This window comes from Calliphora vicina, chromosome 4 (genome assembly GCF_958450345.1).
Source record: "Calliphora vicina chromosome 4, idCalVici1.1, whole genome shotgun sequence".
Lineage (NCBI taxonomy): Eukaryota > Metazoa > Arthropoda > Insecta > Diptera > Calliphoridae > Calliphora > Calliphora vicina.
In genome coordinates, this window is record NC_088783.1 from 54,931,025 (window position 1) to 55,003,113 (window position 72,089).

Below are 72,089 nucleotides of genomic sequence, written 5' to 3' on the forward strand. Positions count from 1 at the left end.
TTTGCTCCACCAAACAAAGTGTATAGATCATTTCGATCCATTATTTTTTACTATGATCATACATGAAAGAAACAAACTCTCACACAATACAACTAGCTACACACAAACTCACATGATAAACTTATGAAAATCTTTGAAAACGACATTTTCTATTTTCGTAAAACTTAATAAAAATAAAAAATAAATAAACTTAAAGAAAACATACATAAATATATTTATTATTATCATTATAAATGTTTAAATTAGCAGCGTTTGGGGGAAAAAAATCAGCAAACACTAAACGGACAGACTGACAGCCAGCCACACGGTTGAAAGGACGGAGAAACAGACAAACAATGATCGTGTTGTTGATCATGTACTTGATGATGATTATTCTTAACTAATACTAAATAATGTAGTTGTTAATAATGAGCATAATTCGCATGATGATGAGTAGTGTATGACGCTGAGCTACTACCACCATGCTTAGTGATCATTATCCAAATAAAATACAACATAAATATTTAAATTCTATCATTCTCTTCTCATGATCATAATGATCATTTTTGTTCAGAATTTTCATTTTCATCTTAGAGATGAATTTATTAGATTTCTATTTTCTGCCAGAGTCTACACATTTTGGACAGACTAAAGACGGTCAGCCACAACAACAAAATCTTCAAATTATTAATAACAACAACATGGCACATGTATCCATGAAATACACACATAAATGAATGTTGTATTAAAGTTCGTTTATATTCTTTATTATTTTTCAGTCAAAAACGAAATTTTAAAAATGAAAATCTATGTTTTAATTTTATTCGACAAATATTCTTTAATTTTTTTTATTTTTTTTTTGGTTTTTTGGTGTCACAAGACAAATAAACATTTATTTATTGAATCTTTAACATTTTAACAGAATCCGAAACCTGTGAGTGTGTTTATCAAAATAAAATTAAAAAAAAAATCAGACAATTTTATAGTTCGTAATACAAAATACGCAGGCATACTAATATTTGTGAGTATAATTTACTGTATCATGGTGTATTTAGACACCCTACAATATCAATTGGCTGAGAGTTAAGTTTTGTAGTTGGCTGGTTTAGCCATGATCTCAGATCGGCCCACAACTATTTTTAAAAATAATTTTTGTTCTATTTTTGACATTGTCCATGTAATGTCGAACTTTCTGAACCAGCAGTGGAATTGCAATTAGTTAAGCACCCATCTATGACTAAAAAATGTGTCACTGTATATTCCTTAAATTCTAGGGATCATTATATGAACCCTATAGCCTCATTTAGAGCGAACTCTGGGGACTGCCAGAAAATCCTGAAGAAGCTTTTGGGTCTTATCTGTAAAACATTCACTCTCTCCAAAGTTTTTATCAGGAAAAATTATAGGCTTAGGAGAAATGCCTGTAGGAACATTTTTGAGAGAAACTGGTGTAACGTAGCTCTTTGCAACATCCGTGGCAATCAAAATTATGATCAGCGATCATATCTTCGAGTGCTTCTTTTAAGTGCTCATTACTGGATCTAATTTAATGTAAAACAGTACGTTTTTCTTGAGATTGTGAAACATGAAGCATGAGATCCTGAAACGAGAAGTGTTCGACGATGTTTTTTAAGAAATTCACATTTATTTTGGAAGGTCTTCTTTAAGCCTTTGTTTAAGGACAGCAAACTTTAAATAATCCTTAATGATTCTGTGTATTTCACGATAAACTAGTCATTTTTCTTGGATTCCTGAAGATTGATTTTGACTCCCTGTTGTTAGTACAGAAAACTTTAAATGTCTTAACAATGGTTGATCTAAAGAATTCTTCAATGTTCACAAGATCATCGATCTTATCATCCAGCCTTCTTTTGTCTTTTAGGATTCCACTGATCATTAACCACTTCTTTCTTCTAGGATTTCTGGTATTGTCTCGTTATATTTTCTTCCCCGCAAAATATGAAAAATATCAATAATTTGTTACCATCCACTTATCGACTGTAAATTTAGATTTGTTCTTTAGCAATTCCTGAAGTGTTTGGCGCTTTTGTAAAGAAATGCTAATTTATTTTGCTAAGTTAAGGCTGCCACTCTTTGATATTTTAGCTGATCTTCCGAATTTCATCATAGAGGGTAGCTCTTCTTATCCTTTGTTTGAGTACAGTTATTGTATTTTTAAAAAAAATTATCAATATTCTCAAGATCAGCCATGTTATCTTCTGTGTTTTTCAGGATCTGAATGCTAATAAACTAGTCTGTTTGTCTTGGCTTCTTGAAGCAAGCTTTTGAGCTGCAATTCAGTTCACTTCAAAGAGTATCAAATTTTTAGATTTCAAATATTTTCTATATGGACTCCTTGGATAGACACTTATTGTGAAAAGTTGTACAGAATTCATTGTAAAGACCCTTTTCATTGTAGGGACCATTCAAGCGATCTTAACATGAGTTGGCGATCGTTTATAGAACATCTAGCCTGCCACATCCTTACATGTACCGTTATATTCACTTCATGGGTGAAAGCGGTTAATTATCTATCTCAAATAATACATTTCCTTGACTCACTCCTTAGAGAGGCAATCGTTAATTTGAACGACTATATGGGTTATCATATTTAGATAGATCAATTTGCGTAACTGGACAAACAGAATTCTCATCGGAGCTACTGATTGATAAGTCCCGTCTCAACTCCGTACAACTGGTTTGCAATATGAGAGTCATCTAAGAGAGTTAGTCATAATAAATATAGGCTTAAGATGATTCCTTCTTTGTCGAAGTTTTTCTAGACAAACTACCTATTCATTAACCATACTTTCTCTCTCATCCTCCTTGTTGCGACAAGTTCCATAGAATTCTTTGAAGAGGATTTAATCCCCCTCCAAGCGTCGCAAACATGCATTTTTCACTACTATCTAATTCTATAAGAGGTCGGAAGGAATTGTTGGTTAATTATAAATCTTTGAGTTCAATAATTTGATTTTTTTATTCACTCCTTAGTCACACAATCGTTAGCCGGAACGACTTGACATCCAGTGTCCAGTGTGAGTACACAGCTAGAGCTAGACAATGAATGAGGAGGTAATAACCTGTATTTCTTTGATTTAGAATTACATTGCTTCTAAGCGATATCATCTCAACAAATACCCAGATCAGAGACGAATACCCATTAAAGCTACATTTAGGCCCCATAACTCCTGCACAGAACTGCAGAGATTATCTGGAATTTACAGCTTGCAAGATGATCTCTATCTATCGATATCTGCATCCAATAGCAATGCTCTTCTCTTAGCCACAGCGGCCGTGAGGGAAATAAAATATTGGACGAATTGGCTACGAAGGCTAATGAAGCCTTCGTAGCTAATGTGGTATAAACGGGTCAATAGTCGTACCTTTGATTGGGGATGTCGAGTAGCTGGTTGTGAAGGCATGCAGTCTCTTGGGGGAGAAATGTTAAAATTATAAGTCGTATGTATTGATTCAATTCTTTCAAATGATCCAATCTAACGGCAAGGATTAAAAATCCTCCAACAGACCAGACATTTAACAATTACAAGACTTTACTCATCATTTTGAAAGGCTATTTGGCACTAATACCTCAAGTTCGGAGTAGTTAATATTGCTTTAAAGTTAAGATTACATGATAGTATGGAATCTAGTACGATATTGAGCGGAAAATTAAGAAGTTTCAAAGATTATAATCCTTAGGAGAAGTGTGATAATTCCGCATTTCCAATTGCAATGTTGAGAAGCAGCTAAGATATGAGGATTAATTGATTTCAGAGTTATATAAAGGAAATGCAAAAGACTTATAGGGCTATAATCTATAGTCGGTTTAGTTCCGTAATCCAGAGATTTATTAATGTAAATAAAGCGCAGCCAGTCCAGAGATCCCTTTTATATGGTTAGAAAGCAGACGATAAACAAGAATTAAAATGGGTATTATCGGATCTCAACGTAAATAAGTCTCCTGTGCCAGATGGCATACCAGCGCTGGTCTTGAAGCAGTGCTCGTGGACGTTAGCTCATCCATTAGCTAACCTTTTCAGCATTTCATACCGTTTCTGTATGTTGGAAGGTTGCTAATGTCACGCCAATTCCTAAAAATGAGAGGCTAATAACCCTGAAAATTACCGTCCAATAACAATTTGTTATGCACTTTCCAAAGTTATGGAAAGTATGGTAAACTACCATTTGGTTAAATATTTGGGATTCAACAATTTACTTAACGACCGCCAATTTGGCTTCCGTAGAGGACCCTCTACGGGAGACTTGCTAGCCTTCCTGTCCGAAAAATGGTGTCGTTCCATTCACCGTTTTGGCGAAAGTAAAGTGGTGGCTCTAGATCATTGGTAGACAAATAGAGGCATTTAATTTGTGTGCTTTTTTGGGTAAAAAATAAAATATCCACAACAACATCAAGCAACTGAATGAAATGTGTGTATTTTTGCGCTCTGTTACGCTCTTTTGTTCACATTCGGATTGTTTGACGAATATCATCGTAACCTGAACAATATGAAAGCCTACCTACCATGGCTCTAGATATTTCCAAGGCGTTCGATAGAGTGTGGCATGGTGCACTTTTATCAAAACATTGCTTTTGGTATCGGTAATAACTTTCTCAGAGATCGTACTATACGAGTTGTTATAGATGGGATCTCATCAAACGAGTTCAAGATAAATTCAGGGGTACCGCAAGGCTCCGTTCTTTCTCCTACTCTATTCCTTATTTTTCTAAATGACCTCCTACATCAAACTTCCAACCCTATCTATTCTTTTGCAGATGACAGCAACATTTGCCATTCATATTCATTCAGTTCTAGACCAAGCCTGTCGGAGATTGGGGCAATGAGGCAAAACATGAATGATTCCCTTAATCCCTAAAGCGCGAATATGGTTGGCTTCAATGCTCGCAAGACTCAGTGCTGCATGTTGACACAAAAACAAACGACAGACTATGTGGCTTCATCTGTATTTATAGATGGTGTAAATATTGTGGAATCAGACGCTCTTGATGTTCTGGGCATGAAAATACAATGTGATGTCCGCTGGTCTAAACACATTTGTCAAGTGTCGAAATAAGCATTCAAGTGTCTCGGTTTTTTGAAACGGTGCAGGAATTACTTCACTCCATCTGATCTCCTCACTATTTACACCACTTATATCCGACCGAAAATGGAACACAACTCCCATGTATGGGCCGGTTATTGCTGACAGTAGGGTATCCAACTCTATTGATTCGCTGGAGCACCGTCGCAATGTGGGCTGCGTTTCACTGTTCTATCGGTACTACAATGGAATGTGTTCTGATGAAATTAGGTAACTTTGTTCCTGATACCCACAGATTTTTACGCAATACACGTTTTTCATCAAGAACACATCTTTTTGTGGTCGATTAGCCAGTGGACCGCACAACACACTATAGGGAAAATTCATAGAGCCGTACTGTACGTATGTGGAACAAACTTCCCGCTGAATTGTTTCCAGTCATTTTTAATGTGGGAAAGTTCAAATCGAATATTCACAAACACTACTCCCTATTTCCTCCCTCCCAGAACCTATTTTCCTAGTTCCAACACAATGCTTTGCATGAATAGGGTCAACTCCGTGAGTGCTGGTCCAAGAAGAAAAAAAGGTCTCATCTCTCCAGGGCCATCAATGAATCTACTTTGTCTCCTCAAATAATACACCGCTAAGAATTTAATTAACCCAACCGCATGCATAACATTATTAACATGAATTGAAAATGAATGTATTTTTGAGGGTGATTCCCAATCGACCATGACTCCCCTCCACAATCTCTTCCTACAACTTGTTCGTTCTGAATGACTAAATGCGAAGAGATGTTAGTTTCATTCTTAATTTGTAATATTTTTAGTTTAATGTGACAAAATAATCGTTATGAATATTTAAAAGAAAATTTACTAAATTAAATTTAAAAAACAAAAGAAAGAAAAACAATAACACACAAACATAGTTTTTGGCTCTTTTTCTAAATATTTTTTTTTTGTTTTTCGTTTTAAATAATTTAATAATCAAGACAGAAAGAAGAGACAACTACAAATAATATTCAGCATTTATCTTGTTATATTTTATCTAAATGTTTGTTGTTGTTGTTATTGTAATTTTATCGTTTTTCGAATTGTTTGTTGTGACTTGCTTTTCCTCAATTCACTTGTGTAGTATCTGTGCGAGTTTTAAGCTCTTTTAGATGATTTTGTTTTGTTTTTGTCTCAATTTGTTTTGTTGTTGGTGTGAGATGATCATTTTGTTGTTGTGTTTTATTTACGAGTTCATATTTGTGAGTTGTCGTTGTCGCTTTTTTTGTTGTTGTTGTCGGTGAGAGTTTGTGATGATGATGGTTGACAGCTACATATCATAATGTATTTAATCGTGTGTGAAACAACAAATTATTTTACACGCCCCCAATATTTGTGGTACATATTTATTTATTTATTGTTGTCGTCGTTACTTTTGTTACTTTTAAAACCAAAGTCGTAAGAATGAAAAAAAAATTGGACAAAAATTAAAATATGAAATACAAAAAGTATGATGTAGAGTGTTGTACGTCTGTTTTAAATATTTTATTTATCATTTTTTTTCTTCTCTTTTTTTTGTCTAGTGTCGTCGTCGGTGACTGTGTCTGTGGTATTAAATTAACAGCTGTTTGAAGGATGTGTGAACAACACAGGGCTTTTAATGAGGTGACCTTGTTGTTAATTTTTTTTTATTTCTTTAAATTTATTATAGATCTTTTTTATGGGTTTATTTGTTGTTGTTGTTGGTAGAATATTCAATAATTGAATTTTATTTAATATCATTTTGGAAATCAATTAAATAAGGCAAACAAAAATTTGAGGACAAGTTGTCCTAATTTTCCTTTTCACAATAAATCCATATCGTTCCGCAAGTCAATGTTTATTAAATTGGTAATGCACCTCAAGGGGCATAGTGGAATTATACCAACTTGGATAAATAAATATATAAGCCTACTCGGAAGGCAAACAACAGAACTGGACCCATGATTAGTAGTACCTATGTGTGTGTTAGCGACCGGTTGCAGATGATCTAATACTTCATTAGAGTGCTCCAATAGAGTAGATGATAGCGTGCTAGACTATTAGTCTGAAAGTTCGATTCTCGCAAAAAAAAAAACTTCGTTCAGCATATATTTACAGATAAGGTTTCTGTTTCCTCCCTTCTGTTGAATTCAAATCCAAATTTGTTGGATATCTGATCACCCAATGACCTGTTTGCACAGCCGTTAGCCTCGAAATGTCCTTCTGGTTCTATAAAAAGTTTTGTACCTCGTTTCATGTTATATACAGACCACATTTTGCTAGCCACCTTCCAATTTGCATCATATATTGTCATCCTTCTATAGATAGTATCTGAAGATCTTGCTATTAACAGTCCAAAGAGGTATTGCGAAAGATACTGCATCTGAGACATTTAAAACGGATCATTTGCTGGTTGGATGCGCAGGGATCTAATTTTTTTTTTTTTTTTTAAACAAACACAAACTGCGAAGCGTTTTGCTTATCTGCAGAAACACCCAGAGTCTCTGGCAGGAATCGAACACGCAACCCTTGGATTGATAGTCCAGCACACTACCGTCTAGGCTATCGGGGCACCCAAAAAATAGGTCAATGTCAGATAGACGTCCAGATCTTCCTTACACTGTCTGACTAGAAGACGTGGAATAAGCGATCCTTCGAATGTTGTTTTCCCGAAGAACTTATTAGATCTCCTTGATCGCCAATATCTAGGCCAGAAACTCACTAGCTTTATCTGGCAGAGGTATTGCCAGAGTTCATTACTGAAGTCACAAGATTGTAAGCTACAATTCTGCTTAAAACTATTAGTTATACTCTTGTTAAATACAATTATCATGTTACCCCGCCTCTCCTGCATCCAGAGGCAGATATAGCAATTAATTCAGAGCCACTGAAGGTCTTGTATGACATTGTTAAACTGTAATCTATGAATGATGTACAGTTTTTTCACAACATATTTCATTTCAGTTACATTTCAAACTCAAGATCGATTAGTCAATCGATTGAAGAGATCAATCCCCATTTGGCTCCAAACATCTAACGAAAGTTATAGTAACCAACTTTGTTTTGTATCATACGAATTGTATGTTCAGTTTCTATGATTAATGTTGAGTCCAGAATAAGTAGATATTTCGTTCGCACTGTCTGATAGGGAAAGTTCACAGTCTCGTAACAGCGGTAGTTTGTAACTGGATACTTTGGCCCATCTGGAATCATCAATACAACATCATCTGAATAAGCAACAACCTTATTGTCGAAATCAACATGAATAGTCCTAATAGAGGAAAGATCATCTCACCTTGGTTAATTACACGTTAATCGTATGTTGACTTATCGCTGTTCGCAAGACATCTTTCGAACCTGTTTAATTGCTTTAGTTGTCTAGATCCCTTCTTAGCGTAGGTAATGTAACTGTCATCGTAAACTTATAAAATTCAAAGTACAAAAGGTTTCACTTTTGAACGCTATGAAGAACTTTGGTTCATTGGACATATTGTACAGATCCTAAATAAGTCCAGACACAGGAACATATCGTTGGCAGAATTACGAAAACAAATTTGTTACTGTTCTTATATGTGGGGAAAACATGTCGAATCTGTGAATGCTTTCAGTTTAGGTTTTGTGCAAATGAACATTTTAATAAATGAGCGCTACCAAAAAGTTCTACATTCCCGGCAATTTATCGACAAATATTTCTCGACTTAACAGGCCAGTTTATCAGAAATAACTAGAATTGTCTATATACCGTTGACTCCAAAACGAATAATTCAACAACATTTTCAGTTGTAAATCAAAATGGTGTACTCATTAAATCAGGATATATCATTAACCCTGAGAGATCGTTCAACATCGTTCGAAACAAATAGTAGTCTGATGGGGCTCGGTCTGGATAATAAAACGGGTGAGCCAAAACTTCCCAACCACTTCCATCTAAATAGTTTTTAACATATATTACATAATTTGGCTGAGCGTAGTCATGATAGAATAATACGGTTTCGTGGCTAGCCCATATTCTTGGAGTTTTTCGGCCAATGCTCGCTTCAAACTAATCAGATGCGTTTGGTACAGGTTTCCTGTGATGGTCTAGTCAGATTTCAGCAGCTCATAAAAGATAGGACCCTTTTGCTCCCACCAAATACAGAACATTACCTCATTGCCATGGATATTTGGCTTTGGTTTCGATTCGACTGGTTGGCCGGGCTGCACATACGATCTCTTAATCTTCGGGTTATCGCAATGGATCCATTTTTTAACACAAGTAATGATTCGGTGCAAAAATGATTTTCTTTTATAGCGTTCAAGCATAATTTCGGACATGCAAAGTCGTATTTCAAATTCTATCGGCTTCAATTCGCATAATAACCAATTTCCCTGATTTTGGTTGAATACTGCTGCTAGCAAACGTTTTGAAATTACCGTTTGAGTATCTCCCAATGATTTTGCGCTCTTGTTGAGTTTGACAACAATCTTCATAGAGTAATGACTCCAAACATTTTTGGCTGGCCTGGACAATCCTTGTTTCCGTTTCAAAATCGCCACTTCTGAACCGCACAAACCATCTCTCGCATGTTGAAACCGATCGAACACATTCACACATTAAGCTTTGGTGAGCAATCGGTGTTCTTTAGCGGCACTTTTTTTCAAATTAAAGAAGTAACGCAAAACTTCCCGCTTTGTTGGTACAAAATTTTAATTTTTCGATGCAAAAAAAGTGTGAATAAATGAGAGATAGTATGTACCCTATAAAATTACATTAAAGTTATTAAAGACTAAAACCGTTCAAAAGATATGCTTTCTTTTGTAAATTTCCCATTTTAAAGTCATACACCCAACATACCTTTTCTTTAGCAATTGACAGTATTATTAAAATCGGACTTACCGTTTAAAAATTATAGATTTCCACTTTCTTTTCGAAATTCCTCACTGTGCATGAACATTACATCAACAAGAACTATCCACACTGGACAAATTCATGTGCGGATTAGAAATTGTTTGCTGAGTGAACAAATTGATGGCACATCAAGGCGGGTAAAAGCTTAAAGGAATAAAATATAAAGAAGATTAATGAGTAATTTAAAAATATTGTGAACATTTATGTAAACAATTTAAACACTAACCCTTCCACGCTAACTAGTTATACGTTAAATTTTAGTTATACTGTAGGTTAAAATAATTTTTGTATGAAAACTTTTGTTTAAAACATAACTTTTAATCAAATTTAAAAAAAAAAATGGAAAACCAGTTTTTATTTTGTTAAAATTGTTTAAAATTATTAAATGAGCTTTAAAATCATTTTCCTAAAAAATCAAAATTCGATAAACCTTCAAAGAATCATTTGCTAGGACGAGCTTTAAGAATTTGTAAAAAAAAAAATAAATTAAAAAAATTTCTGAAAACTAAACAAAAATTAAACATTTTCCTGCAAACCTTGATTTTTCAAAAACTAAATAAAAATATTAAAAAAGCATATAAATAGTTTCCTTAAAAACCGAAATTAGAAAAATCTTCAAAGAATCATTAAATTTAAAAATTTTCTGAAAACTGAAAAAAAAATTCCAAACCCTTATTTATTAAAAACTAAATAAAAATTAAAAACTGAAATTAGATAAAACTTCAAGGAATCAGCTAGAAATAGCTTTAATAATTTAAGAAAAACTAAAATTAATAAAATTTTCTAAAAACTAAAAAAAAATCCAATTTTTCTCCAAAATAATTTTCGTATGAAAACTTTAGTTTACATTGTGATAATGGAGATTAATGAAATCAAATTTTCTAAAAAAAATGGAAAACCATCCAAATTTTTTTTTTTATGAAATTTACGGGAAACCTTATTTTGTTAAAATTGTTTTAAATTATTAAATTCGCGTTAAAATCATTTTCCTAAAAAATCAAAATTCGATAAACCCTCTAAACTAAACAAAAATTAAAAATTTTCCTGCAAACGTTGATTTTTCAAAAACTAAATAAAAATATTAAAAAAGCATTTAAAAAAGTTTCCTTAAAAACCAAAATTAGAAAAATCTCAAAGAATCATTTACTAGAAAGAGCTTTAAGAATTTAGGAAAAAATTAAATTAAAAATTTGTTTGAAAACTAAAAAAAAAAAATAAAAAATTTTCTTCCAAACCTTAATTTATTAAAAACTAAATAAAAATAATAAATAAACAGCTTAGCAGTTTCTTTAAAAACCGAAATTAGATAAAACTTCAAGGAAACAGCTTCAAGAATTTAAGAAAAACTAAAATTAAGAAAAAATTAATGAAAAAAAAAATGGAAAACCATCCAAATTTTTTTTTATTAAATTTACTGGAAACCTTATTTTGTTAAAATAGTTTTAAATTATTAAATGAGCTTTAAAAAGATTATCCTAAAAATTCAAAATTCGAATAAACCTTCAAAGAATCATTTGCTAGAACGAGCTTTAAGAATTTGTAAAAAAAATTTTTATTAAAAAATGTCTGAAAACTAAACAAAAATTAAAAATTTTCCTGCAAACCCTGATTTTTCAAAAACTAAATAAAAATATTAAAAAAGCATATAAATAGTTTCCTTCAAAACCGAAATTAGAAAAACATTCAAAGAATCATTTACTAGAAAGAGCATTAAGAATTTAGGAAAAAATTAGATTAAAAAATTTTCTGAAAATTGAAAAAAAAAAAATTTTTTCCTCCAACCTTGATTTTTCAAAAACTAAATAAAAATATTAAAAAAGTATGTAAATAAATTCCTTAAAAACCGAAATTAGAAAAACCTTCAAAGAATCATTTACTAGAAAGTGCTTTAAGAATTTAGGAAAAAAATTAAATTAAAGAATTGTCGGAAAACTAAACAAAAATTAAAAATTTTCCTGCAAACCTTGATTTTTCAAAAACTAAATAAATATATTAAAAAAGCATGTAAATAGTTTCCTTAAAAACCGAAATTAGAAAAATCTTCAAAGAATCATTAGCTAGAAAGAGCTTTAAGTATTTAGGAAAAAAATAAATTAAAAAAATTTCTGAAAAAAAAAAAATTTCTTCCAAACCTTAATTTATTAAAAACTAAATAAAAATATTAAATAAGCAGCTAAACAGTTTCTTGAAAACCCGAAATTAGATAAAACTTCAAGGAAACACGTAGAAACAGCTTCAAGAATTTAAGAAAAACTAAAATTAAAAAAATTCTAAATTTTCCTCATATAATGCTGTTTTTTTTACCTAGAATTCATTAAAACTTTTGCATTAATCCGTCAGTTAAGTAAGACTTACTACTTTAAACCTAGATTAATATAATCTAGCCAGTTTTAACAATTAATCTAAACTTCCTCCTTCCGCTTGCCTTTTTTAAAGCCCCCACCCCTTCATAAGCAGCCTTCTAGGGATTTAAATACAGCTTAATTTCAATCTGTTTCAAGATTATCAAGCCATATATACTTATTATGCAATATATAACTAATCAACATTAGATTAAATCTTTAACTGCTACACACACATATAGAAAACAAATTTAAATAAGCAGGAATTAATAATATAATTAGAAATAAAATGTTTTAATTAAATGTTTTAAGTGTTGGAGAATATGTCTCATTGTTATTAAACAGCAGAGAGTAACAAATGTTTGTTAGATGGGGAGATAAACTCAATCGATTAACATTAAACATGGCTATATTGACAGGAGTTGGAATTTTATCACTTTAATGAAAAAGTGATCACTATAAATCATAAGGTGTTTTTTAAAAAAATAAATAAATAAAAAAATTGTTTAGCATTTGTAATGAAAAAATCTAAGAAATTAGATAAAACTAACCAAGTGTTTATTTAAAAATGAGATGAAAGATAAAGCACAGCACAGCTATGGAGAATAATAGAATGAAATGTTGGAAATGTTAGAAATGTTACATATGACAAGTCTAAATGTAAGTAAAAAAAAAGGTGTTATAAGTAAATAAGATAGAAAATCAAGACAGACAGACAAACAGCTATAGTCACATAGACAGAATGTCTAATAATTTCAAAGTAAAGGTGAGATGGTGAGAGTGTGTAGCGAGTTACAAGGTGTTAAATTCAAATAACCCACGATTTTTCACACTTTTATAAATACATACATATAAATATCTTTACAATAACAATAACATTATTAGATTTTCCAAGTTGATGTTAGTGTTTATATTGTTGCTAGGATTTACAGTAAGTTTAAGGGAAAAAACCCACAAAATCATGGTTTCAATACAAACACCACCTTGAACAAAAGCAACAACAATATTTAGAGGAGTTTAAAAAGTAAAACAGAAAGAGCAAGCAGGATTTGTGAGCAAGAGTAGAAGTAGGGGAATTATTTTAAAAATGGTGCGTGTACCTGATTGAGTGAGTGAGTGTGTGTGTGTTAGAAAGAGGAAGCACCGTTTAATTATTGTGTAGAAAAACGGATTTCCGGTCTTTAGCTAGTGTATGATGTTAGCAACATTGTTGCTAAACATGGAAAATGTTGCTAAACTACCTGTTAAGCAGAAGGCATGTTGCCACAGCCATAACAAAAGAGCGTATAAACATTTTGCATTTATTTTGACCTGCTCTTTGTGAGCAACATTTTTCCGAGGCTTCGTGTATTTGCGACAGAGCTAGTGATCTACAGTATGCAGCGAGTATTAGAAGCGAACGTGCGCATAATAACTTTAAGCAAAACAGTTTCGTATTTTTTATACATTTTTTTCCTTCAAAATATTTGTATTTTATAAATAAAAGATACAATTAAATCAATTTCATATGAAAAAAAAGAACTAGAGAGTGCAAATTAAATAAAAAAGAAAACAACAAAATATTGTGTGAGTTTTAAAGCAAACATATACGAAAAAACAAAAATTATTACGCTCTGAAAAGTATTTTTTGTTTGACTTTTCTAAGCATATGACTGACTCGACTGTGTAAAATACATACAATTCATATAGATGTATAATTGGCACGAGAGCAAAAAGCAACAAAAAAAAAACTTTTTATAAAATAAAAAAAAACAGACAACAAGCAAACCAACCAACCTCTTTTTTCAATACGTTTTATTTTGTTTTGGTTTGGTTTTATTTTTATTAAAAAAACAAAAATAAAAATAAAAAATATTGTAGTGAACGGATACAAGTAGATGAATGTATCTCAATATCTTTCAAGAAGAAAACAAAAACACAGCGTCGAAAAAACCGCAAAGTAAAGAGGTTTTTTTTTCTAAAATACAAAAGCAACAACAACAATAATAAAACAATTTTGTGTTTTGTTGGTTTTTGGTGTGTGAGCTCGTTAGTTTATTTATTCAACGACCGATACCGTGTGTGGACATTATTTTCCGAAACGCGCAACATACCACAACACACACCCTGCTGCTGCTGCTGATGCACTGCAACATTTAAGAAAAACAAAAAAAATATATAGTAATTTCAAATCAAACAAACCAAAAGTATTTAACTTAAACAAAAACGAAATATTATTTCAGTAATAATTTCCCTTTAAAACGAATTTAACTTAAAACAAATCCATAAGATACAACAGAAACTATAACATAAACGTGTGTTTAACAAGCAAAATATATAAAAAAAGCTGTGAAATATATAAGAAAAATAAATCGAGTTTATTTAAAGAAAACAAAAAATAAATAAAAAAGAAATATTCTGCAAAAAAAAAGCTCAAAGAACGCGTGTAAAAAAGAAATACAAAAAAGTATCTTTAATACAAAAATCAAAAAAAAAGAAAATTATAACAAAAAATAATGTAAAATATATACAACAAAAAGTGTTTTAAAAGAGAAAAAAAGTTGAAATAAAATAAAATAAACCAACATCATCTTATTGTTATTATTATTATTATTTTCTTGGTGTTATCTAATCTATAAATTTCCATTTATTTAATAAATTTTTATAGTTGTTTTAATACAAAACCAAAAAGAAGCAGAAAATATATTAAAAAAAAGATTGTGTTTGCAAAAAGTGTTTTTTTATATTTTTTACAAAACAACAACAGCAGCAGAATAATAAATAAATAAAAATAAAGTATCTTTAAGATACAATTCTATATAAGTGATTTATTTTCAATAACAAACCACAGAAAAATGGCTAAAATTACAAATCAAACGACCAAATCAAACTACTCCAATAACTCAGCATCATTATCATCATCATCGACAGTAACAACCTGCAATTCCTCCTCATCCTTCTCCTCCTCATCATCGTCGACATCACTAACAAATATAGCTTTAAAAATTGTTATATTTTCGCTAATATGCCTCAGCCAATCGGGATTTGTGGAAAGCCGTAAACACTCACCTTTATTAGTGGAAGAAGCTGAGGGCAATCGTCGCAATAACAGACCAGCTGGTAAGTTTGAATTTTTCTATTTTTTTAACATTAGATTTAAGAATTAAGAAAAAATTTAATTTCAATATAAACCGAAATTAGTTAAGGAAATAAAAAATCATTTACTAGAACAAATTTTTAAAAATGGCTTAAAATCAAATTAAAAAAAAATTTAGAAAATTATCAAAAAAAAATTTAAAATTTGCTGGAAACCTTATTTTGTTAAAATTGTTTAAAATTATTAAATGAGCTTTAAAATCATTTTCCTTAAAAACCGAAATTAGAAAAACTTTCAAAGAATCATTTGCTGGAAACAGCTTTTAGAATTTGGAAAAAAAATTAAATTAAAAAAATTTCTGAAATCTAAACAAAAATTCCAAATTTTACTCCAAACCTTAATTTATTAAAAACTAAATAAAATTATTAAACAAGCATGAGAATAGTTTCCTTAAAAACCGAAATTAGAAAAACCATCAAAGAATCATTTGCTAGAACGAGCTTTAAGAATTTAATAAAAACTCAAATTAAAAAAAAAATTGAAAACTGAAAAGACAAATTAAAAATTTTCCTCAAACCTTAATTTATTCAAAACTAAATAAAATTATTAAATAAGCCTGAAAATAGTTTTCTTAAAAATCGAAATTAGATAAAACTTCAACGAATAATTTGCTACAAAGAGCTTTACGAATTAAAAAAAAATTAAATTAAAAGTATTTCTGAAAACTGAAAAGAAAAATTAAAAATTTTATTTAAAACCTTAATTTATTAAAAACTAAATAAAAATATTAAATAAGCATAAAAACAGTTTCCTTAAAAACCGAAATTAGAAAAACCTTCAAAGAATCGTTTATTAGCAAGAGCTATAATAATTTAATAAAAACTCAAATTAAAAAAATTCTGAAAACTGAAAAGAAAAATTAAAAATTTTCTTCCAAACCTTAATTTATTATAAACTAAATAAAAATATTAAATTAGCCTGAAAATAGTTTCCTTAAAAACCAAAATTAGATAAACCTTCAAAGAATTATTTACTAGAAAAATTTTAAAGAAAAGTTAAAATTTGAAAAATTTTCAAAAAAAAAATTAATTTTAAATTTTTGGTGAAAAACTTACTTAAAAAAAATTAGTTTAAATTAATAGCTAAAACATTTTCACTAAAAACCGAAATTGTTTAAACAAATAAGGAATCAGAAACTAGAAAAAAGGATAAGCAGTACAAGCAAAAATTAAATAAAAATTATAATTTTTAAAATTTTCCAATTTTTTTTTTTATTTTTTTTTTTGGGGGAAGTTAGAAGTTAAATAAAATTAATAAATATGAATTTAAAGCAGTTCAAATAAAATTCGAAATTAGTTAATCAATTGAAGCATAAGTTACAGCAAAAATCGTATAAAAAAAAATTTGAAAAAAAAATTTAAAAAAAAATCAAAACTAAAATTTTTTTATTTTCATACTAATATGAAGTTTACCAACAATTGAATAGAAACCGAAGTTAGTTTAAATGAATACAATTTAAAAAATAAATAAAATGTTTAAGTTGTTTTTAAATAAACTGCTAATTAAAATTTTCAAATTTTTCAGAATATCTTAAAAAAAAATTTTGTAAAAAAATAATTTAGAAAAAAAATTAAACTTTTTTGAAAATTTATATTTTAAAATTTTTTTAATGGATTTGGAATGGTTAATACTATAATTTTGTATAATAAATATTCAAATTTAAAAAAAATTCTAATTTTTTTTTTAATAATTTTGAAAAATTTAACAATTTTTTTTTTAAGTTATTTTAAATTAAGAAAATTTTATATTTATAAATTTATATAAAGAAATTTCTATTAAATAAATTCCAAAAAATTTTAAGAAATTCTGAAAAATTAAAAAAAAAAAAAATATTTTCTTCTCAATCAATCATGTTTTCATAAGATTTATTTTGATTATCTTCCTTTTTATTTCTTAAATCCTATAAAATTCTTCCAATTAGATTGGAATCTGTCTGTCTTTTTATGTTGCTGCAACATTTTTTTTACACCGGAATTGTGGGAAATTCCCACACTAACTTTTGACCTGTTGTTTGTCTCTCATTTTACACCTTTATGACCTGACAGGTTCACAAAAGTTTACAACATGTTGTAAATTTATCCACACACACAAGAAAAGACAGACAGACAAACTGTCTTATATTAGGGTATTTTCCCAATCTTAAGGCATATGCATTTTTTTACAATACAACTGCCAAATTCCGGAATTTCCCAGCATAATTTTTTTCCGCAACATGCAAGTTGTTTTGCTACCTGGGCCACCCACCAAAAAAGAATGTGGCAAGTTGTTGTGTGTTGAATTTTTTATGAAAAACTAAATTAATCCCATAACATGCCTCTATTTCTCAGCTACTTACTATCTAACTATCCCTGGTGATATAAAACTGATACAAGAGACATACACATTGTCAATGTCATTTAATCCCTTAAGGATTACAAAAGGAAAAAAACTAAGCATACAACACACATTTTGATATTGTGGGAAATTCCTAAATGCAACATGTTGCGCATAGCAAAAAGATGTTAGAACAGCAAATAATAAAATGTTATAATTGTTAAAGTAAATAGTAAAATAGTAAAATAGTGTTTTGAGAAACTTGATTTTTTTTGCTTTGCTCAAACTTGAGACATTTAGACGTCTTTGTAGAAGAAAAAGTAGTAGAGGAAAATGATGATGATGAGGGTTTTAAATAGTTTAAAGTTTCCATTTATGTTTAGGAATGTTTTGAGCCCTCTTTTGTTGTTTGTTTGTTATTTGTTCTTGGCTTTAGAAAATCTCCGGTGCCAATTTGTCTAAAGAAAAACAAGAAAAATTTAAAGAATTTTTCTGGTTTTTTCTTCTTATATTGTTTTCTGTGTTGTATTTAAGCCGCTTAGAGTTTGTTTTGTTGCATTTAAATGCAAAAAAGACCTCCCTAACCTTAAAGGATTTACAGGCACAGCTAAATACCGTTTTAGCTCTACTTTAAAATGGAAAATTGTTAAGTTCTTTGTTTTTGAAAATAGATTAGATTTTTTCAAGATAAATCAGATAAAAAGCAGCTGTTTTTCCCTTAACAGATTTAATTAGCACTATAATGAAAGGTATTAAGAAGAGATATTGTAAAACAAAAAACAACAAAAATTCAAAAAATTTCAAAACCTTTTCTCTCTAACGGAAGCTGCTTATTTAATTTATGAAAATAGTAGAAATATAATTAAATAAAACAAATTTTTAAAGCATAAAAAACACACATAAAGCCTAAAGTTATTTTATTATTTTTTTGCTCGATGGCGAGTCAGACACAATGAAACAACCAACCTGGCTTAATTATAAGTGATTTAAACATAAAACCCACCAGCTTTTGAGGTTTTTTTTTTATAAATAATTTTAATTCATTGATATTTATTTTGTTTATATGTGGGTTTAGGCGTACGTCTACAGGTTTTTTTTTATAATATTTTTGTGTTGTTTTTCGTTGAAATAAAAGATATAAAACTTAAATTTTAATGAATGAAATCTTTTAAAAATTTGTTATTTGGTTTGGTATGAATGGAGTTGTTGTTGGCTTTTAAAAAGCAATTTTAATGAATGAAAAATTGCAACTACGCACTTTTTTTGGGAGTTTAAAGCTTTTTTTGTCTTTTTGTTTAAGAAAAAAAAAAACATTTGAAAGATTGAATGATGTATGGGTTTTTAGTAAACAAACAAATTTTAAATATGGTTAAAGGTGTTAAAAAGTTGTTTTTGACTCGATTTTTTTTTTGTTGTATCCAATATGACATAGACAAACATTTTTTTTCCAGCCAAAAACCATTTAAGGCTTTAAGGCGTCATGTCTAAAAGTTTTAAGATGTTTGAAATTTAGTTTGTCATATGAAAAATATCTACAAAAAAAAACTTTTAAAACATTGTTTTAAGTTTAGTGTGTGAAACTCAAACTGCACAGAAAATCATTATAAATTTAGTTTTAATTTATTTTCTTATATTATGTAGGCAGAGGAAGCTTTCAATGCCCACAAGGTGTCAAATTGCCACAGTTTTTTTTCGTATAGTAAATTAAATATGTAATAAATAAATTTATTATTAATTTAATAAGAAAAAAAAAAGAAAACATTAAGATGACGCCGTTACATTTAAATACGATTTAATACAAACTCCACATGAGTTTTAAATAGTTATTAACTCAAACACTTGCTGCATTTTAATCCTTTTTAGCTTAAAACCATGAAGCTTTAAAAACAGATTTAAACAAAAAATTCAATTAAAAATGTTTATAAGATGGAAAACCAAAAATAATTAAAAGTAAATTCACAAACAAACATATTACATTTAACAGTTCTATAAACATTTCCAATATTTCCTAAATTTTTTTTTAAAATTTGGAAAAATTGTTTTTTGAATAATTTTTTTTTTAAATTTAAAAATTTTTATTTCAAATTTTATTTTAATTTTAAAATTTTTATTTCAAATTTGTTTACAATTTTTCCTTTACATTAATTTAATTTTTTACTTAAATTAAAAAAAATCGTAAACTAAAACTTTATCTCAATTAAAATGCTTTTAAAATGCATACATTTCGTTTAAAACAGCTTTAAAATTAAAGAGAAAACATAAAAAACATCCAAAGACCCTTTAATAACCAATAAACACAATAAAACTTCTTCCTAAATAAAAACAAATATATTAAAAACAATAACAATCCTTAACAACAACAACACTTAAGCAAAAGAGCTTACACACAAACAAAACTAAACAACAACAACACAGGCATGTAAATAACAGTAACATGAACAGTAATAAAATGGAGTCTTCCTCTCACAGAAAGTTACTAATAATTTTAAAGTAAAAGCATACTTTTAGGCGTTTGTATTAAATTTTCAATAGAAAAATCTTATATATTAAACAAAAATCTCTATAACTATTGGATTTCTTAAAGGATTTCAATAAAATTTGGTCTAAAGCTTAAAAAGACTATAATTAATAAATGAAAAGAAAAATAAGTACAAAAATATTAAAATAAAAGCAAAAAAACTCACATAAATTTTGAAAAATTATTTTTGGAAATATAATTTAATCGTTTACAATGTAGCAAAATTTTATTTTCCTAAAATTCTTGCAAACTCAAAATTTAATTTCTTTTGCTCATCATTATTTTTATGCCACATTCTTTAAGTGCATTTCAAATTATCTTTAAAAAACAATCTCGCTTTTCAACAACAAAAAAAAACAACTATTTTTTTTGTTGCACATTTTTACTTAAGATTTTGTAAGGAAATTTAGTTTTGTTTGTATTTTTTGTGTTCTTTCAAGCTTCATCAAAATTTAAAATCTTGATATTTGAAACACAGACAGTAAGGCACGGCACATTTACAAGAAACACAACGCAAAAAAAACCCAAGGCACACACTGAAACCAAAGTATTAATAGAAAACCAAGTTAATAGGCAAAAATTTAATTTAAAGAAAATTTGTAACATTTTAAATATTTCTAAAAAAAATAATTAGAAAAATATTTCAACAATTTTCTTTTACAAAAAAAAATTTCTTAAATTCACATGTTTCAAAATAAATTTCTCACACCTGACTAATTGCAACAAAAAAAAATAAAAAGGGGGCCAGTTCAAAATCCTCGTGATTTAATGTAGATTTTAGCTAAAAAGTGGGTGTGTTACCAAAAATCTATTTCGCCACATCAACTGTTATTTTAAATAAACCCCCAACCATTTAGTTTTCCTTTACTTCTAACAATTAAAGTCAAATGCCAAAAAGGCAAATTGTTGAAACATGTGATGATAAAATAATTTTAGTGCAACCAAGCATCTTTTATAAGCAGACTCATTTTATTTTGCAAAAAAAAAAAAAATATTTTACAAATTCATCATCATCGTCATTATTATTATCATTAAAACAACACCCCAAAAATAAAATAAACAACAATTTAATTGCTTTAAACTACTCAGACCTTAAATTCTCTTTTTTTGTTGAATTTTTTGCAAACAAACAAATTTAGAATTTTAGCTAAATTTAGCACAATTTCTACATTTATATAAAAAAAACCTTGGTTGTTGTTTTGGTGGCTTCTTTTTTTTATATAGCATTTCTAACACAAGCGGCATTTTGTAATAAAAACATTGTGTGCCACTAAAATAATTGAGTTATTTAAATAAGAAGTAAACAAAATATCTCGTGATTTGGATTTTAATTTAAAAAATTTAGAAATTTTAAGGAAATTATATAATTTTCAAGATTTTTAAAAAAATTTCAACATTTTTTTAAAAATTAATACAATTTAATTTAAAATATTTCTTTCAACCATTTAACAAAAGCTGAAATATGAAACATGTTCAATTTTTCTTTGTTTAATGTAACTATTAATTCATTGAATTTATTTCTTTTATATTTAAATATAATTACGCAAATTGCTATTTTGTACCTCTCGTAACGTCATGTGAAAATTATCTCAATAATTTTTTTTTGTCGTTTCGTTTCTCTATAAAAATTTCTTTTGTAGTCTGTGTCTCTAAACTTTTAGTGCAATTCGTCACGTTCGCCTCAGCCAGCAATAATTCGTCGTAGACATAAACACTCATACACATTACACACACAACCATTACTATATACAAACAAAAAAAAATTCACATAGAAAAAAAAAGTAGGGCTTTCATCAATGTTGTGTTAGGTCAGTCACTTTTTAATAAGAAAAAAATTATAATTTTAGTAGATTTTTTTTATTTTTTTTTTTCGCCAACATTTTAAGCTTTTGTAATTTTTTTAAAGGGTGATGAAATTTGCAACATTTCTATGATTGACATTTTCCGTAACCAAATCTGTTTTAAAAATTTCATGTTGCCAAGTCATTAAAAATATACAACTTACGTCATTTTATTTTTTATATTTAGCTAAAGCATGTTTTTATTTTAAAATTTAAAGATTTTTCATTCAAAAATTTTAAAATACAATTATTTGTTGTTTCAATGTTTTTGAAAGGTTATTGAAATTATTAAAATGTTGCAAAAAATCAAGAAATGTATTTTTAAATTCATTATAAATGTTAGTCCTACTGTTAAATACTGTTAAATTTACTCTTAACATTAGCAACAACAACAACAACCAATTATGTATAACTGTAACATAAACAAATCAAAAGCTTACACACACATGCACCCACACTTGCACTCCTAACATTGATAGCAGTAACAAGGCAGCCATTTTAACTCTCTCTCTCTTGCTTTTTGAAATAAACCGTTATTTTAATGTAAACAATTAAATTAAGGATTATTTATGTAAAATCTTTATATTTTATACAATTTTTAAAGGATTTTAATTATTTTGATGTTATTTTAAAGAGAACAATTTGATTTTTCAATTAAAATAAAAATTAGTTATTTTCTAAAATTGTTTAAAGGTAACAAAGGCAACTAAAGTTTAGATATAACATTAACAAAAACTCTTTCCACTTTAATGTTAAAGATATAATCTTTTTCGTTAGTTTTATTTATTTAAAACCTTATAAGGCATTTTGTTTTATAATTTTGTCTAAAAAAAAGAGTAAATAAAAAAAGTAGAAAACTCCAAAAATACTTATAGTATATAAATAAATAATAATAAAAAAAAAAATAAAGAAATAAGAAAACAACTTGTCAACATTTTACATGACATTTTGACAAATAAGGCAATCAATTTTAAAATAAACATACTTTTATGAAGCGCCACAGCTAGAGCAGCACTACAGGCACAACAAAATAAATAATAAAATTTATTTTAAAGCAAATATTTGTTTTCTTTAAAATTAAACAAAAAAAGTAAAAAAAAAGAAACAAAATTTTAAGCAGCAATGGCCGGTCATAAATTAACCTTTAGTATATTATTTTTCAAACCTAGAAAATTGATTTTATGTTTTCTTTTAAAGATTTATTAAGATCAGCTACAGATATAACAAAACAAACACAAACACACAACTAAAACAAACAAATAAATAAATAAACCATGAAATAACTAAATGCCGCCTTAAACAAATAATAATGATAATGATTGACTACATGATTGACATTTCAACACTTTTAAATGTCACAAAAAAAGAAAAAATTACCGAAAAAATAAAATTTATCACCTTTAGCCAAAGACAAGTAAAGTAAACTAAACTAAACTACTTTATTTAATGATCAGTTTAAAATTGTTTAATTTTTGTTTATAGTAAACCATTTATTTATTGCAGTAAAATTTATGTTTTGTTTATTTTGGCCCCCAAAAATATTTTAAAAGAAATTATTTTATACATTAACACTTTTGAACTTTGTGTTATAAATTAAACAACTTATTTTATTTTTAAAACAAAATATTTAATTCCAAGTTAAATTTGTTGTTGCTTGGCTGTTCATTTCGACATTTAGACGGTAATTAGTTTGAACGATTAATTACTCACAAGCTGACCTCAGCAATTTGATTTTAATTAAATCTCAATTTTATTTTGTATTTTTTTTGTTGTTGTTGGTGGCTGTTTATTTTTTGCTGAAAGCTTTTTTCAATTTTCAAACATTCTACATAAATGGCGGCAATTGGGCGCCTAAAATAAAATATTTTTTTTTTCAAAACGAAAACAACAACAAAAAAATCAAACATTAATCTCTCTACCGAAAAAGTTTTATGGTTCGTACGTAAATACAAAAATTAATTTTCAATATTTTTTTTGTGAATTGAGTTCATTTCATTAAACAAAAATTTTGTTTTATGCCAACTTAGTAAGTCAATGCACTTCTAAGCACTTTTTTGTTTTGTGAACAAAAAAAAAAAATTAAAAAACATTTACAAAAATTATCATGTCTATGCCTTTAAAATTGTAGTGCTGTGTAGTTTTTATAGATAGTTTTATGTTTTATTTTTTGTATTTTGGTTTTTGTAGCCAAAAATAAATATTTTCGCAAAACTAAAACAACAGCAACAACAAAATAGCAAATATATTTTGTGTTTTTTTTTCTCGTTTGCAGTTATCGTCTAGTAGGCGTGTCATTTACTTGTACTCTTGTGATGTCTGCTTGTAATTAATTAAGAATTTCAAGTATTTTTAGCAATTGCCATGATTTTGTTTTTCACAAACAAACAACAACAACAAAATTCTAAATTACCACAATATTTGAAATAGAAAAAAACTCAAAATAAAAAAATTAACAACAAAATTTTTCCAATAAAACAAAAACTTGAAGAAATTTTAATACAAAATTACTTAAAATCAATATTATATTGTAAAATAAACAAAATTAACCTTTAAACTGTTTAAACTCTATAAAACTGTAAACTTAACAGTTGTTTTAACTGTTGTCTGTTATAACTGTAACATTAATTTGCTTTGTTTACCTTTTTTGTAACATAAACAAAAGCTTACGCACAAACACCCACCCACACTCGCATTCTTATTATTAATAGGCAGCCATTTAATTTAACTCTCTCTCCCTCTCTTTAAAAGGAAACCGTTATTTTAACATGGTAATTTAACATGTAAACAAGTAAATTGAGGATTGTTAATGAAAAATCTTTATATTTCATAGAGTTTTTCAAGGATTTAAATTATTTTGGTTTTATTTAAAAGAAAAGAGTTTGATAATTTCATAAAAACTTAAAATTAAATATTTTCTAAGTATGTTAATTGGAAAAAAGACTTCAAAAGTAGGGAAATAATATTTTTGGAACAAAAAATTTTAATTAAAAAATTTAATTTTCTAAAATTTCATAAAAACAAAATATGAAATTTTAAAATTTTTATATTTTAAAAAGTTCAGAAAATTAAAAAATATTAAACAAATTTAAGCATTTTGCTTCATTTTAAAAAAATCTCGTAACAAATTGAGTTAAAATTAATATTCCTTATTTTGAAATATTTTTTATTACACAAAACATTTAATTTCCATTAAAATTATTATTTCAATGTAAAAAATGTACCTCAATTCTTTTCTTTATTTCTACACCAAAGCTTTATTAAAAACTTCCACAACCTTGAGTGTTGTCATAAACACTTATTTTCCATTTCATTTCAAAAAAAAAAAAAACTAACTTTCAGTCTAGCTGTCTGTCAGTTAGAGTATCGTTTTTAGCCCTTTTATTATTTGCAACCAAACAACCCAACCAACCAGCCAGCCAGCCATTTACTTGCCATGTTCTTTATTTAACTCAACTCATAAACTCAAAGCTAAGGTGTAAAAATCCACACATTTAAATTATAAACAAGTATAAATAATGGTTGGAGGAAAGAAAAAAAATATATGGCAAAAGAGAGTCAAGACAGACTTGACTTGCCAATAATCGTGGCAATAATCATAAAATATGCAACACACACAGAACACCGAACGAAAAAAATGAAGCATACACAGAAAAAACTAAAAGATTTTAGCATGTCATAATCCTTAAACATGCTTGTCGCCGTTTTTTATTTAGTTATTTTTTTTTCTCTTCTACTCTTTAAGTTTTACGGCTTTAAAAAGTCCGGCTTAATATAATGATGAGGCCTTATAATTAATACACACACTGTATAGATGACGTTTTTAATCTTTAAGTTTATTTTTTTTTTTTTTTTAAAAGATAACTTGCAGCCAGCCAAGGAGGGTAGAATTTAATTTACAATTTATAACAAGTTTAAAAGACGCCCATGTAAAGCTACTTTACAAAGAAGAAGGCGGGCGCTTTATTTTTACTTTAAAAGGGCTTTAACAGTTCTAGTTTCTTTTTTTTCTTTCTTTATTAATTAAATGAGTTTTAGGTGTTAAGACGACAACGACGCCACCGTCATGTTGTGTGTTAAAATTTACCTCCTTGTCAATACCTTTAAATAGCAATGCTCATCTTTTTTTTTAAACAGATTTTGAAATTTATTTTTCTTTTTTTTTGCTTTAAATCGGCTTATGTTTATTGTCAATAACCAGGAATTGTATCCAATTTACGCGTTTGTTAAAGCCTGTCACAAAACTATCTTGTCTGAGAGCAGCAGCTTCAAAAGAAATATATTTTTTATGTTTTTTTGTTTCTTAGGAATTTTTGTTTGTTAAGCCTGCTTCTTGGTAAATTTTGTTATTGTTAAAAGAAATCCCGAAAAAAGTATTGGCATATTTTAGATTTTTTTTGGTTAAAAAATTCCTTTTTTTTGTTGGTTTCCATTCAAAAGCCTTTTGAAGTGCAAAGCAAATTATTTAACGTGCGAAAACCTGGTTTGAAAGTTTCAGCAACGAAAAAAAAAGAACCAAAAATAACACATGCCATACAAGACATTCGACAGCACACAAAACACATCTTTTCAAGCCATGCCAAGAATTTAAGTCTGTCTTTTTTAGCCTTTTTTCGTTTCATTCTTTTCTGATTTTTTTTTTCCAACTCTACTACCTTCAGTGTTAAAAGTATGTAAGAGGCAAAAAGAAACGAAAAATTGTATGGATTTTATGCTAAAAAGGTTTGTTGTTTTTTTTTCTTCTGTCCATTGGAAGGTGTAAACCTTAGTTTAACTATGTGGGCAATGCCACTTAAGCTTAAATCCCTATATACAAACTTTAAGGTTTGTGTTGTTGGGAGATTTAAACGGAAATATTCTTAAGAATTTAAAGGTATAAAAATCAGGCAGAACAGAAAAAAAATAAATATGTGTATAGTGGAGGGTATATACATATACATATATTGAAGGTAATTGCATTGCTGAATGGAACGTAAATGGTATAGTATTGACGACTGACTACTACCTTGTATAAGAGTGTCGTTCACATATTAACACGCCTTGCAACAGCAGCAGTAGTTAAAGCAAATGATGCGCTTCAATGTTACTCAATATTAAACAATAATAATGAAAAAAACCTTTAAATAGTTAAGAGAAAACTTCAAATGTATTCAATTTAAAGAAAATTTGTCGAATTCGAAATTTTTTCTAGAACGCGACAATAATACATTTTTTTAAAAATTAAAATTTAAAAATTTAAAATAATTAAAAATTATAATTTTAAGAATAGAATTATTCAATTTAAGGAAATTTGCAAAAATTACACAATTTTAAGAATTTGAAATTATTTCTAGCATGCGACATAAAGTAAAACTTTTTAAAATTTATATAAAATCATAAAAAATTATAATTTTAGGAATAGAATTATTCAATTTAAAGAAATATGCAAATATTAGGCAATTTTAAGAATTTGTAATTTTTTCTAGCACGCGACAAAAAATAGAATTTTTAACAAAATCATTAAAAATTATAATTTTAGGAATAGAATTATGCAATTTTAAGCAATTGTACAAAAATTACACAATTTTAAGAATTTGAAATTTTTTCTAGCACGCGACAATAATAATTTTATTTTTAAAATTTATACAAAATCATTAAAAATTATAATTTTAGGAATAGAATTATTTAATTTAAAGAAATTTCCAAAAATTACACAATTTTAAGAGTTTCAAATTTTTTCAAGCATGCGACAAAAAAGTTTATTTTTTAAATTTATTACAAAACAATTAAAAAAATGCAAATTTAACAATAAAAGTATTCAAATTCAAAAAAATGTTCAACAATTTTAGTAAATTGTATGAATTTCAGTTTTTCTAGCACGCGACAAAAAAAATAATCCTAAATAGTAATAAAAAAAAAGTAAATTTAAGAATAAAAGTACTTAAATTAAACAAAATTTGCTACAAAATTAGTAAATTTCATGAATATAATTTTTTCTGGCACGCGACAAAAATTATAAAATTTAAAAATTTCTATAAATTCATAAAAATTTTAAATTTAAGCATTCAAATTACTCATCTATTGAAATTTGATTTCGATTTTTTTCTAAATTAAAAAAAAATTTTCAAAATTATTTTCATTTCAAAATGATTTTAATGGAAATTTTATATATTTTTCTACACTAAGTGCTTTTATCATACAATTTCTTTTTGTTACTCTCGAATTTTTTGGCGCCATTGAGCTCATTACCAAAAAAGAAAAGCAAGCAAAACAACAACAAAATTTCCATTAAAACAATGTTTGGCGCAAATTTGTATTTAATTAATTAAAAATCATTTTTCAATTGACAAAACAAATAAATTTTCTTTTTGACCCTGAACACTCGCTCGCTCTCTCACACACACAAAATTTAATGAGACTGTGACGTCTAGTAGTAGAGATGATGTGTTTAAATAGTTTTTCAAAATGTAATTCAAAATGAATTATTGTTATATTATAATAAAGAACAAACGAAAAATATATACATATAAATTCAAATAAAGCTTTTAATGTAAAACACTTTTAAGGTTTCCTAAACAAAACTTTATAAATGACGTCTTAAGGTCTAATGAATTTCATTTGAATACTATAAAAAAAAATAATTTTAAACTAAAAATCTCCCATAGTGTAATATATAATAGTTTAATTAACACTATATAAAGGAAATACTACAAAAAATAGAAAACAAAAACACATTTTTCCCTCCAAAAGTATCGATTTCATAAACTGGAAAAAACATCATTATAAATATAGTGTATTAAAACATGGGCGGTCTTTAAACATTAAAAAAAAAAACTTATTTGTAGAATTGTTGTTTCAGAGTTGTAAACTTCATTAATAAAACACCTTCCTTCTAGTTCATATAATTTTTACGAATTTCCTAATAGTTTCTTTAGTCTGCGGCTCTACAAGGTGTTGGTAGATGAGTGTAATAAAAATTGTTACAAGAATTTCAAATCAAAAACATAAAAATTGTATTTATTGTTAAATGGAAATTGGATTGACTTCAAAGCGGGCCAGCGGGTGTTAATGCTTACCGCCTTAATGTCTGTTTTTTTCGGTTTGGGTGGAGGCCGCCACCTCAATTCTTCATTTCGTTGTAAACATTTCTTTTTTATAATTTGAATTCTTGAATTGTTATAGTTTTGAGGTTTTGTTGTTTATATTTACAATTGTTTATGATAAAGAGTTGTAAAATGTTTTTTTTTATTAATGGAGTTGGTGTTTTACAACAATTGGTTTTTGAAATTAGTTTTTAAAGAAAACTCATTTAAATTAAAGTTAATTGTAAATTATTTCAAATTTATTTATATGAAAAAAAAAAATAATGCAATTCCCTGGCATTTTTTGTTAAAGAAAGTAAATTTTTTTGCATTCAAATTACCATAAATATATTTCTTAAACAGTTTTCTTTAGTTTAGCTGAAAATTATTAAATTCCAAGCTAAATTATAAAAGTTATAAGCAATTTCCTTAATTTAAACCTAATTTTTTAGTTCTAACTTTAATATTTTCAATACATAGCTGTTTGTTGTTGTTTTAACAGCAGAGGTCGCCATTTTTATTTAGTTTCTCTTTTAATACAAAAAGGTAAACAACACTTTTGTTTTGTTCTTCTACACGCCATTTTTGTATGAGAGAGAGCTTATGCTTGTTTGTATGTGGAGTGTGTGTGTGTAGCAAAACAGAGTTTTTGTTGTTATCTTTGCTTAAACGTTGTTTTTGTTTGTAATTTAAACAGTGTTGCTATGGTTTTGCAAGAATCAAGCTTTTTTTTTTATAGATTTTTATAAATTTATCTCTACTTTCTTGAAGTATTAATGTTTTTCACTTAATTATTTGCCAAGCCTGTCTATTTTAATAATTTTCATTTTATAAATTATTTCTTATGTTATTTCAATTACAAATCTATGCATTTTAATTTAATTTCCTTTTATTTTAATTAAAAATTTCTGTCTCTATTTTGAAAAAAAATTTTACAAATAAAATCAGCATCTTTATATGACATTGAATGTGTCAAATTGTATTTATATACATAAATTATTTAATATTATTATTATGCAAATTAAATTATATGTATATTTAACAAATTAATAAACAATAAAAAAAAAATTTTTGAATTTAAAAATAAACATTAAAAGAAAAAGCGCAATTTTCTGCTAATTGCTGAGAAAATAAAATCAAATGCAAATAAAATTTAAATAAATTAAAATACCACTATAAAATTGCGTATGTATGTCTTGTTAAGCAGCAATTTAAATGTATTAAATTAAAGTAAATTGCTTAGAACTAGAATTTTGGCGCCAATGATTTAAAAAAACAATTATTTTTTTTTGGTTTGTAACAAGATTGTTAACAATTTTAAAAATTTTAGCCGTTGACTAATAATCATAATAATTTATAAATTAATGTAATAAATATTTAACATATTTGGCTACTGTTTGGATCACTTGAAAACAACAAAACAAAACTACTCAAATGCATTTTGTTACACCTACACAAATCATTAAGTGTTCATAGTAAATTTTATTAAGGCTAAGAACAGTTTGCAAGAATTTTTATATAAAATTATAGAAAATTTTGTGAAAAATCTGGTATTACCCCTAATTATTGTTAAAGATTTTTATTGTTTATTATTGAGGTCGCCGACCGTAAGTACTAAAACAATTTTTTATTATAAGTTTTTCAACACCTTTTATTTTTTCGAAAAAAAATATTTAAAATAAAATAAAAGCGCAAAAAAATTTATATGAAAAATTATTAAAATGAATTTTTGTTTTTGTATTGAAAGCAAACAAATAGAAAACTGAAAGATTTGTAATTTAAATAAATATTTGTTTTGTTTGTTTATTTATTTATTTATCTATTTGTTTATGAATGTAGTAGAAAATATTGTTTACTATTTTTGTAGTCCGAACACATGAGAATTTTTGCCATAAAATAGTTGTGTTGTTTTTGAAAAAGGAAACCTGGTGACAGCTCAAAATAACAAACATACTATACAACTTTAAAGCAAAAAAAAAAATTGCCAAGCAAATTTCAAAATCTAAACAAGTATTAAGCTAAGAAAACTGAATGAAAAATATTGTAGAAATATGTTTATTTGTGAATGGAAAAAATTAAAAACAGGTAGAACTTAGAACAAATAAATAAAACTAACAAAAAAATAAATAATTTGAAATTGAAGAAATTTAGTTTTAAATTATGAAAAAATTTCTATTTTTTAAATCCAAAATGACACTTTGATAAATTTGAGTTTTTTTTCTGTTTAAAAACTATTACAGGAAGTTGTTTGTTACTTAAAAAACTACAATTTTGTTGATTTTCTTTTTTACATATTGCAACATGTTTAACAAACTTTAGCCAATCATCTTTGGCCTGTTTTTTTCTATGCCAAGTTTTATTTTTTTGTACCTACATACTCTTCACTAGATAAAAAAATATAAAACTAAAATGTTTAAAGTGGCGTCTAACAGCCGCTTACAACCAACCTGGAACGCGTAGGTTAAGTTTTCTTTTTGCCAAGCAATTTGATAAAATTGACAGTTTACTTTACATCAAACTGAACACTACAAAAAAAAAAAAAAAACAGAAAAAACTTTTTACGTTATTTTCGTTTATTATTTTTTTTTATTTTGTTTAAGAAAAAATAAAAATTGCATGTGTAGGAATCTGCTAAATGCAATTTGGCGCCTCAATGGCTTGCAACGTAGGCTTAAAACATTAAAAGTTTTTTTTCTTTGTAAAACGAAAATTTTGTATTTAAATGCTTAAGTAAGCATTTCCGGCAGGAGGTTTTTATATATATTTTTTTTGTTCATTTAAAGTTATCATATAACATTTTTGGTAATTTTATATAAATTTCTAAAAATGAAGAAGTTTTTTTTTTGCATCCAACGAAGAAGAAATCAAATTAATTTTATGTTTTAGCAAATTGTTTTTTTTTTTGTTTGCTTTTTTAGTTGAAATGTTTTTGGTGGCGCCATTTAATGTCAATGTGTCAAGTGTATGCGAAGAAATATTTGTAAAAATGTAATTAAGCGTAAGATGCTTTTAATACAATTTAAATAAAATTTTATGAAAATAAAAAAAAAAACAAATTAGACACACAAAATAATTGGCACAATTTGTAAATAAAATTATTTTCATAATAATTTTATTATTATAAAAAGAAAATACTTTAAAAATACTTAAAACTTAAGTAAAAACAACCATTAAGCAACCATACTGCATATATACAGATATTAAGATCTCTTTTAGCTATATATAAAAACCAATTAAGCAAAAACAACCACAAAGCTGGGTTTTATACACACATTCATCCACATTAAAGTAAACAATGCTGTTTTAAGCTCTCTCCTACCAATATAAAAACAACCACTAAGCAAAAACAACAAAAACAAACACACACGCCTAAAAGTAAGCAATGCATATTTAAGCTCTCTCAAATAAACATGGCGCCTGTAGCAACAAAACAATAACAATAAAAAAAGGTAAACAAACGGTTTATTTAAAGAGTAAATAAATAAAGATGGCGTATTTTACTAAAAAAAACAATAACAACAATTAGTGTAATGTAAAAAATTAAGGTTAGAACTAAAAAATTGAATAATTTAACTTGGATTTTTATGATTTTCCACTAAAATCATGAAATTATTGTAGGGAATATATTTAGTTATCAATACAGCTTAAAATTATTTCTTTCTTTCACTTGGTTTAAATCAATTTTTTATTCATATATAAATGGGCGCCACATATATTTTGCGTGCGAATATTTATTTATTATTAAATTATGTATATTTTTGTTTATTATTAAATTTGTTTCTTCTATCTTTCTTTTTTACCACTTAAGCAAGAAAAAAAAAATCAGGGTTGTTGTTATTGTTGTTGCTTTTTATTATGAGCTCATTTTTTTTAATGCTTTATGAAGTTGTTGATTAGAAAATTAAATATTATCATAAAAAAAATTATATGGTTAAACACATATATTTTGTTTTCCATTAAAATTAACAAATTATTAGCAAATTTTATGGCATATAATTTGTTATAATCCACTGACTGCTTTTAAGGGTATGTATTTGGTTTTATTTCAGTTTTATGAAATAAATTTAAAATTTTATTTCGGTTTTTAAGTAGGTTAATGTTAAATGTACATTAAATTATATTTAAAAAAACGGCCACATAAATTAAAATATTATTTTCAATTAAGCAAAAAAAAAAAAAGAGGAACAGAAATTCAATGGCTGGTGGAAAAAAAGGCATGTGTTTCGTTTTTTTTTTTTGGAGTGCAGAGGGCTATAAAATATTAATAATTTTTTAATTGAATTTATTAACGAAAAAACATGTGCTTGCAATAAATATAATATAAAAAATAGATATATAAATGAATTTAAAAAAAAACTAACCTCAAAATATTCCTTATTATTAATGACTTTATTTTTTCTCTTTTTCTATTTACAGTTTCTGAATGTCAATTTGGCAAAACTTTGCGTGAATTGGGCTCGACCTGGTATGCCGATTTGGGACCACCATTCGGCGTTATGTATTGCATTAAATGTGAATGTGTGGCGGTAAGTTTTCAAACATCTAACAAATATTATTAATAATTATTATTAATTTTTTTTAAATTTTGTTGCTTTTTTTTTGTTATTGTGGCTTTTCAAATTGTGCGTTTTCACCTAAATGATTAATGAGCTTTTTAAAGGTCTTTTATAACGAACATGTTTTTAAAATTTTTCTTTAAAAAAATTTTTTTTTTTCTAGCATGAAAGTAAAAATAAAATAAATTAATATTTGCAAATTGGTAAAAAAAAAACAAAAGAAAAACATGACAGGAAAATGTTATTGCAATAAAAAAAAAATATCCAAAACCTTTCTAAGCAAAACAAAAATTTTAAAATATTTTTCATGTGAATTTCTGTTTAAATCCTATAACGTGTGCTCCATGTCTTTAAAGGTTTTAAATGATTAATAACTTTATTTATTTGTGTCTCAAATATATTACGCAAATTCTTGTTAACTCAGAGAAGAAAAAATATACATTGGTATTTTGTTTTCATTTAATTAATTTTTTTTGTTGGTTGGTTGTTGCTGCTTTTTATAACACTTGATGATGTCTTGTTTTTGGCCTCGTTTAAATAATGTATAGAGCAGAAATTTTAAGAGAAAATCAAGTAAATATAAGAAGAATGGGTAACAGCAAAAAAAAATAAAAATATATAAAGAAAAAAACATTTAATTGACGCCATAAAGTCTTTTTTTAGTCTGCATGTCTGTGATTTTTATAAATGTATTATTTTTCTTTATTTTTGTCTGTTTTTTTTTTTGCGAATGTCTCAAGTCTTCTGGGTTTAATTTTAATCATGATTATATTTATACTCGGTACAAAACACCAGCAGCAGCATTATACAAAAACAACAACAACAACAAAAAAGAGCAAATGCAAGCAGGTGATATTCAATATTAGGTTTTCAAAAAAATGATAATGGAGCTTAAACCATGTAAGAAGGAAAAAGAAAATCTCAAAAATTCTCTTAGATTTTATAAAATACAGAACTTAGCAAGATATTGAAACTATTATTAGGAAAAATCTTAAGTACATTTTAAAAAAAAAATCTTGCAAAGTTATAAGGAAAATTCAAACTTAACCTCAAAAAAAAAAAAAAATCGCCAATTGCCATATTTTTATTAAATATAACATATTTTATTGCTCTTAAAAGCCAAACTAAAGGAAATTTAACAATTCCCATCAAAATTAGTCAAGTTTTAAAGAAAAATCGTACTTAACCTCAAATTTTATAAAATTTTCAAACTCCTCTCATTGGCTTTAAATACACAAAATTCAAAAGCTAAAAGATTTTTACGCTATAAACCATGAAATTTAAACGATTTAAAGTAACAGTAACAAAGTCTTCCATAGATATAAGGAAAATTCCAACTTAACCTAAAAAAAAAAAAAAAAACGCCAATAGCCATATTTTTGTTAAACATTAAATATTTTCTTGCTCTTAATAGACCAACTAAAAGAAATCTAACAATTTCTATTCAAATTATTGAAGTTATAAAAAAAAATCGTTCTTAACCTCAAATTTTAAAAAAATTTCAAACTCCTCTCATTCGCTTAGAATTCACAAAATTCAAAAGCTAAAAGGATTTTATACAATAAACCATGAAATTTGAACGATTTAAAGTAATAGTAACAAAGTTATAAGAAAAAAACGGATTTAACCTAAAAAGATTTTCATGAAAATTGTCCGTATTTCAAGCTTAAATTAAATAGTAGATAACCTAACAATTTTAAAGAAAATTAATAAAGTCATAAGAATAGATCCTAACTAACCTCAAAAAGAATCTCAAATTGCATTAAATTACATTTCAATTGAAAATTTTCAAATTTCATATTTTCCAATTTCTTTGTAAATTAAAGTTGTGATTTTATTTTCTTGAACCCAAAAACTTTTGCATAAAAAACTCAATATGAAATTAATAATACTAATTAAAAAAACGAAATCAGATTTTTGTTTTTTATGATAGACATTTTTTTTGCCAACATCTAGTATTTTTCAATAAATTATAAAAAAATTTATGAGTTAATTAAAAATTATGAAAAACAAATGGCTTTAGCATTTCTTTTTTTGTTTTTGGTTCAAATAAAACAGACAGTCGTAAAAACGCAAAAAGCCAACAAAATTAAAAAAAAACAAAAAAAATTAATGAAAAAACATTCTTCTCACGGTTTCAATTTTAAAATATCTCTTCCAGGTTCCCAAAAAACGGCGCATAGTGGCTCGTGTTCAATGTCGCAATATTAAAAATGAATGCCCGCCCGCCCTGTGCGATGATCCCATCTTGCTGCCCGGTAAATGTTGTAAAACCTGCCCCGGCGATAAAAATAATGGTAAGTACATTTAAATATTTCTTTTTACAATTCTATATAATTTTCGGTTTACTTTCTTGAATGAATCATTCATAATTTTTTGAAATCCCTTCGCCATGAATAAAATAAAATATATCAAAATTTATAATCGCTACATAAATCATAAAATATTTCAAGCATTTAAAAATAAATTGTCTGCTAGATTAAGCAAAATAAAAAGAAATATGTAGATAATTTTTCTCAACAAGACATTTTGGACAGAGGAAAATTGTTGTTTTTCTTTTTGTTTTACTTATATTTTTTAATATATTTAACACGATATTGCTTTTTTTGCAAACTTTTTATAAAAGATTTTTGTCGTTTTTGATCATAATAAACATATTTCATACAATTTTATGGGCAGCGAAAAAAATAATTTCTGCAAAAAAAAACAGAATATTTTCAATGACAAAAATACACAAATTTTCGCAAAATAAAAAAAAAAATACAATATATTTTTATATATAAAAGATTAAGACAGCAAAAAAAAGCAGACGATTTTATATATATTAAAGTTTATTTTAAGTAATTTATTTAAAGCAACACTAAGAGAAATTTTTCAAAAAAAAAAACACTATATTCCAATACTTCAGTTAATTTTTATAAAAATCAGCTTAAAGCTTTAAGATTTTTTAAAAGCTTTTAAGAAAATTTCCTAATTAAACTTTAAGTAGTTAAATTAAAGCTTTATTTTGGTCAAAGCTATGAAATTTATAAAATTTAGCTTAAAGCTTTTAACAAAGCTTTTGCTTTTTTTTAAAATATTTCTTTTAGTTTAAATTTTATTTGAAATTTTGTTAAATTTCTTATTTTTTTATGAATTTTTTATATTTTCTTTTTAATTTTAAAGAAATTTTAACAAAAGCTTTAAGCTTTTTATAAAGCTTTATTTTAAATTTTGTAAAATTTTATGTAATTCACATTTTTTTTAATGAAATATATAGAAATCTATTTAAAATATAGATAATTTAGCTTAAATTAACAAAAAGCTTTAAGCTTTAAAAAAGCTTTTTCTTAAACTTTGGAATTTTAGCAAAATGTTAAGGTTTTCTTTATTGTAATAAATTTTCTTTAAAATTAAACACAAAATTTAAAGAAAGCTTTAAAGCTTTCAATAAAGCTTTTTCATAATTTTTGGATTTCTAAACTAATTTGTTAGAAAAACATATAGGCTTTTAAATTTTCTCCAAAAAAGGCTTTAATATATAAAAAAAAAATCTCAAAGCTTTAAAAAAGCTTTTCATTATCTTTTTTTGGAAAATTGTTTAATTTTCTCGGTGTTCTTATTCCTCCATAATTTTTTTGTGTGAGTGTCAACACTTAAAAGTTTTATTGGCCTTTAAAAACCAAATAACAAGATTTTTTCTTTTCATACGTGTGTTAAAACAAAATTAATTTCTCTAACATCTGCTGGTATATTGTTAATTTTTTATTATTAAATAATATATATAATTTTTATTAAAAAAAAATTATATAGATTGGCGTCTGTCTATTTTATTTTCATATTCTATTGCTACGACGTCAATAGATATTTGTTTTCTAAAAACAAATTTAAACCACTTTGCTAAATGTATAAAAAAAATAAATAAATACCTTTGGAAATAATCAAAACCATCATCATCATTAGTAGCCAAAAAACTATGCGTAAATTCTTAATAGAAATATAATTTATTTATAAAACTTTTTTTATAAAATTAACCTTATTTTTATAAGTAATTTTCTGCCTGAATAGCATACATAATTATGAAAAAATTAAAATTGGCGTCATCCATCCACTGTTTAAAAAGAAAACGAAACTTTTTTAAACGTTTTTTTCGCCTTTGTTCATCATACTCATAAAGGTGTGTTGTTTGTTAAACAAATAGTTTGAAATGACTTTATAAACAAATTGTTATAAACAATCACGTTTTTCTTTAAGAGATATTATGCTATATAAACAAATAGTTTGGTCTTGAAATTAGAAACCCTGAGTCAGGGCAAATATTATATTTATTTGGAGTAAAAAGGGCGTTACTTTTAACACTAAAGTTTTATGAACTTTTTTCTGCATTCTGTTAAATATTAATCACTTTTTTCAAATCTGTAGAGAGTTTACAGCAACAACAAAAAAATCTTAAAATTGTATCTCCTTTTACCAACAACAACAAAACATAAAACCTTTTTTTTATATAACAAAAAATACCAAAAGGTATTTCTTTTAAGAGTCTTCTCTTAAACAGATCTTATCATTTGATCTTTAAGTATTTGTTGTTGTTGTTGGCCAGATAACTCTCAACACGATGTTGTTGTTGTTGCATTGTGCTGAGTTGTCCAGTGCAACCATAAGAAATTCCGTTTCAATTTAAAACTTTTGTTGCTGTGTGTGTATTGTGTTTTGGGTCATTTTTCTTCCAAAAGGAAGGAATCTTTTTCAATGTGAGAAATGAATGAATTTCATTTTCAAGATAAATGAGTTTCCTACGTTTAAGAATGTGTTAGCACACACAAACAACGCACATTCATTTTAATGATTAATAATGAAAATTTTTTTAAAGAATTTACACACAAAAATTTGAGGTTTGTTTAAAATTTTTAATTAAATTTTATGGAGCTACAGCAAAGGTGTTAATTAAGAAATTTAACAAGAATTTTTAGATCAAACAGGGTTCAATGAAGCAAAAATTCCATAAATTAAAAAAAGTAACCGGTACCACTTTTTTTAAAAAATTTAGAATAATTAACTCCCTTTAATTTAAACGAATAATAAAGCCAATTTAAAATCGAACTTACAAAAATTTAAACAAAAATTCCTTAAATAAAAAAGTAATCGGTACTAAAAATTTAGGAAAATGGAAATTTAATAGCAAAAATAACTTTAATAAATACTACTTTCAATTTAAAACAAAACTAAAAAATAACAAATTCATTAAACAAAAAAAAGTAATCGGTACCAAATTTTTCACAAATTGAAAATAACAATTTCTAATTGCTTTAAACGAATGCTTTACGTAATTACAATAAAATTACATAGAAAAGTTAACAAAAAATCCTTAAATAAAAAAAGTAATCGGTACTAAACGCATAAGAAAATGGTTAAACAATACCAAAAATACTTTTAATAACTACTAATTTCAATTTAAAATAAATCAGCATAAAAAATTATTTCAAAATCCTTGAAATACAAAAAAGTAATCGGTAACCAAATATTTCAAAAAATTAAAATAACCATTTCCAATTCATCTTAACGAAAACCGCAAATCAATTGAAATAAAATTATATAAAAAATTGAACAAAATTTTTTTAAATAAAAAAGTAATCGGTACTAAAATCATAAGAAAATGAAAATTCAGAACTAAAAATAGCATTAGAAAATACTACTTTCAATTTAAAATAAAATACTATAAAAAATTCTTTCAAAATTCTTGAAATACAAAAAAGTAATCGGTACCAATTTTTTTTAAAAAATATTTTGAAATAGAAAATAACCATTTCTAATAGCTAAAAATGAAGGCTATAGCCTAATTAAAATAAAATTACATAAAAAATTTAAGAATAAATCCTAAAATAAAAAAAGTAATCGGTAGCAAAATTGTTAGAAATTAAAAATAAATAATTTTAAAAACCATTAAAAAATATTACATTCAATATAAAGTAAAACTTTATAAAAAATTCTTTCAAAACTGCTCAACTTTAAAAAAGTAATCGGTTACCAAAAATTTCAAAAATTAAAAATAACCATTTCCAATTAATGTAAACGAATACTTTTGCTCAATTAAAATAGAATTACAAGAAAAATTTAACAAAAATTCCTTAAATAAAAAAAGTAATCGGTAGCAAAAAAATTTTAAAATAAATTTAGCAATTTTAAATGCCATTCAAAAATACATTACTCCATTTAGAGTTAAACTACATTAAAAATAATTGAAATTTAGCTTTAATACAAAAAAGTAATCGGTACCAGCTATTTTAAAACTATTTCAATTCTAATTTAAATTTTATGAATTTTTTGTATAACAAAGTTTCTTAAATTTTCCTTAATTTCTTTACAATTTTCTAAGAATTTCATTTTCTTTTCATGTAGTTTTTTTAAGCCCTTTTTAAAGCCAGAATTTAAGCCTTATTTATGGGTTTTCTGAGGTAATTTGTTCTAGTCGTTAACATTTTTATAGACTCAACTTTTTTTTTCTCTCTTTGAGTTTATTATAATTTAGATTATATTTTTTTTATCTGTTTAAAATCTTGATTTTATGGGTTTTTTTTATATAAACCTTAAAGCGCTTATTTTAACTTTTCATTTGATCTTGTTAATAAAATAAAGGAAATCCTAAAATATTGTCAACGTTAAAGAATGAAAAAAAAAACACGACACGACACGATCACAACAAAATTGTTTCATTGAGAGAAAAAACGAGCACGACGCCTTTATTATCTCTAGACCGTTTAGATCAATAAAAATAGAGATTTTGTTAGGGAGATAATAATTCTTAAAGCTGGGGTGTTGGTTTAACTACTAATAGTTGTTGCGTATCTTTTAAGGTTTGAGCTATTTAGGCCTCCCGCTGTTAAAGGTAGAGAGAAGAAAAAAAACAGTTTTGGAATTCCTTAAAATGAGATAATTTAATAAGCGTTAAAATGCTCGAGTTATGTCATTATAAAGACAACGTAAGATGATGACCAAACCATTTTCAGTTTAAGGCAAGTTTAACTGCATAAATTATGAGTAGCAGAAGAGGTAGTAGTAACTAAGTGAGTGAGTAAGTAGTACAATGATTAAAAACCTTAAGGAATCAACACATTGCCAAGTCACTGTTAAACGAAGAAGTAGAGAAGTTGTGTTTTTTAGGAGGAGGTTCGTTTTACAAAACATTACAGCAGCTCAGTATAACTATATGATAAAGATGAGGCATCATGCTGTAAATTTTAATGATAATGATGACAATGATGAGGCAGCTCTAGAGTTGGTTTTTTTTCATTTTGTTCATTTCATAAAAAGATCTGTTTGCTGGAAATGATTTGTTAAGGCTTAAATATGTTGTTGACAATAATTTTAAGAATTTTTAGCTTCATTGAGAGCTGCTTAAACGTTTTGCAGCAGGCCTGTAGCCATTTATACTTTTATAAATGAACAAAAAATACATACATATAAAAATATTTTCAATTATAAAGAGTTTGAAAAAGTAAATGACTTTTTTTGGTTTTATATGGCATATTTTTGTCATAACCAAATTTGGTAAGATAGAGACTGCCACTATGTTGAGTTTTCCAAACAATACTCAACTTCTTTTGATGTATTTTTTTTTTTTTGCTTTTTTGCACAATTTTCTCAACTATAAAGGAGTTTTACTACTCTAGTCATATTTAGTAATTGTGGCCAACTACTCTATGCAACACAGCAGCAACAACTTGAAGTCTCTTAGTAAGTTAAAATGTTGCATGCTGATGCATGATGGTGGTGGTGGTGGTGGAACGCTAAGCAATTGTAATGTATTTGGTATGATTTAACTTGTTTTTTTATTTTTCTTTCAACATTTATTTAAAAAAAAATGAAGTTGCACTATTATGGAAACGAGTTCATGTTTTGATAAATGCCTAGGCACCTTCATCATCAGCCTCATCATCTTCATCATATAACATCACCAACGCCAAAGCATGCATGATCAATTCTTTCTTTAACTTAACAATTTAGCATTTTTACCACACAAATGAAAAAAAACCTTTTCTTATAAAACTCTTCTTATAAAAAGTGAAAATTTGCTTTACATTTTTTTTGTTTTGATACCAAATCAAACTGATCGTAAGAATTTTTCTAGAATTATAGACTCCATCTAATAATAGGTAAACGTGGTAATACCAAACAAAACAAAAAACAAACCAGTTCCCTATAATGTATAACAAAACATAAAATAAACTTGGTAAACTTACCTTTTATGGTTTCCCCTCGATTTTTTTTTCTTCTTTCGTCATCTGAGCTACAAGCAGTTAAATGGCCTGTAACAAAGAAATTATAAATATTTGAAATATTTCAACAATTTATTCAATCATAGAGCAAAAAACTAAAAAAAATTGTATGCTTAAAAGAAACTTTGTTTAAGAAAATTTCTTAATAAATCCTTAGAGATTTAATAAAACACAAACTGAGAAAATGAAAAAAAAACAAGAAGATACAAAACTTCATAAAGTTTCTCTTAAAGCTTTCTTTGTAGTATGAAGCCAAAAACCACAGGAGGTGACTATAAAAATGCCAAGAGATTAAGCCACACAAGTTGTGGCGGCTGGAAACTTATAAATAATAAAAGAAAATAAATGGGTTTTTTTTGGCAAGAAAATCAACAAAAAAAAAAACACAAAAAAGTAATCGGTTTTAAGTTTTACAAAATAATTGAAAATTTTGATTAAATACTAAAAAAGTAATCGCCACCCAAGCATTCAGAAATTAAAAATTATTTATTCCTAATAATCTAAATGCATATTACAGCTAAATTGGATTAAAAATCATAAAAAAATTAACAAAAATTCCATTAATAAAAAAAGTAATCGGTACTAAAATGTTAAAAAATTAAAAATCACCAAATCTAAATACTTAAAAAATTAACACATTCAATTTAAAATTAAACTACATAAAAATTAATTTAAATGCAAAAAAGTAATCGGTAACCATAAATTTCAAAAATTCAAAATAAACAATTTCTTTTAATACCAAAGAATACTACAGCTAAATTAAAATAAATTCACATACTAAATTTTATAAAAATGCCTTAAATAGAAAAAGTAATCGGTACTAAAATTGAAAAAAATTAAAAATCACCAAATCTAAGTACGTAAAAAAATACAACTTTTAATATAGAATAAAATTATCTAAAAAATAATAGAAAAATTCTGTAAATACAAAAAAGTAATCGGTAACCATAAATTTCAAAAATTCAAAATAATCAATTTCTTTTAATACCAAAGAATATTACACCTAAATTAAAATAAATCCTTATAGAAAATTTTATAAATATACCTTAAATAGAAAAAGTAATCGGTACTAATATTTAAAAAAATTAAAAATCCACAAATCTAAATAGTTAAAAAAATACTGCTTTCAATTTGAAATAAAATTACAAAAAAATTAATTTAAAATTTCCTTAAATACAAAAAAGTAATCGGTAACCATAAATTTCAAATATTCAAAATAACCACTTTTCTTTAATACCAATGAATAATACAGTTAAATTAAAATAAATCCTCTTGAAAAAATTAACAAAATAACTTTAAATAAAAAAGTAATCGTTAGAAATTTTGTAAAAAAAACCAAAATATTCAATTCTAAATGGTATGAAAAATTGTACTTTAAATTTTAAATAAAACAAAACACAAACAAATTTTAAAATTCCTTAGATACAGAAAAGTAATCGGTACCAAAATTTTCGGAAACTCAAAGAAATCTCATTCAAACCGTCAACAAAACCTAGAAATTAATTGACAAGTCAGTCTTTCAACAGATTTTTGTGTTTTTTTTATAAATTATTCGTTACATATTTGTGGTAACCAACTCTGACTCTATTGGCCATAATAAATCATCTACAATGTTTAAGGAATTTAACAGTTTATTATGGAAATACCAACAAAAGCCAACTTGTTTAATAAAATATAATGGTTTTATAAAGCAAGTTTTTAATAAAATAAAACAACAGAAAAAAAACTATACAAAAGAAAACTTAGGTAATTGAGGAAAATAATAAGAAAAGCAGGAAAATTCCTAAAAAAAAATATACACAAAAGCTATTCAAAGAAAGTTTAATAAATTCTAGAAAAACCAATAAAATTTAAGGAAATAACCTCAAAAATAATAAGAAAAAAAAATTCCTGTTTGTTAGAATTTTTTTTTTGAAAACCTAAAAAGGTGTTAAATTTTAGAGCAATTTTATGAAACACGGAAATCCGGCTTATTATTTATCAAACATAATTCCATTTTTTTCCCTAACAAAGAACCTTAACACATCCTTTTATATCTTTCAAACCAAAACATCCGAAATTTTCTTTAAAATTTTTTCCTTAATCGATAATTTTCTCAACAAAAACTTTCTTGTCCAACCCCATAAATTTCTAGATTTAATTGTTTAACGACATTTTATTGTCATTTTTGTAACATTGTTTGGGTTTATGGGGAACATGTTTGTTACCAAAATCAAAAGAAAAAAATGTTTTTCTTGTCAATGAAATAAATTGTTTCCGAGAATTTTGAGATTTTAAAGATTTCCAAACTACATGAGGTTCTTTTCTTTCAAGTTGTTTTGTGTTACAAAAATCTATTGTTAAGGTATTAAATTTCTGTTACTAACCGTAACAATATTTTTACCTTTTACCCTGAAAAAGCAAAAGAAAGAAAGATCACGTGTATTGGCCGGCCATAGGGAAGGCGGTAACTTGTTAGGGGTATTATGTCAGAAGACCAAACACATAAAGAAAATCCAAAGAAAGACACACACAGTAGAAAAGTAATGAAATGAAATGAATTAATTGGTAATGTTTTGAAATCTGTGTGTGTGTGGGACGGATCCTCCTCTATTCACACATTTTTCTTTTCTCATTATTTTTATTTTTCTTGTTGCTGCTTTTGACAAAAGTGTTGAACGATAAATGAGTTTTGAAATATTTGAAAACAATAACTCGGTTGGTGATTTTCAAATCTGGGTAGAAATTTCCTGTTAATTGTATAATTTAAAAAAAAAATTCTTTCATTCATTCAAGAAGGATTCCAAAATATAAAATACTATATCTCTTTATAAGCTGATGACATTTTTATAACTAATTTCAACTCATTTGTATTCTTTTCATTTTAGAAACCGATGTCGCCTTAGATACACCGGCACCAATTGAAGAAGAAGAGCGCAATATGAAACGTAAGTATCTTACTCTCTCTCTCTTTCCCTCTCCATTTAATCATTTAATCCCCTTATCATTTATATTTCTTAACTTATAATTAATTTTCTCTTTTATAGATTTCGCTGCTCTCCTTACTGGTCGCACCTCGCATTTCCTTAAAGGCGAAGAAATGAAGGCCATGTATACCACCCATAATCCCCACAATATAGTGGCCACCGGTCGCTTTATGTTCCACAAAAAGAATCTCTATTACTCCTTCTATACCTCGGCCAAGGTAACACGTCCACGTGCCATACAATTTGTTGATGATGCCGGCACTATTTTGGAAGAACATCAATTGCAATTGCCAGCAGGACCCCAATCGATTTATCAAAATGTTACTGGCAAAATCTGTGGTGTCTGGCGTCGTGTGCCCCGTGATTATAAGCGTTTGTTGCGTGATGAGCGTTTGCATGTTGTATTGCTGTGGGGCGGTAATAAATTCCAAACTGAATTGGCTTTGGCTGGCAAAATTGGCAAATATACCGCCTTACAATCTGAATTGTTTAGCTCCCTGATGGAACCTGCTCCCGGCTCTAAATCAGAATTGATGTCTGGCTCGGGTGGCACAGCCATTGTCTCGACTAGCAGTGGTGCCGCTTCCTCCATGCATTTGACTTTGGTTTTCAATGGTGTCTTCTCGCCCGATGAATATATGGATGCTCCCGTCAACATTCGCATTGAATCGCCCGATCGCCGTGAGGTTGTTTTGGATGAAATTCAAAAGGTACGCAAACCTTCCTCAGAAGTCAATGTTTTGGAGATCTCTTCCCCCATTTCCATACAAAATTTGCGTTTAATGTCCCGTGGCAAACTATTGCTGACCATTGAATCGAAAAAGAATCCCAATTTGCGCATCCAAGGCCACATTGTTACCCGCACCACTTGTGAAATCTTCCAGACCCTGTTGGCTCCCCACAATGCCGAATCGAAGGCCAGAAGCAGTGGCTTGGCTTGGGTGTTCCTGAATACCGATGGCTCTTTGTCGTACAACATTGAAACTGATCAGGTTAATGCCCGTGATCATCCCGAGATTAGTTTGATTGAGGATTTGGGCAAGAGAAAAACCATGTTGGAAGATTTGACACCCAGCTTTAATTTCAATCAGGCCATTGGTACCGTAGACAAATTGGGTCCCAAAGTGGTGGAGTCTTTGTATGCCGGCGATTTGGGGGTTAATATAGCTATTGAACATGAAACCAGTTTGATAAGAGGCCGTTTGGTATCCCGTCCCGTTGCTGATGCCCGCGACTCTGCTGAACCCATTTTATTGAAGCGATCCGACAATTCTGTTACCGCTCCCAATCATGCCATGGGCATGGCCTGGCTGTCCATTGACAATGAGTGCAATCTACATTATGAAATCACCTTGAGCGGCTTCCAGTCTCATATGCAAGATTTACAAATCTATTTGGAGGAGAAACCCATCGAAGCTATTGGCGCTCCTGTAACACGTAAATTGCTGGAAGAATTCAATGGTTCTTATATGGAGGGTTTCGTTTTGGGCATGCCCTCTAATGAATTGGTTAAATTGGAGTCCAGTGTTTGCTATTTGGAAATCCATTCAAAGGATAAAAAGGAATTGTTGTTGAGAGGCAAATTGAAGTCCACCAAAGTGCCGGCACACTGTTTCCCCATCTACACCGACAACAATGTGCCCAATGTATTTTTGCCCGGCGATCGTAATGATGATGTTTTGATTACACCCGATACCAAATGCTTCCATTCGGGAAGATTCTACGATGAGACCGAACAATGGCGCAGCACTGAAGACACCTGTCAAATGTGTGCCTGCCAGAGAGGTCATGCCACCTGTGAGCCCATCAAATGCCCCGTTATACACTGCAAGGTTAATGAGGAATTGGTGCAATTGGAGGGTGAATGCTGTGCCATGTGTGTGCCACAGAATTTGAACAACAAAGAGGCGGAACATAGCAAACGAGGCTGCCGTTTGGGCGATCAATTCCATTTGGCTGGAGCCACTTGGCATCCATTTTTGCCACCCAATGGTTTTGACACCTGTACCACCTGTAGCTGTGATGCCTTGACTTTGGAAATCAGATGTCCACGCATGGTGTGTCCACCATTGCAGTGCAAGGAAAAGGATGCTTATAGACCAGACAAGAAAGCCTGCTGTAAGGTGTGTCCTGAAGGCAAAATATCCTCACGCAGCAGCAGCAACAATAATCCCAATGTCTTGCAAGATCAAGCCTCCTCCAAACCCAATGTTAGATCCACCGATGATATCTTGCAACAGGGCGGCTGCAAAGTGGTTAATAAGATCTATGAAAATGGCCAGGAATGGCATCCCATTTTGGCTTCCCATGGCGAACAGAAATGCATCAAATGTAGATGCAAGGTAAGTAATAAAAAACTTTTTGTTTATATTTTATTTACAAAGAAACTAATTAAAAATTTTTCTTTTCTTTTAAAGGACTCCAAAGTTAATTGTGATCGCAAGAGATGCTCACGCTCCACCTGCCAACAGAATAGAGTTTCCTCCAAAAGAAAACTGTTCGAGAAGCCGGGCAGTGAGCCTGTCATTGATGAGTGCTGTTCCTCACAATGCAAACGGCCCCGGAGACATCACCGAAGAACCCAGCAGGGCGAACAACAACCAAAGAAGGGTATCAGCAGCTGAATTGTTTAACTTATTTACACAACAAAGGAGTCAGTAATTTGCAAAAAACCTTTAAATTAAAACAAATTACTTACTTTTTGGAGAGAAAGTTTAAAAAACCACAACACAGCAACAGAGAGAAAAAAATTTGATTTTGTAAATTCGATTTTTTTTATAACACACAACAACACTTTACTTCTTCTTTGTCTAAAAAAAAACCAACAAAAAAAAACTAAATTAAACACTGAGAGAAATTCACCTACAGCAACAGCTTAGAAGAGCTAGAGAAACGAAGAGAAATTAGCAGCTTCAAATATTTAGAGAGCAATTTTTTTTCACACACTTATACTTATACTTTAGAAAAGCATATAGAAATCGATATATCTCTATGTATTATAAACTAAACAAAACAAAAAAAATACACTTAAACAAATAATCTATATTAAAACTATACCAGTGCAGTAAGATAAAACAAACAAAATTATTTATTTTATTATAAAAAAAATCTTAAAGAAACAACAAAAAGAAATGTACTACTGTACGGTAATTTTTTTTAAAAAAAAAAGAATATTTTTTTTTTAAAAAATTCTTAAAATATTCAAAATTTCTTTTTTTCTTAAAAAGAAATTTAATTTGAAATTTAAAAAAGAAATTTATATTAGAAATTTCTTAAAAGAAAAAACATGATATATTTATATATATAAATAGAAACACATCCCAAAAGTTTCGACTGATTGACTGAATGGCAACTTTAGTTTTAAGTTTAAAAAAAAAAGAAAAAATATTTTACTTAAAAAATTTATTATTATTAATATAAATTTAAAAAAAAGAAACTTGTTTTTACTAATTTAAAATACATACATTAATTTAACATAAAAACCAACCACTCCCCCTCCCCGCCCCAAACGATAAATGTCTAAGAGAGCCTGTTAAACTTTAACTGCACTCAGAGAAAAACAGGTCCAAAAATTCCTTAAATATCATACAAACATTTTCATACAAACACACACATACATATCCACCTTAATTCACTTACATTATTGTTGTTATATTTTTTTTTATTAAATCATACACTCAAACAAAAAACCTTAATATTTCCTAATTATATTTTAAAAATATAATTAACTGAAATACATAAAATTTTTGCAACCAGAAAAAAAATGAAAAATAATTTACAAAAATGTTTAAAATTATGTATATTTTTTATATACTTAATAACAACTAAAACATTTCAAATTGAAAACATAATTTTCTTACACCCTCTACCCCCACCCCCCCTCAAAACACTTAAAATTTATACAACAAATAGAAGAAAAGAAAACAAGAATTGTATTAATTTTATTTCGTTTAATTTAAATGTTAATATTTTTTATTATTATTATTATTTTAATTGTAATATAATTTAAATTTTATTTTATTTTAATTTTTTTTTGTAAAATCATCATCCTTAATATTGTACAATTTATATTTTTTTTATTATTATTTTATTTGCTTTAGTTTCTTTTTTTATATATAGTATATATTTTTCTTTGTATTATTTTTCCTAATTTAAAATACTTTTTTTTTAAAAAAAAAATATAAAATACACAATCCAAAAAAACCATATAAAACCAACCCACAAATCTTTTATTTATTCCTCATTAATCTTGACCCCCAAAACCCCCCACAACTTCAATATTTTTGTTACCCACCCCCCCTTAACCTACCCACTCGTCATTAAATCGACACCACCAAATTGCTTATATATATATTTTTTTTTATATTATAAATATTATTTTATTTTTCTTTTTATTTTTTTTTATATGTTTGTATTATATAATATAAAAAATACATAGTTTTGATAAATATGCTTATAAAACAAAATAGTTGTACTAGTTTTTTGCATCATATATATTTTACTATATATTATTATTATTTCTTTTTTTTTAATAAAACTATTATATTTATTAAAAAAAGAAAATCAGCAGCAAAATAAATGAAAAAAACCAGCGTTAAAATAAAGAAAAAAAAGTTAACATACCTTTATTGAAATATAAAGAAAAACAAACAACAAAAAAAAAATTAAATAAAATAAAAACTTAATTTTATAAATACTGAAATAAAACTGAAAATCGTGTTTTTATTTAAAAGGGAAATTATGTTGGGCAACAATTTAAAATGGAAATAGATTTCCTCACACTTATTCAACATATAGAATAACCTATAACATCCCTAGAAGGAAATCAAATGCCAAAGCATTACTCACGTAACTAGTTACTTGGGGATAGTGTCAGGCTACTCAAAACATGGGTACCGGCAATTTTTTATACCCACCATCAAAAGAAAAATGGGGGTATGTATATTGATTTTGTCATTCCGTTTGTAACACATCGAAATATTCTTCGCAGACCCACAAAAGTATATATACAGTAGCCCAATAAAGTCTACATACAGGAATTCAAATTAAATTTCTTTCGTTGAAAGCTGTATTTGTAAGTTAAAAGTAGTGAAATATATTTGTTAAAAAAATAAATTCACATTAAAAAAAATTAAAACAACATCACTTAAGTCGGGTTTAGCAACATTTCCTATCACTTCCAAAATTTCACCGTCATTTAATTTTTTGATTCTGAGTCAAATAACGAAAATTTTTTTTGGTTTTTTTGGCTTTAATGTTCAAAATATTATGAAACTTAATAGTCCCGCCCACCCAAAAGTAGGCGTGACCAAGAATAAATTTTTCGTTATTTTACTCAGAATCAATAACTCTAATAACTGTGAACTTTTGGGCGTTATTTGAATTTTTTTTGCTAAAATCGACATAAGACATTTATTATTATATATCTCATAAAAAAAAATAAAAAAAACCGATTTAAATTAAAGTAACATCATAATTTTTCCTGTATGTAGACTTTCTTGGGCTACTGTATGTATATTCGTGGTCCCCATAAGATTCTAAGACAATCTAGATATGTCCGTATCAAAAACCTTCAACTACCCAGCTGTAAAAATCAAAAGGTTTTCACTTCGTGCACTAGATTAAAGGCCATATTTTAGATTCAATTCTCAATCTAGTTTGCTTCTTGGAAGGCCTTTTTGAAGGACTCATCTCTCTCTTCTCCAAAAGATTCGATTCACATTCCTAATTAACCATCTTTTAAAAAATAAGTAAGAAATTCTTACTATTGATGTTTCCTGTTGTAAAGTCCGGGAAGTTTTTATTTCCCGCCTCTTAATTGAAACAAGCTACGCCATTAGTTTGTGTTTGACAGCCATTGATAGCACACTACCTACCTCATGACTTGAGGAGGAACTGGTGAACTTTATCAGCACATTATGCATTATTTTTTTCGGAAAAAATCATTAATCAAATAAAGGCTATGGTAATAAATACTACCGCCTGTCTGTTGAAAACACGATATGACCAAACGAAATACTCTCTGTTAATGAAGTTTGTTTGGTTTCGAAAATGGGAAATATCGGTCCATGGTTTTACCTAGCAACCATACAATTGTCCTCCTGAATAAAGTTCGAGCAGTCATAAATATGTGATTAAGCGGCACTCCTGATAAAATTTAGCATAAATCGGACAGCATTTATCCCTAGTTCACAGAAAGTGAATCATGATGAAATTGGACACAAACAAGTTTTATATACATAAACTTAAATCATTCTCCCAACTTTTGTAAGGATCGGTCCATAATTGAACCGCCCTACCGCCCATATAACAGAAAACCGTTCATCTTCTGAGGCCAAAAACGAATCAAGGCAATATCGGATACTCTGTTCCAAAGTGAAGCGTATACCAGACTTCATTCTACTTCATTCCCCACCACTTCATTCTAAATACCTTTTAAGAGAAATTGCAACATGTGGCCGAGCATTGTCATGATGGAATATTAGGGTTTCATGTCTGGCCGCATATTTTAGGCGTTTTTCGGCCTATGATCGCTTTCTTTTATATCGTTCAAGCATCATTTCAGGCAAGGTCACTCGGGAGACCTTCCCATCTTTTGTATGAATCCTGCTGCTCGCAAACATTTTGAAATTGCTGCTTGTGTAGCTCCCAATGATTTTGCAAGCCCTTTTTGAGTTTTACAACAATTTTCATGGAGTAATGCCTCCAATTCATGGCCTTCAAACTTTTTTGATTTGCCTGGGCGATCGATCTTTGTCTTCCATGTAAAAATCACCACTTCTAAACTGCACAAACCATCTCTCGCACGTTAAAACCGACGGAACACAGTTGTCATAAGCTTTGGTGAGCAATCGGTGTGCTTCAGCGGTATTTTTTTAATATTAATGAAGTAAAGCAAAACATCTCTTAAGGAGTGAGATCGAAAAATTCTTAACATACATATATGTTTATAAAAAAGAAACCACTAAACTTACAGCTTTAATTTTTTTTTTATTTGATTGAAATTATTATTACAATTTACAAAAAAAATTATTTTTATAGTTTTAATCACTAGTGATGAAATTTTGAACCTTTTTCGGAAACCCTTCCATTAACGTTTTTATAGTGCTTTCTGTCACTTTGCTCGAACATGTAGTCCATCTCCGTTTAAAATCTACCACACTTTTGGACACCTTTTTTGTACTCTTCAATTCTCTTTTAACAAGAGCCCAATATCTCTCCACTGGCCTTAGCTCCGGGCAGTTTGGAGGATTTGCCTCTCTTGGTACAAATACCACATTATTGTTCTTGTACCACTCAAGGGCTTGTTTGCCATAGTGACAGGATGCCAAGTCAGGCCAAAAATAAGTGGACACATTATGAAGTCTTATGAATGGAAGCAGCCTTTTTTGTAAACATTCCTTGATGTAAATTTCGGTATTTATAGAGCCCGTTGTAACAAATGAGTGGCTTCTTTTGCCGCAACTGCATATTGCTTGCCATACCAAGAACTTTCTGGGAAATTTTGTCTGCTTTTGGGTCCTAAACTTTTCTTCAACATTCCCTCGAGCATCAGCAACATAAAATTTTTGACCTGGAAGTTGCGAAAAATCTGCCAGAACATACGTTTCGTCATCCATTATGCAGCAAGAATATTTTTTTATAAAACTTGACTTCAATTTCCGTGCTCTGTTTTTGGCCTCTAAATTTTTAGTAGCGTTCCTGTCAGGAACTTTTTGAGCCTTGTATGTTTTTAAACCTGCATTAGCTTTAACTTTTCGTACCAAATAGTCCGAGCACTGAGCTAACCGGGCTGCTTTCCTACCGGATGTGTTGGGAGCTCTTTTGAAAATGCGTTCTATTTTTTTGGCTTTAGAAACATCATGTGGACCATTCCTTCTACCTGAACCAGGTTTTCTATCAACTGACAAGTTCTCCCGGTACTGTTTAATAACATTGGAAACAGTTTGACGGCAGACCTTTGTATGCTTGGCCAACTTTTTGTAAGACCAAGTTGGGTTTTGTTGAAAATATTTAATAATTTCAGTACGCACTTTTTTCTGGTCACTCATTTTAATCAGATTAACAAAAAAATTAATATAATTGACATTACACATAATAACTGACATGTTTTTCAAAGGTAACTTGATCAAAAATAAATTCAAATAATACTTGGGTTAAAAAATGTAATGAAAAACGTGTGTTAAGAATTTTTCGATCTCACTCCTTATATAACGTTTGGTTGGTACAATATTCGACATTTGCTAAGCAAAAAAACTGTTGTTTACACTATAATGTTCAATAACTATGTGAGAATATAGGACAAATATGTACTCTTCAAAATCACATATGTATAAGTTATTAAAAACAAAAACAGCGATCAAAAGATACGTCAACCATTGAAAATCCCGCATTTTTAAGCCATATTTCTAATACATTCTCACCACTATGGTATTTGAGAACTGAGTTAGGTCTTAGACAGGATAGTTTCCGATGTGTATTTATCAGTGATTGAGACTATACGTACCAAACCATCATCGTTTAAATATGACCTTATGTAATAGTTGATCTTATTGCTACAGAAGATACTCTCATACTCTTGAACCTAAGAACCTTTAGACATAATTGCCTGTGAGAAATCCCGATTAATATTGACTAATGCCCATCACCAATAAGGGCGCATTGAAGCGAAGGTACTTAAGACATAATTGTCAGTGAGAAATTCCAAATGATATTGACTACTGCCCACCTAGAGCTTTCTTCATCTAGGACTTCTCTATGTCGATCCGGACGAGTTTATTTCAGCTCTTCACTCATCGCTCAAAGACGAAGGAAGTTGTTCCAGTAGTGCACCTGTCCCAGTATTGTTCTAACTGGGACAGGTGTATCTTTCAGACTTCTCAACCAGTGCAGTGTTCTATAGGCTAAAATCTTTGCCATAAAAAGAGCCATGACTTGTGCTAGGTTTTATCGGATATACGGGGAGAATATTCAGATATATACCGACATCCAATCAGCCTGTAAATCTTTCCTTAGTATCTTCAAGATATCCAATATGGTCTTTGAATAACGCTCATTGAGAAATTGCGAGACTTAAAATAATTAGGCTGTTCCTGGTATCAAGGTCACCAATGACATCAGGTTATGGTATCGCGGATACTTTGGCAATGACATGGTTTTCTTTCTATCTTAAAAGCGGAGATTGAGCGATTAGTGTGATATCGTTTTCATGTCTTAAACGTTTGATTCAAGGAAGACTACGATTTTGTACAAGCAAGAAGATCTTGAGAGACAACTTGAATGAAGACAAGTGCCATTTGTCCTCGATATCGTTTAAGCACTGAGTAACAGTTAGTGTGATCAACTGCGGAGTGTAATGACAATGCTTTCTGGTTATGGATTGTTCAACATAAACGCTAAAAGATTGTATCTCCTACATGACTACTGTAGAAATCGTTAGTCAGAAACAGTGCATCTGAATGATCGACGTTTCGAGACTCTTTTTGCATGTTCCTGCAAAAGAGTCTTGAAACGTCTGCCTCTGGCTGATGGAAGACTGGAGACTCTGGAAAGCTTGTCATTGTATGTTCTTACGGATACTTCACTAGATTTCAGAAGTATGTATGTCCTTTACTACTAACCATATCCTTCCAAGTATCACAAAGGGACTGTGTCACAAATTTTCCTAGTTTGAGTTTCAAACAATCCACAAGTAATTGCCGAAAAACCAAGGCATTTTAATAAATTTACAATTTAATGAAGTTGGGGATTATCAAACTTAATTGTTTGTGAACCGAAATTGAAGGTATGGATTGTAAAATCAGATGTAAACCGTTGACAATTGACTTCCACGCATTTTTGTTTAAGTGCTGACAGACATCATGTGGGGATCTGTGAGAGATATATGTCATCAGAACAATGAAGAAACGAGCAACTAGAAGTTGCTCAAAGATTGTAGAACTATAAAGGATATGGCAAATGTTTGATCAATTAATCCAAAATACCTCAATAAAAGGAGTCATAATATAGGAATCTGTTTTGTGTAATGTAATGTAAGACCCAGCTCAATCTACATGGACCTGCTCAATAGAGGTGAGACAACGAAACAACATTCGGTGCCGATTAGGGGGACGAAGAGACGGCACTTTAACTGACATTGCCCAACCCTGGGTGGAATAGTTCCAAAACAATTGGTCATTTGACTCTGTTTTGTTTAACTTATATTATATCAACATAGGGGGAAGTTGCTACACATAGATGTTAATGGTTAGATGATGATTTTGCAATTCTTTGAAATTAATTTTGTAGTGAAAGGTGGCTAGTTTTGTATTTGAAATACCAACGAAACACGGAGTGACCACCCACGATTGAAATTTGAAAACCAGCAAAGCGTTGATCGCTAATATGTCAGAAAATCTCAGAACACTCTTAATTACCATTTTAAAAACATCATACTTTAGCATCTCAAAATATAGTAACCTTCGTACATTTGTTAATAATGTAAAGACTTCGGTGGTTTTATTATCGTGAACACTTTTAAAAGTTAAATAGTGGACAAACATTTTAAAAATATTATGAATTATAATTCAAACTTAAACACGCCCCGTATCATTTCAAAACTTTTGTGTCAGTTTTTTGTTGTTGTTTCTTTCAAATCGACGCCAATCAGATATTGTCTGATTGTCGCCAATAAATCAATGTAACGAGTGTATTTAGAATAATTTTTATATAAATAATAATGTGATCATTCATACATTGTGTGTCCGTCCATACGTTCGTCTGTCCATCAGTCTGTCTTAGAGAGACACATACAAAGAGTAAAATTGTGTGATATGTTACATGATTTTTATTGTGATTGTAGCAAACAAATCATGATTAATTGCAGGTTTATTTCAATTCTACTGGTATTGACAAACAGCAACAGTTACAGCAACAACATAACTAACAATGCTGCCGCCCCACTACAGCTCCTTTATAATACTCACTATGTATAACTAACTCAACACAACTCCTGCTATTCCAGTTAGTGAAGTCGAAGTAAGCAGCTACCCAAACGACCAATGTCTGGCCAATGAATGATATCATTTCTAAAAACAAGCAAAAACCAAACTACCAAATCTAATAGAGAATTTATGGCAGCCAAACAATAAAATTGTTACAAAAACGAAAAAAAAAACAACAATACCAACGACAACAGGAGGCACAACTTAATAAAGTCACGACATTACACTCTCAGGTGTAATTACGATCATAATAAAATAAAATATAGAAACAAAAAAAACATAAACACTAAATGGAATCAGTTTCATTTGGAAGACTATAAATGTAAGCAGCAATAGACAAATAAATGCATATATGCTTTTTTTATATGGAAAGATCAGTCCTCCAATCCTTCTCAACAGAAACTACAACAACTCCATGCTAGTAATGTAACTTTACATTGGCAAGTATGGTGGAAGCCAAACCAATATGAGAAAAAACAAAAGAACGTAAGAATATAATAATAAATAGTCGCATGACGATGTCACTCAAATGTCACCACGATCAAACTAATAGGTGACAATGGGTTTTGATTAAAAGATCGATAGGTTGCGATTTTAGAAAAGAGCAAAAGCGTACAAAAAAAATATATACAAAACTACCAAACAACAAACGATTGAGTTGGGGATCGTGCTTTGGCAAACGATGCACAGTGGTTCATGTTGTTAATGGCTATTGGAATTTCAAAGTTTTATTATGGTTTATTTACTAAAAGGATGACTTGGAGCTTTGGAAGGCTTTGGAATAAAATTAATGGATAACGTTAGATTTGGGATCATGCTTTGACAGTTATGGATCATTGGTAGATTCAGCTGGAAGAGTGTTGAGTGTTGCAGTTCTAGGAAAATTTAGGATGACTACATTAGGATATTTTTCCCCAAAATATCCTTTCAAAATAATAGAAAAACATTCTTTGGGAATAAATCATGTTATTTTAACATCGATACACTTCTTTCAAATTTTAAAATTTTCTAAACTATTCCACGTAGAGTTATGCATACAAGGTAACGGAATTGATCGTCTTTAACTTGGTAAAGTCCAGAACCAGTTCTTGTAATCAACTATTATGGCAACGGTAGCGCCTCCATGAAGCCTACGAATGTGCTTATTGACATAAGGAGTGTCAGGACCCACTAAGCTCTTCTTTGTCCTTAGCATTGAAGGAATCCTGACAAATGAGTCATACAACATAAATAAAATTCCAATACGGAGGATAAGTCTCCCAAGTCCTCCTTCTTCGGCGGCAAGCTCCATGTGTCTGAGAGGGAGCAATTTTAGAAACTTCTAGAGGTTCTATGCTCCACAGGGAGTTAATAGGACAGAAGAAGAATAATTAAACGTAGACTATCTTTTAAGCGATGGCCTTATCCTTGAACTCAAAGTTGCTTCTATCGAGTCAATTTTCCAAGTCATTTAAATTGATGAGAACCATGATCTCAACTATCTCAAGGAAATCTCTTTGGCGATATTTCCGAACAAAATTAGATTGATTTTCAAGGCCCATTTTTTATTCTGGAATTCAGGAGACATCGACTTCAACGTCAGTTCTGGTCTTATTTCCTTCACGCAGATAGTAACGACTTTTGGTGTTCCCGAACTCTATTGGATTTTCCACTCTGAAGGAAACAACTCCAAGAGCAAACATTCGGAGTTCATGAGACTTTCCGGACACAATTGTATTGATTTTCAAGGCACATTTTTCACTCTGAAGGAGACAACTCCAAGAGCAAACATTCGAATTCAGGAGACATCGACTTCAACTTTTAGTTCTAGTCTTATTTCCTTCATCCAGATATTAACGGCCTTTGGTCTTTCCAAACACACTTGTATTGATTTGCTAGGCACATTTTCCACTCTGAAGGAGACAACTGCATGAGCAAACATTCGGAATTCAGGAGACATAGATTTCAACGATCATTTCTGGACTTACTTTCTTCAACCAGATAGTAACAATGGACTTTGGTCTTTCCAAACACAATTGGATTGATTTTCAAGGCACATTTTCCACTCCTATGGATACAACTCCAAGAGAAAATATTCGGAATTCAGGAGACATCGACTTCAACGTTCGGTTCTGGTCTTACTTCCTGCATCCAGATAGTAACAATGGCCTTTGGTCTTTCCAAACACAATTGGATTGATTTTCAAGGCACATTTTCCACTCTTATGGATACAACTCCAAGATAAAATATTCGGAATTCAGGAGACATCGACATCAACGTTGAGTTCTGATCTTACTTCCTTCACCCAGATAGTAACGACTTTTGGTCTTTTCGAACACAATTGGATTGATTTGCTAGGCACATTTTCCACTCTGAAGGAGACAACTGCATGAGCAAACATTCGGAATTCAGGAGACATAGACTTCAACGTTCAGTTCTGGTCTTACTTCCTTCATCCAGATAGTAACAACGGGATTTGGTCTTACCAAACACAATTGGATTGAATTCCAAGGCCCATTTTTCACTCTGAAGGACACATCCCCAAGAGCAAACATTCGGAATTCAGGAGACATCGACTTCAACGTTCAGTTCTGATTTTACTTCCTTCACCCAGATAGTAACGGCCTTTGGTCTTTCCAAACACACTTGTATTGATTTGCAAGGCACATTATCCACTCTGAAGGAGACTACCCAAGAGCAAACATTCGGAATTCAGGAGACATCGACTTCAACGTTTAGTTCTGGTATTATTTCCTTCATCCAGATAGTAAAGACTTTTGGTGTTTTCGAACACAATTGGATTGATTTTCAAGGCATATTTTCCAATCTGAAGGAGACTATCCAAGAGCAAACATTCGAATCAGGAGACATAGACTTCAACGTTCAGTTCTGGTCTTACTTCCTTCATCCAGATAGTAACAACGGCCTTTGGTCTTTCCAAACACACTTGTATTGATTTTCAAGGCACATTTTACACTCTGAAAGAGACTACTCCAATAGTAAACATTCGGAATTCAAGAGACACCGACGTTCACTTTTGGTCTTACTTCCTTCATCCAGATAGTAACAATGGCCTTTGGTCTTTCCAAACACAATTGGATTGATTTGAAAGGCACATTGTCGACTCTAAAGGAGACAACTCCAAGAGCAAACCCAGATAGCAACGACTTTTGGTCACTCATGAGCATGTTGATGAGATGAGAATTTCTGACAGTTTCGAGAGCCTTCGATAGATTAAATGTAATTTAAGTGGCTGACAGATAAAACTGTCCTGCGCATTTTTTTCATACCCTTCCAACAAGAAGTCAGTTTAAGCGATGGCTTTATCCGAGAGACCAACGTAACCGGCTGAAGGAACGTAGTAGCTCCTCAATCCGCCAATGTTTCTACCTTACTCGTCTGTAGTTTGTTGCAAATGACACATCTAGTGTCAAAAGTTATGAAACGGCTAAGAACCGGTCAATTCAAACTATTAAAGACAATTGGATTAACAATTCCTCTTGGGATAAGAACCATCACGAACCATCAATTCAGGGATCTTCACTGGATATAGTGGTTATAACGATGCTGTGTATTCTTCCAGGTCCTTCCAAATATAAGTCAATTTAAAGGATGACCTTATCATTGAAGATAAAGTTCTTTCTTCCGATTCAAGTCACCTGGAGCAACCCAATATTTTTACCGTTCAGTAGCTTGAGGAAGTTCATATTGTCAACAGTTTTGAAACGGCTTAGAACAGGTCAATTCAAACCCTTTAAAGACAATTTGAGCCAATAATTCCTTTTGAGATAAGTACCATCAGCTCAACTATATAACGGAACTATACTGGGTATTGAGTGGCTATGGCAAAAAACTGTGCTAAGCATTATTCCAAATCACTCCATGTACAAGTGAGTTTAAGAAAAGGCTTTATTATCGAATAAGTTAAAGTTTCTCAAGCCGGCACAATTCTTCAATCCGCCAGAAGGAACCCAATGTTTCTAACTATCAGTCTGAAGCGAACACCTGAAGCAATCTTTAGATTTTTGCAAAACTTAAAGATAGAGTCCTTTCTGAAGGTTGAATTCTTCAACCTTAAGAAAAATATTTTTGTAAACCATTTCTTAAATTATACCACAGTGCAAACGAAATCAAAACCACACCACGATCTAGCAAACCAGCCAACAAACCAACCAACCAACCAACATTAGCAATAAATGTTTGATGTTGCAGTTGTTGGCGTATATTGATTTTTACTGAAAGCAATAAATATCTCAATAAGATAGCATCTTAATGGACGGACAGACTATATAGATAGATAGAGAAATAATCAGGCAGACAACCAGCCTCAAAAATAGACACTGTGACTTAAAAGTGACACATGACTTTAATGTTTGTTTCTCAGTTTGTTCGTTTGTTGGTTTTGTTTCATTCATTTGTAAAACTAAATGAGAATAAATTATAAGAGTGGGTGTGGAAACGAAATCATATAGAAATTTATATTTTATGACAAATCCTAGATATATGTATCTATTTACATGTTCATTTGTGATTAAAATGTAAGAAATTTACTTTTCTTTTCAATAAGCAGCCACAACAACACAGCCACCACTTAAACTTTGCATGTGCCCAGTGCTAAATGGCATGTCGTCGTTGATTTGACATTTAAAATGGTATAATTTTATAATTAATAAATATTGCTAAATATGTGACAGGTATTTAACAAATGACAATTAGATGGAAATGTTCCTAAAGCGTTTTATTCAAATGTGACTGGTGACTGTTGCAGAAAAAATGTGGTATTGATCTTAATCTGGAATGTATATGATGAAGGGGAGTAACTTTTATAAAATCAGGATAACAAAGGAATTGTTATAGATTGTTTTAATCTAAATACCAGGCTTTTAAACGTCGTGTTTTCTTTTAGGTATAGATGAGGTCTTACATTTACAAGTGATAAACTTAGCTGATAATGAAAGGATGAAAATTAATGCGAACCAAGAAATTGACTCCAAACAAGACAGTGTTGTCTAAGACTACGTTTTCAGAACTTGGATTTTTTAATGCATCATCTCCCACCCCTGTAATAACTTTGCATTGGTTTCAACATTTTTAATTAGGGATATTTATTATTGAGATATAGCTCTATGTTTTTTTGTTCATTTTAAAAGGATCTGGAATTGGTAGAACAATGAAATAATTGAATGCTGTCTTGTGGATCAATACCGCATCAGTGAAAGTGGTAATTCAATTTAATTATATTGATGTTTGGGTGGTTCATTCAATGGCATCCCAGGAGAAACTGGCGTTTTGTATCTTCGTGAAAAGGATGTTCAGAAAATTTAAAGCAATCTTTGGAGGGTTAATTGGAGTTTGTCCATAAACTATGATAATGGTAATCTAATTCCGTTGGCGTGGATCCTCCAATGATATTCCGGAAGAAACTGGCGTTTTGTTTCTTCGTGGAAACGGTGTTCAGAAAGTATTCTGTGAGGGTATTTTGCCAACTTTGGTGGGTCAGTTGAAACTTGGCAATATACTGAGATAATGGTTTTCTAACTCCTTTGGCGTGGTTCCTCTCGTGCTATTCCGGAAGGAGCAGGCGTTTTCTCTTGAAGGTTGTGTTGTTCCGACGATGATTGCAAACAACTTTTCACTTGATTGACGATGATTGCAAACAACTTTTCACTTTTCAAATTTTACTTCTCCCTTCTCCTTTACTTATCCTTAGGTGCCAGTAAATGCTTTCGAGTGTCTTGTTACGACTTTGCAATTAATGAGATTGCATTAACATGTGCTGACATCATCAGATGATCTACAGTAGAAATTTCAAAGTACAGTTCCAATGTATCTTCCTTCATCTAGTAAAGGACTAACTGAGATATCCTTGATGAGTGCCTTCCCTAAATCTACGATTTTTTGAGCGGATATCCCGAAACTTGTCAAATTACTCAAAATACTGTGATATTGGGTGACATATCACAGTTTTCCTCTTTTAATAGATTAAGTGTGACAATAACTATTATTTTACATATATTCTTCTGCTTTCAACTTATGACGTTTCAGTGGTTTTGACTCTTGGATGTAATGTCAGGGTCGAAAAGAAAAAGAAGCAATTGTTTTCGCTCGCAAACTTGTACAGACATCCTAAGATGATTTCCATTCGAAACTTCAATGTACAGTTCCAGTGACATCTCTAAAAGACATCTCTACAAGCCACATGGCCCCTATTATTACAAACGCCCTAAAGAGTCCTCTATATAAATCTAGGTTATTTTGAGCGAAACATCCTCTCAATTTGATTACAACCATATTTTTCGAATGTTAACGATTTAATTACTGACAACTGCAGCGAATAACTCTGAAATAAACTTTCACCACAACTGGGGGGTTACTGCGTAACTCAATCCGAATACGAAAATGTTGGAAAATGTGTATTAAATGCATTGTAATTCGAAACGATTTTCTTTCGAATCGAATTAGGGAGTAACCCCCCTGATATTACAATCCTCTTCAGTCTCCAAACTTGAACGACTTTCGGCAACTCATTCAGATTGTGCGACCGTTAGACTAGACGATAGTGTGCTTGACTATCAATCTGGGGGTTGCGGGTTCGATTCCCGCCAGAGACTCTGGGTGTATCTGCAGACAAGCAAAACGCTTCGCAGTTTGTGTTTGTTTAATAAAAAAAAAAAAAAAAAAAAAAAAAACTGTAGTATGTCTCTGAAGAGGATTGCATACCATGGAAGTATAGAAAGCCTTCGTTAATTTACTTGTCACAAGAATCATTTATTTACACATTTACTGCTGGTTCCAGAGAAGTGTTGGACGTCCTAAAAATGGGTAACATACCTGATAATTTTGAAAGCCTTCGATAGATTATGTACCACAAGAACAATTTAATCATATAGTACGAATGTCTCGAAACTATTAAGGCTCTTTTCTTCCCCTCACTGACAATAGCGAGCAATAGCATTTCGATTGCATTTTTTTTTGCATAATCCTAATGATTAGCTACTCAAATTCCACAACTTTGAACAGTCGAATCATTGGATATCTCCAGGAGCATTAAATAATTTAACCGGCAGAAATATGATTGGGTTCGGGGATAAAGAGCCACACAATTACCACAAGGTTTGAACCAGCAGAAACCTGCTCAATGTTGTCAGTGAAGCGAAGAAAAGATTGTTTCGCGACAGTTGGCTTTCACGAATATACCCAACCTTCCTAGATACTATATATATTCCTACTTCCTAGATTTTATAAGACTACTGTCGAAAAGGATGAACACTGTCCTAAGCTCAACTTCCGGCTTATCAAGGTTCATCAATATCAGTATTAAAAATTCGAAAACCAACGTTTCAGTTGCCTCCTAAAACTTGCTCTGGTTTGTCCACGTTTATGATGATTATGAAGTTTGCGAACAATACTTCGTTTTAGCATTCTGTGGTCATTGAGCTTAAATGTCATCTAAATACAATTCTTGTTTACGGATCGAGAATGATCGAGGAATTTGTCATCAAATTCCATGATCACTTGGTTGTCTAAAAAAATTTGAAAATCCCTTTAAAATGATTTAGTGAAATCATCCATATACTTTCAAATAAAAATATTAAATATTTTTAGGTAAACAAAATTTAAATTTTTCGATTTTTTTTTAAATTTAAAAAAAATATTTTTTTTTAATTTTAAAAAAAATTTAAATTTTTAAATTTTTTTAATATTTAGAGAAAAGAAATTGTTTGGTGAAAAAAAAAGTTCGAGTTAAGGTCCAACTTACTATGGTCTTATATACGTCGTTGCACAGGTCTTCGAAATATCTATCTTTAGTTATCCATATTGTCTATATTAATGATTTAGTAATCCAGATATGGGTCAAAAATAGTTCAAAAATCGAGGTTGTCCTGGTTTTTTTTCCTTATATCAGCCATTTGTGGACCGATTTTCTCGATTTTAAATCAATCGAGCCGGAAGAATTTCGGAGATATTGACCTATGAATCGTGTAAGTTATTTTGGGGCTTCGGAAAGATGATATCAACACACAGAAGGACAAACGGACATTGCTATATCGACTCCACTATCTATAACGATCCTGAATATATATATGTACTTTGTGGGGTCGCAAATGAAAAATGTAGAAATTACAAATGGAATGTTGGAGAACTCTTTGAAATATATATCATTAGATATCCATATTGTCTATATTCAAGGCTTAATAATACAGTTATAGATAAAAAAGTAGGTAACAACAAATCGAGGTAGTCGATGGCCTCGATTTTTAAATAGCAACCGAACCGGGACAATAGCTCATATATTGATGTATGAATTATGTATGTTATTTGGGGGTTACGGAAAGTTGATTTCAACATACTGACGGATAGACGGTCAGCATGAATGGCTTTATCGACTCCACTATCTATCTATAACGATCCAGAATATATATACTGGGATCGCAAATGAAAAATGTAGAAATTACAAACAGAATAACAAATACAGTACGAGCTCGATTTGTGCAACTACCTATTATTGCAACTGACCGATTAGCGCAACAGCCTATTTTTAACATTAGAGTCTTTATAACTGCAACTTTTTTCAAAAAACAGACGCGATAAGTGCAACTTAATTTTTTTTTCATATGTAATATTATTCAGAAGTTATTCTATTCTATTCTCTTCACTATTTATTCTGGTTGTTTTTTTAATCAGAAGCGTAATTCAAAACTATTTGCCAAATCATAGGCACCTAAAAAATACTTTCACGACGACACTGCTCTCATAAAGAATTTTGGCTGTTATTCACAGTTATTTTTTATTCAAATATTTTTTTATTTATTCGAGTACATATTATATTTATTTGAATTAATTACTTTTTGTTAATTAAATTGCATGTTTTTGTTAAAAAAAGAATAACAAATAATAGCGTATATAGTGGTTGCTTATTGCAACATTTCGAATATCGCAACAACCTCGATTTCCTTTCGGTTGCGCAAATCGAGCCCGTACTGTATATATATTGAGTTGGTTCAGAAGACTTTTATAAGAACATAAAAGATGACAGATCATGAATCGATCGTTCAACTAAAGCTGTTCCCACACAATGAAAATTGTTTCACAATTCGAAGAAATCAGACGGGCACCCACCACTATGCGATTGCAGAATGATTTTTTAAAAGTCTTTGGATAAATAAGAATCTCTGGATGATTCAAACAAGTAGCTTAAGAGCAATCAAAACAGAGAATTGTTAGGTTATCTGATGAAGGTAATGCCTTCATTTAGCTACCACTGAGTTTTGTTTCTTTCCTGGCCATCAGGAATCACCTAACCATTTTCATTTATGATAAAAGTTTGCCAAATTATTTCGTCAAGTTTGGAAAGATTGCAATTATCACAAATGAAGGTCGTCTCCAATGACCTTGTTTAAACTATAACTATTTTCTTCCTGTATTTGTGTTTCTATTGTTTCTTTCATTTCTCTTGAAAACATTTCAATAATTTTTGCCAAACAAATGTCTTTCTCAGAAAGCTTTTATTACCTGTACTACTTGCTTTGGAACGTTTAGATATGCAAGTGTTTTATTGACATAGATAATAATAATAATATTGTCAATATAAATATTGATGTTTATTATGCACAATCAATATTTACATTGTGGTAAGTTTTTTTGTGTTTGTTTGTCTTCTTTTTTATTTCGTTTTGCATTGTACATGAGCAAATAGTGTTGGCGTATTATTTATTTTAGATTTTGTTTTTTTTTTGTTTGTGTTTTGTCAAGTACCATCTGTAGGTCATTGGAATTGAAAATATGGAAATATAGCAAGCAGGGTAGTGGCAAAGAACAGGGCTTAAAAGGTATTAAGTTTTTGGGAAAAGGTTTGAGAGATAGTAAATCTTTAAATTATGGATCAAAATATGTCTAAACGTTTATCAATTCTAAGGAGAGTTAAGATATCTGCTTAGAATTGCTAGATCCTTTTCTCTAGATCCCTTACGATCAGGAGGATCGGAGTGTATGAAGAGTTGTGTTTTCTTTAATATCAAGTTGAACACCAAGGAATGAAGATCCTTCACCTACATTCATAATTCGACAAGGAAAAAATGCTGAAATCATTATCAATTTTCAAGGGTTTCAAACCGTGTTTCAAGTAAACCACTGGACGAAATCTATCGCCTGAAATAAAGCCTAAGATTGAAAATAAGATACGGGAATTGAATTCTAATTCGACAAAATAAATCTCAAACCATGATCTATTTTCAAGTGTTTGAGAAAACCTTTCTATGCCACAGATTCAGGAGAAACACTAGACGAAATCCAATGAACGAAATAAGATCAGGGAATTGCATTCCGTATCGAGAAGCAAAAGAGCCTGAAACCATTATCTTTTTTCAAGCGTTTAAAAAAACCTTTATAAACACTGGACGAAATTTAATGAAGGAATTGCTTTCTGAATCGACAAGGAAAAAAGCCTGAAACCGGCACCTAGATTCAAGGTTTGAGAGCACGTTTCTATGGAACGGATTCAAGAGAAACGCTGGACGAAATCTAACAACCGGAATGAAGTTTTAGATTACAAATAGGATCAGGAAATTGAATCCTGAATCGAGAAGCTAAAAAACGTGAAACCATTATCTATTTTCAAACGTTTCTATGGAACGAATTCAAGAGAAACACTGGACAAAATGTAACGATCGAAATGAAGTCTAAGTTTAAAAATAAGATCAGGGAATTGCATTCTGAATCGAGAAGCAAAGATACCTGAAACCATTACCTATTTTCAAGCGTTTAAGAAAACATTTCAATTGAACAGATTCAAGACAAAAACTGGACCTAACGACCGAAATGAAATTTAAGAGAAAAAAATATTCCGAATAGCCAAAAAAAATACTGAAACCATCAGCAATTTTCAATGTGTTTGAGAAAACATTTCTATGAAACGGATTCATGAAAAGCCCTGGATGAAATTTAACAATCGAAATGAAGTCTTAGGGAATTACATTCTGAATCGAGAAACAAAGAAACCTGAAACCATCATCTATTTTCCAGCATTTGAGAAAACGTTTCTGTGGAACGGATTCAAGAGAAACACTGGACCTAATATAACGATCGAAATGAAGATTAACAAGTAAAAAAAAAAAAAAAAAATTTTTAATTTTTTTTTAGTGAAAAAAAATTCGGGTTAAAATTTTTTCCGATTTTGACCCATTGTAGGTCCTACTTACTATGGTCTTATATACGTCGTTGCAAAGGTCTTTGAAATATCTATCATTAGATATCCATATTGTCTATATTAATGACTTAGTAATCCAGATATAGGTCAAAAATAGGTCAAAATCGAGGTTGTCCTGGTTTTTTCCTCATATCTCAGCCATTTGTGGACCGATTTTGTTGATTTTAAATATCAAACTTCTCGAAAGCATTTCTGACAGAATTATTGAAGATTTGGATCCCGAAGATATCTGGGGTCTTCAGAAAATTGATTTCAACAGACAGACAGACGGACATGGTTTAATCGACTCCGCTATCTATAAGGATCCAGAATATATATACTTTATAGGGTCAGAAATGAAAAATGTAGAAATTACAAACGGAATGACGAAGGTGAAGGGTATAAAAATAAGATCCGGGAATTGCATACTGAAGCAACAAATCCTCAAACGTGATAAACACAGAATTAAATCTAACAAGGGAAATGAAGTCCAAAATCAAAGAATTGCATACTAAATCACCAAAATTCTAAGATCTCTAACTAAGAATAAATAACTTTTAAATCCGCCTTTTAAGTTAAGTACAGACTGTCATAAATTCATTTCATAAGATCAATGATTTATTTCTTTTAAAAACCTTGATTTTGCCCATAACTCTATTGTATTATGTTATATTTATTTATTAATAAACAAAGTCGTTTGTTTAATTAACACCTTCATAACTATTATCTATTTTGTGTACTGTGGTAACAAGAGATCAGTAGCAGCACCTTAACCTCATCCACAGCCAACAACAGATGGATGATCGTTGATGGTTGGCTTGATGATCCTCAAATTGATGCTTTTTTGCTCTGTTACTATAATTTTGAAGCAAGGTGTGACAATGACAATGTACACGTTAGACATCGCATGTTATTTAATATTAGCGAATGATATTAATTTAATAAATTTGTGAAAAAAAAAACTAAAGACACTCTAAACTTCAAAGTCAATACTAGTAATAAGAAAAACATTAGTTTAACTTATTACTAACACTAAACGATTAATAACTATTATTTAAGTTCTAGTTGCTACCACATCAAGCTGCTAATAATGTTACTACTTCTACTACTATTTACTATTAATCCTATATCAAACTCTATCTTCTTTCTCATCAAGTGTTTTTTTTTCAACGTTTAATTTAATTTATAAGTTTTTTTTTACTTAAATGTTTGTTTGAGTTAGCGTTTTTCTCAGTACGTTTATAAACAATATACGACTAAATAAATAAATAAATTTATTTAAAGTTGACTTTTCAATATTAATTTATTTTAGCACATCTTTATATTTATTGTGTGTATGTTTATATTTATTTTTTATAATTTTTTGCTTTCTGTTTTATTTGTTTTTTTATGACACTTTTCGATAAATGTGTCATTTAAAAATTTCATTTAAATAAATTAATTTAACTGAGGAATGTGGGAGTATCAATAGTGTGTGGCGCATGTTTGTATCTGTCTTCTCTTGCTTTTTTTTGCTCGGCTGTGTGAAAATAAAGCGAGGGTGGTGTGGAAAGTGGTTTTTGGTGAAGAAAGCATGTATAAATACCAGTCGGCACTACTCAATCAAATTAATTTCTACTACATCCAACCTGTTGCATTGAGGAGTCAACTTAGATGATTTGTGCGGTTCACAGGCTTGCGTAGCAAAGGCTTGCCAAAAAAAAATTGGCAGACCAATAATTGGGGACATTACTCCATGAAGATTGGATATCAAACTCAACAAAAGCTTGCAAGCAAAGTCATTGGGAGCTTATCAATCAGAAATTTGAAAACGTTTGCAAGCAGCAGGATTCATCCAAAAGCAGAGAAATTGGGTACCATACGAATTGAAGCTGAAATATCTTGAAAGACGATGTTGCATGTCCGAAAAGATGCTTGCACGCTATAAAAGAAAATCATTTTTACACCGAATCATTACTTGCGATGAAAAATGGATCCACTCAATAGCCCGAAACGTACGAGATCGTATGTGAAGCCGGATCAACCAGCCAAATATCATGGCTCTAAGGTAATTCTCTGTATTTGGTGGGACCGAAATTATCCTATTTATTATGAGCTGCTGAAATCTGAACAGACCATCACAGGAAGCCGAGCATTGGTCGAAAAATGCCCAGAATATGCGGCCAGACATGAAACCGTAATATTCCATCATGACAACGCTCGAGCACATGTTGCAATACCTGCTAAAAAGTATTTAGAATGAAGTGGTTGGGAAGTTTTGCCTCACCCGCCTTATAGTCCAGACCTTGGTCCGTCCGACTATATGTTTCGATAGATGTAGAACGCTCTATCTGGGATACGCTTCATTTTGGAACAGATTCGTTCTTGGCTTCAAAAGAGGAGGAGTTTTTTTTGGTGTTTCCAGAAAGATGGAAAAAGGTCGTAGCTAACAAACGCTCTCTCTGGGATACGCTTTACTTTGGAACAGAGCATCCGATATTGGCTTGATTCGTTGTTGGCCTCAAAAGATGAGCAGTTCTTTTGGCTCGGAATCCTTATGTTGCCAGAAAGATGAAAAAAGGTCATAGCCATTGTGGCCAATACTTTGAATACATCTATAGTGTACAAATGTTTCAAAATAAAAACTAACCCAATATGTCTCCTGAACCAGATGAAATGCCAGCGCTAGTCTTCAAGCAGTGCTCTTCCGCCAGTATGGCTTTCGTATAGGACGCTCTACGGGAGACTTGCTAGCCTTCCTATCCGAAAAATGGTGTCGTCCCATTCACCGTTTTCGCAAAAGTATAGTGGTGGCTGTAGATATTTCCAAGGCGTTCGATAGAGTGAGACATGGTGTTATTTTATCAAAACTTATTGCTTTTGGTGTCGGTCATAACTTCCCTCGATTTATATCGAGCTTTCTTAGAGGTCGCACTATGGAAGCTTATCAAACGAGTTCAGGATAAATACATGGGTACAGCAAGACTGGGTTCTTTCTTCCAACCCTATATATTCTTTCGCAGATGACAGCAACATTTGCCATTCATATTCATTCAGTTATAGACCAAGCCTGTCGGACTCTTGGTCACTGAGGCAAAACTTGAATGATTCCCATATTCGGGTTCTTGTGGCAATCTCTGAATTGGGTCGTGAGAATAGAGTCCCTTTCAATGCTGGCAAGTTTCAGTGTTGCATGTTGACACAAAAACGAACGACAGACCATGTCGCTTCATTTATGGATGTTGTAAATATTGTGGAATCAGCCGCTCGCTCTTGATGTTCTGAGCATAACTAATTGATTCCAGATCTATTTAATACCAGCATTTTAAGATGATTCCAACTTTTGTTTTGTGTTGCATGTTTCTTTTCAATCTACCTACGCCATTTGTGAGCAAGTCTTTTCTCTCTTCCTCTTTCTTGGAATTTCCATTTAATCGGGGTTGTCATAGAATCCAATCATTGTCGGAATCGGTTTCGAAAACGACAGAAAAAGTATATTGGTCTTGTGAAATCGAGAGTTATCGGTTTTATATTCGATCTGGAATTCAATTCTTTATCGATTAAACAAAAACTTACATTGGATTTCACAAGACCTGTAAATTGGATTTCATGTACCTGTTTTCTCGTTTTGAAAACCGATTCCGACAATGATTGGATTCTATGAAAACCCCGAATAGCTGTTTTGGTTTTTCTCAAGTTAGGCCCAATTACTCAAAATGTTGGTTTCAATTGAGATTTAGGTTCGAGTTCATTTCTGGATAAAATATTGTTGATATTCTTCACGGTAATCAAAGACTTGTATTTCAGTTGTTGCATTTCACGACTCACAAGTGACGAATTTACACATGAGTTGAAGATTTTTGTTTGTTTTAGTGTTCAAAAATATGTGGACCAACATTCGTATTCCGGAGGATTGGATGGTATTTTTTACATCTGCCTTAGAGTCACCAGATTGAATGCTGGGGTAACAAAATTACGTCACATTTTCTGGGCTGCGGTAGTTAGTGTAGAGGTCAGATGTACTTGTGGTGTTAGTTCGCATAACCTTTGTTTTGGGAATGGCCTTCTTTGACTGCCTCCAAACTCACCACTTGTAGTTTTTTCAACCTTTTCTTCATTACTTTGTTCGTTATGGTTACCCATGAATGTACACCATGTCGAAAATATACATTCTTAATACAGTGAATCTTGACAGTGTAAGCGTTAAGTTGTCTCATTTTGCTCTTCGTTATTGCAGCTTCCGCAAAAGTCGTTATACAGAAATCATAGCTTGAGAGCGTGTTTATCAAACATCAATTTAATCTGCCTTCCGGTAAAGATAGTCAAATAAGTGACAGCATTAGCAGCTGTACTGGAAATGTATTCCCCAGGAAAGAACTGTCACAACAACAACTAAGAGGCCTAGTTCAGTAGGTGGGGTATTGAAATATTATTCGCAATTTTCAGTCTCATTCATTTAGAGCCTGATTTCAATGCAAATGGTTTCTTCTGGAATCGTTCATCCTATGCTATTTTCAATTTTGCAATATAGCGAGATATGCCGATGGGCAATTGTTCTCTATTTATTCTAATTTAGATCTGGGTTTCAGAAGACCATCACAGTCAAAGTGCCATCATGTAAGGAGAATGATGAATGTCTCTCTATTTTCACCTGAAACACACGATATTCGAGGACAATTTTCGATAAGATGCACACATTATCCAAGGATCTAATGGCAGCCGTACTATTAGTAAAGTTAATAATATACACGGCTGATATCCTGAGTTACTGAATGTTATTCGTCTGTCTTTATAGATATTATTTCAACTTAATTTACGACAAATTCAGCTTTAGTTTAGTGTCCAATGTCTAGCGGTAATAGAAGTTGAGATTACTTATGTTTCCATAATTGCCATCATTCTCATAATTCGCGCGAAAATGCCTTGGTGAATCTTTCCCACATGGCTCTACACTAAACTGCAGCTCCGCAGAACAGAATATGCAATATAGGTTGTTCGGGTTGATTTCCTAGTTAATGCCAATGGCCCTTTTAAGGAAATATAATGCAATTGCTGTATTCG

The 72,089-nt window shown here is 29.5% G+C and overlaps 1 protein-coding gene across 2 annotated transcripts; it reads left to right on the forward strand.

Moving 5' to 3' along the window:
* The first annotated feature begins 6,595 nt into the window (after nucleotides 1-6,595).
* sog (short gastrulation) lies at nucleotides 6,596-49,617 on the forward strand. Of its 2 annotated transcripts, XM_065510002.1 has the most exons (7): nucleotides 6,596-6,677; nucleotides 14,911-15,362; nucleotides 33,546-33,655; nucleotides 35,847-35,982; nucleotides 44,805-44,864; nucleotides 44,964-47,245; nucleotides 47,321-49,617. In XM_065510002.1, the coding sequence occupies exons 2-7, from the start codon at nucleotides 15,098-15,100 to the stop codon at nucleotides 47,525-47,527; spliced, it is 3,060 nt and encodes a 1,019-aa protein (XP_065366074.1). In that variant the 5' UTR covers nucleotides 6,596-6,677; nucleotides 14,911-15,097; the 3' UTR covers nucleotides 47,528-49,617. The 2 variants fall into 2 exon arrangements, with proteins under 2 accessions (XP_065366074.1, XP_065366073.1); XM_065510001.1 differs by lacking the exon at nucleotides 6,596-6,677 and having other exon boundaries at nucleotides 13,624-15,362.
* Nucleotides 49,618-72,089: the final 22,472 nt, after the last annotated feature.

Bases quoted from the DNA above. Each gene is read 5' to 3' on its own strand.
- sog (XM_065510002.1), top strand. From the start codon at position 15,098: ATGGCTAAAATTACAAATCAAACGACCAAATCAAACTACTCCAATAAC. The intron at 15,363-33,545 runs GTAAGTTTGAAT...TTCTATTTACAG, and splicing joins TCGCAATAACAGACCAGCTG to TTTCTGAATGTCAATTTGGC. The intron at 44,865-44,963 runs GTAAGTATCTTA...TCTCTTTTATAG, and splicing joins AGAAGAGCGCAATATGAAAC to ATTTCGCTGCTCTCCTTACT.